A 72,089-nucleotide genomic window follows, 5' to 3' on the forward strand; every position below is an offset into this window, starting at 1 on the left:
TCTTATCTATGCTATGAAATGGAGTTTACCGATGGAAATTTTCATAGATTATGGTTCTATTGAGGAAACCATTCCGTCCCTTCTCGATAGAGCAGATTCGGTAGAATTTTAGTTGCCTTTATTCATTTGCATAAACTCAGATTTGAAGACAAACGATTACTCCCATAAGACTCCTACAATCATTTAGATCACACTACTCAATATTACTCAACATTGCCACTCTTGGCTCACAACTAACACCACACATGACATGACAAACTAACCACTCACTGATAACTTCAAACAACAAAGAACTCATCCACTCAATACTAATTTCACTTTACATTCAACAGTTGAAGACTATAATTTGATTATATAATTACCCATACATGGCAGATTAATGCATGAACATATCAATAATTCTCTCTAAGTGCTTTTCTCCTGATTTACTCAAATAAAATATTTTCTGTTTCTTGGACCAAAAAAAGAACTATTCTCATATGATTGATTTCCTCCAATGCTTCATTATAGTCATCATTCAATTTTTTTTCTTCTGATTATACTTAATTATTTTCTTTCTAAAGTTGCACATTGAAAAGATCCAAAATGAAAATTTATATATATGTAAGGCAAAAAGTTGTAACAATGCATAGTAATTTTGTGAATCTAGTGTTCATAACAAATGTATGGTCTTTTCCAAACAGATTAATTTCATGATTTGAAGGCAATGGAGTTTCTAAATTTTACTACTTTATTTCAATTGAACCATAAGGGGTTGACTTTGTTGTTAAACAACCATGTCTCATAGTATAAAGTCAAGAGTTTGAATTTCCACGGAGCTAGGGTAAAGCCTCACTGTATATTTAAATTATATATAAAAGTTTTCCTGAGAATATAGTTGAGATAAGTGTAAGCTGATCCAAATGAACCTCAATCCAAAAAAAAATTTTATTTAAATAATACTCTTTATCTGTTCCTGGAATCTTGCCAATTGCCCATTTCCTAGTTTCCTTATAGTAGTCTTATAAACAACTTAGTCATTGAGACATCACTAGCCTAAAATTCACTTGTCATGCCAGGGTAAAGCCTCACTGTATATTTAAATTATATATAAAAGTTTTACTGAGAATATAGTTGAGATAAGTGTAAGTTGATCCGAATAAACCTCAGATCCAAAAAAAATATTTTATTTAAATAATACTCTTTATCTGTTCATGGAATCTTGCCAATTGCCCATTTCCTAGTTTCCTTATAGTAGTCTTATAAACAATTTAGTCATTGAAACATCACTAGCCTAAAATTCACTTGTCATGCTATATTGCATATTTTATAGTTTGGCTCTTGTAAATGTAACCTAGGGGGGGGAGTTGAATACATTCCACTAATGGGTTGGTCCAATTTTTAGGTTTATTACATACTTGAAATTAAATTGGCAAATTAAATAAATTAAGAAAATTACAATCGCACAACAGAAAGATTTTATTGGGGTTTGAATCATCTGCTTGGAGAAATCTTTCAATGAGTGCCCAACGAGTGATAGAATTCAATCATATGGAATAATTTAATCCAAAAGTTAGGGTAAATCTAATGAGTGCCCTTGGATTAGAATATTTATACACGGCTGAATTATATCATGCATTGGGCACTCATTACTAGATTTCTCTAGGGATAGAAGCCAAATTGATTTTATAGTGGTTCAACCTGAAAAGTTGAAGTCCACTCCTCTCTTAGTCTCAAGAGAGATTTCCATTAGTGATTTTCTTTTTCTTTTTTAATACAGTGAGTAAAGACTTAAAACCCTTATAATCTATATTCACTAGGACAAGCAGGGGCGGACCTACTAAGGGGCGGGGGGCCATGCCCCCCCCCCCCATTTTTTTATTTTTTTCATAATTGCCTGTATTTTCTCATTTTTTATGTTAATTTCCTTTATTTTTCCTGTTTTTTCTCTTCTTACATGTGAAATTTCACTATTTGCCCCCCCCCCCAATATTGAGAATAAATTTGAAAGGTAAAATAATGGGTATAAATGTCATCTCTATCTAAAAACTAATTCCTCAATCCCTATTTATTCTCCCCTCTTTCTATAAACGTGGGTTAAAGGAAATTTTTGAAAAAAAAACCTTATTAGATATTTAAAATGTCATTTTTAATTAGAAACTCATCAATCTCTATTTATTCTCTCATATCTCATCTCTCTTCTCTCCTCTCTTTTTTTCCTATTTATTATCTTTAGTTTATTTTTGCATATTTATTCTTCTCTTTCTATAAACGTGTGTTAAGGAAATTTTGGAAAAAAATCTTCTCCACAATTGGGTATTTTTTCTCTTTTTCAATTTATTTATTGTTTATATTTTTCTCATTTTTTAAATATTTTTTGATTTTATATTCTCTATTTCTTTATTTTTTATGCAATTTTGTTATTTGATTTTATATCATGAATAAGATGTCTATAATTAGTAAATTAACTAACTACCATTAGTTTGCATCTCTTACCTTAAAAAAAAAATGGTTTGCATCTAACTTTTAATTTTTTTTGTGCTGATGTTTTAATTTACCTATTTTTGTCAAATATGTGTGGGCCCCACAAAATATATGTGGACCTATTCTTTAATATAGTAATATAATTCATAGGTGATACCCCTAATGAGTCTTATAAGGGCCCACACAACATGTGTGGCGAAAAAACATTGGTGCTTCCCTAATCCGAACTTCTATTCTTCGCCCCCCCCCCCAATATTAAATCCTGGTTCCGCCACTGAGGACAAGAGCATCATTTTTCAATATTAGTTTTATCTATAGCAAAAATACCCTTTTACAATATTTGTTTATTAACAAAATTAGCAACACCACAATTCTAATCAAGCCTAAACAAATTAAGAGGTAGGGCATTACCTATCAAGAGGTGTGATATTGTACCCCTTAAGTAAGTGTGGTGCAAATGAGAATAATTGCCCCAAATGAGATGTGAATGCCCAACAAGCCTTCTATCACCTCAACATTGACTCTAAATGATTGCTTTACATCCTTCAAATGAACTTCAAGGTATGGTATTGATGAGATGCTAAAACACAAAGTTTGTGTGAGATTTGAGGGCTTTAGAACGCTAGAGTGAGTGTGAAATGTTTGCACTTTGTGGAGTATTTTAAATGGGAGGGTTTGGCTATTCATAGGTTCAAAAAATCATTTAGTCTAAAGTTCTAATGAATAGAAAACAATAATTTTTTGACTCAAACGGCAAGCCTTTGGGCAAATCGGTGAGCCATTAGGGGACATAGCCGTTAGAATTGTACCATTGGGACCAAAGACCTTGCCTTTGCTTGTGCGGTGTTGGTTGTTGTACACAACCTTCAAGTAAGTGGTTTGATGAAGATAACTAAGCTGACATGCTGGAGTTGGCTGCTGGCACAACAGGAGAGCTTGCCATTCTAGACAAAAAAAAAATCATTGTTATAAGATGGCGTGCCATTACCAAATGGCCCCAGTCTGTTTGGCCTTTGTGACATATGTTATGCATCAATTGTTCAAAGGTGAGCCGTTTGGGGTAAATGGCTTGTCGTTACCAAACGGATTGCCGTTCTAGAGAAACAATGAACCGCTCTTGATAGCTATTTTCATGGGTTTTTGGTCAAACTGAATTTTATGTCCAAATGACTCTTCCTAACATGCCATAGGTCAACCTAATGAAGAAAAAAAAATCATCATATGTAAACAGTCTTAAATTACGTGATCATTCACAATACAATGACTTCTAATCCCATTAAAAGTCATTCTATTACTTTTATATTCTTATATTTCAAATTATATATCAAATGTTTTTTACTATTAAAATAATATTGCAAGGGATTAAATGGTGTTTACCATTTATTTTATTTTCAAAATTTCAAATTGCCTTTCTCTGCCCTCAAACCTCAAACCAGTTTTGATTTTCGAAGAAAAAAAAGTCAAAAAAGGGATGGGACCGTGAAGAGCAACCATGATTGATTTTTAAGTAGCTTTTCTAAGAACAGTCAGTAGCTCAATAAGGTTTGGGCCAGCTTGTCATAGCAGAAATTTTATCAAGGTCTACTATCACCCCTTCAGCAAAGATGATGTGTCCTAGCTAGTGAACGCTATGCTCTCCGAACTGGCACTTCGTTCTTTTGACAAACAATTGATGTGTTCTTAGAGAAATGTTGTCTACAAGTGTTTTTGTGTAATCCTGCCTATCCAATCAGCCGAGTGTACCTGCAAGAATGTGCTTGACTAGGGTGGTCGAGTAGCACTTCCAACGATCAAGTTAAACGAGTTCTCTTGAATGAGAATTTGCAAGAATGCAACTAACAATAAACAGTAAGAGTAATTGTTCTTCTGAGCATACCTCCTTCCATTGTCTATTTGTCCTTTTATATAACTTTTTAGATCCGTAGGTCTTTGAGTTTATTTGGAACTCAAATCTTACTTAGATTCCCTCTTGGACTCTGTCAGTTGAGTCTATCTTGAACTGGGCTAGCAATACCAACTCTCCTTGATCAGGAATCTAACTTATTAGATAACCATCACAATCGGGTTATCTCGAATCTTTTTGGGAAAATTACATGATTAGCTGCTTTTAGGTTTCCTCAAACAAAAATAGCCACTCAGTGTTTCACTTTACAAAACAAGCTAAAATTAAGTTTGGATTTACAAAACTAGTCAAAATAGTACTTTTTCACCTCTTTGGACATTTTTACATGACCATACCGGCATAGGGGTGAAAATGTCCAATAGGTATGAAAAAATAATGAATTTTCCCTTTTGAACAAAATAGTGATTTTCTCGCTCGATGTGATCACTTTTAGGGGTTAAAAATGTCTAAAAATGTGAAAAATCTATAGTTTGGCTAGTTTTGTAAATGCAAACTCAGTTTTGATTAATTTTGTAATTGAAACATTGAGTGGCTATTTTTGTAAGGGAGAAACCTAAAAGCAGCTAATCACGTAATTTTCCCAATCTTTTTTGTGGACCGACCATGATGGTCCGGTCTAGATTATAATTTCCTTATCACCAAGTGCTTAAAGTGCTCCTCCCAAGATGAACCATATCTCAAACTGTCATAAAAGAACACTAAGATAAACTTTCTTAAATGCTCTATGAATACCTGATTCATCAATACTTGAAATGTGGAAGGAGCATTTGTGAGGCCAAAGAGCATCACGAGAAATTTATAATGACCATGATGGGTTCTAAAAGCAGTTAGTTAGTTCTGACACCACTCTGATTTGGTGATAGCAAAATCAGAGGTCAAGTTTGGAGAGAAAAAATCGCATTTTATGGTGTTCATCTTTCAAAGGATTTATTTGTTTATTTATTATTATTTTTTTAATGTCTTCTGGCACCACTCTGATTTGGTGATAGCCTAATCGGAGGTCAAGCTTGAGAAAAATCGCATTTTATGGAGTTCATTGAGGAGTTCATCTACCAAAGATACGACAACTCCAACATGAGAAAATCAACAAATTGAAGCTCCTTGAATAATTAAGCATACGTCGCTATGCATTCTTGGCTTGATATTCTTTCACCTCAAGCACCCATGACATTAAACGGCTGCTTGTTTGTAGGAGAAAGCCCTACTTTCTTTGCCAATTTCATACTCAAAAAATGATGGGTGTTGCCCAAATCTATCAAAACAATGACTGCAATTTTTTTCCCAATCTTCTAGCAACACGCATCATCTCAGGTGCTTTAACTGACAGATTGCACGTAAAAAAATTTCAGGTACGTTTCCTATACCTTCAGTCACATCTATTTCATCTTCCGGAGGGAGTTCTTCATCCTCTTTGGCATCACAGCCCCCAATTAGGAACAATTTCTTACATCTGTGACCAGGTGTGAAGCATTCGTTGCAATTGTACCAGAAGCCTTTGGACCCTCTTTCCTGAATCTCAGGGTTTGTCATGCATTTAATAGGCAAAGATGAAAACCCACTTGAAGAATTCTTGTTGGTGACTGTATGCTTACCCTACTCAATGGATGGGGGATAGAACGCCTTTGTGACATATTTTTGGCCTCATACAATCTTGCTAAGCCAATGACATTTGCAAGAGTGGCTGGTTGTGCAGCCAATACATCCACCTTGACAGCATCTCCAAGGCCACTTCCAAAACAACTAATTTCTCGATGTCGAGGAAGGTACCCCACCTTTGATAGTTTTCGCTCAAACTTTGCTTTATACTCACGCATCGAAGTGGTTTGCTGCAATTTTGTCAATTCACCAAAAAATTCTTGGAATAGTGTAGGACCAAATTGGGCGTGGAGTCCATCGCAAAAAGACTTCCAAATACCATCTACTCCACTTTGCTTATACAGTTGGTACCACATTTGTGCCACTCCCTATAGGTGAAATGATGACGGGGCAACTCTTCCTCTTCTGGCGTTTGGTGGAATTCAATAAATTGTTCAACTCCATAAATCCAAGCAGGGGCGGACCTATGAAGGGGCCGGAGGGGGCCATGGCCCCCCCGGATTTTTTTAAATTTTATCCACATTCCCCTAATTCCTTTAATTTTTTCGGTTTTTTCTCTTCCTACATGTGAAATGTCACTATTTGGCCCCCACCCAATATTGTGAACAATTTTTAAATGTAAAATGATGGGTAGAAATGTCATTCCTAATAAAAAAAACTAATCCATCAATCCCTATTTATTCTCCCCTCTCTTCTCTCTCGTCTTTTATTCCTATTTATTCTCTTATGTTTCTATAAACGTGGGTTAAAGGAAATTTTTGAAAAAAAAAATCTTATTAGGTATTCAAAAATCAAAATATTATTTCTAATTAAAAACTAACTCTTCATCCCTATTTATTCTCTTATCTCCTCTCCTCTATCCTCTTTTTTTCCTATTTATTCTCTTCCCCTTCTATAAGCGTGGCTTAAGAAAATTTGGGGAAAAAATCTACTCCACAATTAAGTCTCTTTCTCTTTCTCAATTTATTCATTGTTTCTTTTTTTCTCTTTTCTTTTGTTATTCTTTTTAATTTGATTTTATATTCTATGTTTCTTTATTTCTTCTGCAATTTTTGTTATTTGATTTTGCATTGTGAATAAAATGTCTATAGTTAGTAGGTAACTAACTATCATTGATTTGCATCTCTTACCTAAAAAAAAAATTTTGGTTTACATCTCCTACCAATGAAAATTTTGGTTTGCATTTAACTTTTTAGAGTTGAAGTCATGTGTATATTTTTTTTATATTGTTGCTTTAATTTTACCTATATTTTGTTGAAAAAAAAATATCATTATCAATAATTTATCATTTTTTCAAATATGTGTGGGCCCCACAAAATATATATGGGTCTATTCTTTAATTTAATAAAATAATTTAACGGTAGGACCCCAAATAGGAAGGTTACTGGCTTTCATTCTTCGGCCCCCCCCACTATCGCATCCTGGGTCCGCCACTGAATCCAAGTGGATGTGTTTTGCTCTCCATTGTAACGTGGAAAATCCAGCTTGACCATTTTTGGTAGGTAGGACTACTGAGAATTAGTTACACGTGAGGCTGAATTATGTAGGAAATTTTTGGAGGATCCAAGATTATGAGCTTTGGAACTCTCCCCCATTTCACCTTGGGTTGGGGTTTGTTAATGGGGATTCAACTAGTCAAATATTTCACTGATCTTTGCTAGCACCAGTTGTTGTTAGCTCTCCATGTTTGGTAACGGACCAAGAAACAACTTTTGGCATTCTTCCGTTCTCAGAACGGGAAGGAACGCCAAAAAGTGTTTGGTAAATTGGATCGTTCTTTCATTTTAGGAAACAAACCAATCCAATTTTCTTGTCTGAGAAGGTTTCACAAAACAACTTTGACTAGTTTCATCGTTCTCAAAAACAAAAAGCATATCAAAATTACTTCAAAGAGGGACATTCAACCCAAACTTCATTCACATGCAACTTCTAACTCCTTGACTTCATAAGAAAAAAAAAATAATAATAAATAATATATATATATATATATATATATATATAAAATCTCCATTGCCTCAAGTGTTCTCAGCATAAATTTTACTATACCATTAAAATTCTGCTAAGACCACTGTTATTTGATAAAAACGCTAAAAAGAGATTTTTGCAAAGAACGTCACTCTCAAAAAAAGACCGTTACCAAATGTGCCCTAAATGAATTTACTTCACTCTCCAGTCGCTCAACTCGTTTATTCATTCCCAGGAGTTGATACCAAGCTGATATATACATGGCGGAGCCTTTCTTACCTATGCTATGAAAATGGAGTTTACAAATGGAAATTATCGTAGATTCTGGTTCTATGAGGAAACCATTGCGTCCCAACTCGATAGAATAGATTAGGTAGAATTCTACTTGCCTTTATTTACTTGCATAAACTCAGATTTAAAGACTGACTGTTACTCCCCATTAGACTCCGACAATCCATACCCACGACACTACTCAATATATTATTCAACATTGCTATTCTTTACTCACAACACCACACATGACATGATTAACTAACCTCTCACTGATAACTTCCAACAACAAAGTTATCAACAACAAAGAACTTAACTCAATAGTTGAAGAATTATATAACAATATAACTACCCCATACGTGGTAGATTAACCCATGCACATATCAATTCGTTAAGAGTTTTTCTCTCTCGAGTTACTCAAATAAAACATTTTCTGTTTCTTAGACCAAAAAAAGAACTATTCTCTTATGATTGATTTCCTCCAATGCTTCATTATAGTCATCATTCAATTTTTTCTAATCATACTTAACTATTTTCTTTCCAAAGTTGCACATTCGAAAGACACAAAATAAAAAATTATATACATGTAAGGCAAAAAGTTGTACATGATAATTTTGTGAATCTAGTGAGCATTTGAAATGTGTGGTCTTTTTTAAACAGATTAATTTCATGATTTGAAGGCAATGGAATTTCAAAGTTGTACTAGTTTAATTCAATTGAACCTCAAGGGGTTGACTAAGTTGTTAAGAGACCATGTCTCATAGTACGAGATCAAGAGTTTGAATCTTCACGGGGCCAGAGCAAAATCTTATTGTATATTTAAATTATATATATGAAAGTTTTCTTGAGAATATAGTTAAGGTAAGTGTAAACTGGTCTTATAAACAATTTAGTCATTGGGCATCACTAGTCTAAAACTCACTTGCTATGCTATATTGCATATTTATGGTTTGACTCTTGTCAATGTAACCTAGAGGGGGTTTGAATACATTACCACTAGTGGGTTGATCCAATTTTTTGGTTTATTACATATTTGAAATTAAATTGGCAAATTAAATAAATTAAGCAAATTACAATCGCACAACAAAATGATTTTATTAGAGTTTGGATCCTCTCTTTGAAGAAATCTTCCAATGAGTGCCATTGGATTAGAATATTAACACATGGCTGAATAATATCAAGCACTGGGCAGTCATTACGGATTTTTATTTTCAGCAATGGCTGCCTGCTGCTACCAATGGCTCAGATTTGGCCACAAAGTTAAAATTAAATCAAACAGTTGTCAAAGAAAGAGACTTCTGTGCTCCTCCATTCCACCTCGTCATCATTCCACCACGATCGCCACGTGCAGACCATCGCCGGTACCAATGGTACCAACCAACTCTATAATAAAATTATTATTATACCCTCTGTCCTACATCCAAGGTGCACTTGACCCACTTGAGCTTAATTCTTCATTCATCATGATTCTTCAATCTTCACATTGCCTTCCAGCATCAAGTCTTCATACGCAATCTTGGTTAAGTCTTTACTTGTTCTTGGTCATCCACTTTGGGTTGAACCTTCACTTGTGTCTTGATCATCCTTGTTTTGGTTTTATATTCTCGATTTAATTCAATTAGCTTGATCTAATTTGACACAACTCAATTTAGATCTCGGTACCTTGTGTTTGTTATCATCAAAATTATTAAAAGCTGATGTGGCATTCCCTAAGAGCTCTTTCTAATCTTAATCTAACAATCAACATGATGATCTAAAGGCAAAATTTATTGAGAGAGTAGAACTTGAGGCAAAATACCAGAAACGATATGAACCAATGTATACAAAGGTACGGTGTTTCATTTTCTTAAAATTTGGCTTGGATGACCAGAAAGCAAGGAATTTTGTTGATACTGACTGAATCCATACAATTCGTTTTGCAACTTTACTAGTATTTGTTGTTTGGCTTGTGGCTTACTTCTGAGATGTTTCGACTACTCTCTATTTTTCTGACCTTGCTAAGGTACATTGAATATAGAAATGTGTGGATGGCTCAATTTTGTTTCTACCGAAAAAAAGCAATTGGGCCGATAAGTGGGTGGGCCGCAAGAATTGGGCCGTTTGAATGGGCCAACAATTGCCAAATATAAACTTTTTTTTTTTAACAAAATTACAAATATATATGAACGAAAAAATCCCCAACCCTAGAGAGGTTATGTGAAACCATACATGGCAGATTAATACATGCACATATCAATAATTCTCTCTGTTTTTCCTCCTGAGTTACTTAAATAAAACATTTTCTGTTTCTTGGACCAAAGAAATAACTATTCTCCTATGATTGATTTCCTCCAATGCTTCAGTATAATCATCAATTTTTTCTGATTATACTTAATTATTTTCTTTCTAAAGTTGCACATTCAAATGATACAAAATGAAAATCTATATATATGTAAGGCAAAAAGTTGTAACAATGCATGGTAATTTTGTGAAGCTAGTGTTCATAACAAATGTATGGTCTTTTTCAAACAGATTAATTTCATGATTTGAAGGGAATGGGGTTTCTAAATTTTACTACTTTATTTCAATTGAACCTCAAGGGGTTGACTTTGTTGTTAAAAGACCATGTTTCATAGTATAAGGTCAATAGTTTAACTTTTCATGGAGCCAGGGTAAAGCCTCATTGTATATTTAAATTAAACATAAAAGTTTTCCTGAAAATATAGTTGAGATAAGCGTAAAGTAATCCGAATGAACCTCAGATCCAAAAAAATATTTTATTTTAATAATACTCTTGATCTGTTCTTGGAATCTTGCCAATTGCCCATTTCCTAGTTTCCTTATAGTAGCTTTATAAACAATTTATTCATTGAGACATCACTAGTCTAAAATTCACTTGCCATGCTATATTGCATATTTTATGGTTTGGTTATGATTGCCATGATATATTGCATACTTTATGGTTTATTACATATTTGAAACTAAATTGGAAAATTAAATAAATTAAGCAAATTACAATCGCACAACATAAATATTTTATTGGGGTTTAGATCATTTGCTTGAAAAATCTTCTAATGAGTGCCCAACGAATGATAGAATTTAATCATATGGAATAATTTAATCCAAAGGTTAGGGTAAATCCAATAAGTGCCCTTGGATTAAAATATTTATACATGGCTGAATTATATCATGCATTGGGTACTCATTACTAGATTTCTCCAAGGACAAAAGCCAAATTGATTTTACAGTGGTTCAACCTGAAAAGTTGACGTCCACTCATCTCTTGGTCTCAAAAGAGATTTTTATTAGAGATTTTTTTTTTTTTATTTAATACGGTGGATAAAGACTTAAACCCTTATAATCTATATTCACTAGGACAAGAGCATCATTTTTCAATTTTAGTTTTATCTATAGCAAAAATATATTTGTTTATTGACAAAAGCAACACCACAATTCTAATCAAGCATAAATTAGAATTGCAACAACAAATTAAAGAGTATAAGAGGTAGGATTACCTATCAAGAGGTGTGATATTGTACCCGTTAAGTAAGTGTGGTGCAAATGAGAATAAATGCCTCAAATGAGATGTGAATGCCCAACAAGCCTTCTGTCACCTCAGCATTGACTCTAAATGATTGCTTTACTTTCTTCAAGTGAACTTCAAGAAAGTGGGTAATGGAGAGGCTATGACACAAGGTTTGTGTGAGATTTGAGGGCTTTAGAACGCTAGAGTGAGTGTGAAATGTTTGCACTTCGTGGAGTATTTTAAATGGGAGGGTTTGGCTATTCATAGGTTCAAAAAATCCTTTAGTATAAAGTTTCAATGAATAGAAAATAATCATTTTTTGACTGAAACGGCAAGCCTTTGGGCAAAACGGGAGCCATTAGAGGACATAGCCGTTAGAATTGTACCATTGGGACCAAAGACCTTGCCTTTGCTTGTGCGGTGTTGGTTGTTGTACACGACCTTCAAGTAAGTGGCTTGATAAAGATAAGTAAGTTGACATGCTGGAGTTGGCTGCTAGCACAATAGGTGAGCTTGCCATTTTGGACAAAACGAATCATTGTTACAAGATGGCGTGCCATTACCAAACAGCCCCAGTCTGTTTGGCCTTTTGTGACATATGTTATGCATCAATTGTTCAAAGGTGAGCTGTTTGGGCTAAATGGCTTGTTGTTTTAGAGATACAATGAACTGTTCTTAATAGCTATTTTCATGGGTTTTTGGTCAAACTGAACTCAATGTCCAAATGACTCTTCCTAACATGCCATAGGTCAACCTAATGATGTGGTGAGTACGATAAATGAATGAATGAATGCAAATATACAACTATATATGGTGTCCTATCTCCAAAGTGCACTTGATCCTCTTAAGGTTAATTATTCCTTCTTCGTGATTCTTCAATCTTCACATAGCCTTCAAGGGTCAAGTCTTCATACGCAATCTTGGTTAAGTCTTCACTTGTGTCTTGGTCATCCACTTCGGGTTGAACCTTCACTTGTGTCTTGATCATCCTTGTTTTGGTTCTATATTCTCGATTTAATTCAATTAGCTTGATCTAACTTGACACAACTCAATTTAGATCTTACTACCTTGCATTTCTTATCATCAAAGTTATTAAAAGTTGATGCTGCATTCCCTAACAGCTCTTTTTTATCTTAATCTAATAGTCAACATGATGATCTAAAGGCAACAAATTTTGAGAGAGTAGAACTTGGTTCTTAAAATTTTGTTTGGAGGACCATAAAGCAAAGAATTTTGTTGATACTGATTGAACCCATACAATCCGTTTTGCAACTTTACTAGTAATTGTTGTTTGGCTTGTGATTGCTGATACTTTCTAAGATGTTTCGACTACTCTATTTTTTTCTGATCTTACTCAGTGCCTTAGTAGTTATAATTTTGTTTTTTTTTTTGGTAACAAAGGCGCTCTATATATAGGGAAATTGGGTGGGGATAATACATATGCCGCCGGTAATGATTGAACCCACAATCTCTCCACCAAGAGGTGATGTTCTTAACCACCAAATGTACTTTTTTTTTTTTTTTTTTTTTTTGATAGGAAAAAGAAAATTTGCATTTATGTTACGGTTGATAATAGTTATAGATACTGTGAATTGTTCTATTACAGTTATCCTGTAAGGTGGTTGCCATGCTGGCATACCCCTTAAAAAACATCTGGAGCACTAGGTTTGGGAAAAATTTATATTCCAACAGTTATGTCGATGTTGCCAACTCTATTAGAATTGGTAGTCCCTGAAGAGTCCATGTTTGTCTTGAAGGCCATGGTAGTAGGTCTACTATGTCCGGATTGTTTGTCCATATTTCCTCTATTTTAAAACCTTCTCTTGCTGCATCTTTAATCCCTTGTTGCAAACCCATTATCATATTCTCCAGATCCCGGTTCTGTTTCCTCTTCCAAAAATGATAGACCTTAGATGTCCATCTTTGCATGTTCCCGTGCTCCATCCAACCATTCCTAGATGTCGGTTAAAAATCCCTGCACATACAAGAATATTTTTGTTAGTCTGTGAAATTGTCGTGCACCAATTTTCTCGTGTATTGATATGGTCCGCATAAGAAGAAACAGTTAGGTTAAAATTTTCTCCCTGTTGTTGTAGCTTTAAATCTTTTATCCATTTCTAGATATTCCCTAGCACCATGAAAGGGTTAATTCATATTAAACACTTTACTATTCCTCTCTTTCCAGATAAAATAGCAAGAGATTATGAAAGTTGACATAAACCATCTAAAATTATCCTTGGATAATTGTAGACACATATTATGGCACCAGTTCATGAAGGATGTGTCTCTCCAGTGTTCTATCCGCAATCCCAATGGTCCTGCTACGTGGATTCGTTTTCCCCATTCGCATGAGATGAAAAGATGCCACGTTGTTTCTTCTTTGCTCCCCCATATTGCGCATTCAGATTGAGTTTGCGTCCATTTTGCTAAATTTGCCCGTACTAGTAACTTTGCATTTAAAAGACGCCAGAGAAAAAAAAACTTTAAATTTAGGATGAATCGGCAATTTCCACATTTGGTTCCACCACTTTGCTAAATGATAATCATGGTTCATAAACCGTTGTTTCATCATTTCACGGTAAGCCTGTTTTACCGAGAATTCCCCATTTGTTGAGATCGTGGTGGACCAAGCATCTTCTTGGTTAGAGAATTGTATTGGAAAATTGGTTCTTGAGGTTGCCGTCTGCTCCATGTCTTCTTGCTGGTTTAAAAGATCGGTTGCCACCTCTGCCACTGTTGTGCCTTCGGTGGCCACCTTGTAAAATTTTGTTCCCTTGAAGAATTGTGGTTTAGGTTTTGTTCCCATGGGTCAAACCAAAACGAAGTTCTTCTACCGTTTCCGACTACCCTTCTCACCATGGTTTTTAGCAAAGGGATGATGGTTGTGATGCTATTCCAAACCCATGATCATTTTTTCCTTGTTACCTTTGGATCAAAGAAGCTGCAGTCCTTAAAGTATTTCGCCTTGAGAACTTGAACCCATATCGCATCTGGATTAGAGAGAATTCGCCATCCTTGTTTGAGTAGTAACGCTGTGTTGTAGTCCTCCATTTTTTTGAAACCCATTCCTCCCATGTTTTTTGGTTGATAGAATCTTCCCCAGGCTATCAGACTCAGCTGCTTGCTCTTATTGGGATGTCCATTCCAGAATTTTTGACAGACTGCATCTATTTTTTTGCATGTTGTTTTAGGAAATCTCAGAAATTGCATCTGATAGAGGGCCATTGATTGGATAGAGGCTTGCATTAGCACACCCCTCCCTACATATGATAGATTAGTCGCCTTCCACATTGACATTTTCTATGTCATTCGGTCAACCACAATTTGCAGTGTCCTTGTTTTTGCCTTTCCCTACATCACATTTGATCCTAGGTATATTGTTCCTCCCTTGATTTCGGGTACTTTCAAAATTGAAAGTATCGGGCCCCTTTCTTCCTTCGGTACATTCCTACTGAAAAAAACCCCACTTTTCTCGAAGTTTATTTCTTGCCCTGTGAGATCCATGAATAATTCTAACACACCTTTGAGAGCTAGGACCTCCTCAACGTCTACTTTGCAAAATAAGAAAGTATCATCTGCAAAAAACAAGTGTGATATTTCCGGTGCCCCCCTTCCAACCGTAATTCCACTTAGAAGTTTCAGTGATTTATACTCATCAAGGAGTCGAGACAGAATTTCCATGATGAATAGAAAAAGGTATGGGCTAAGTGGGCATCCCTGTCTCAGACCCCTTGCTCTCGGAAAGGAAGAGTAAGGTGATCCTTTGATCTTGACCGAAAAAGTGGGGGGGGAAATTAGTTCATTGATTAACCGGCACCATTTTCCATCAAAGCCCAAGAATTGGAAGATCTTAATTAAGATTCCTCTGTCAACTCTGTCATAGGCTTTCGACATGTCCAATTTTAAAGCAATGAAGCCTTTTTTATTGCGTGTTTTTCGGATGTAATGGAAGATTTCATGAGCCACCATTATGTTGTCCATGATCTGTCTTTGGGCCACAAATGCCCCTTGACAAGGTGAGATGAGACCAGGTAAAAATGTCTTTAATCTCCTAGCCAAGATTTTAGCAATGATCTTGTAGGACACATTACAAAGACTGATGGGTCTAAAATCCGATACAACAGAGGGATTTTCTTTTTTTGGGATAAAACATAGAAGGGTATGATTAACCCCCGATGGGAGGACTTCGTTTGTAAAGAAATCAGCAACAAAACGATAAACATCCTCGCTTACTAGATCCCAGGCTTTTTGGTAAAAGAACCCATTAAACCCATCAATCCCTAGTGCTTTGTGGGGTCCTATTGAGAACACAACCTCTTTGGTCTCTATCAAAGTTGGCATTCCGGAAAGGGACCTGTCAAGTGTGTTGGCTTGTGGGAAGAGGCATTCAATAAAATGAGGGTCGAGAGTTTCGAGTGTTGATAAAGTTTTTGCATAAATTTTGCAAACACTCCCGCGACCTCTTTTGGCTTAGAGAAATATTGACCCTCATCGTAGATTACTGCCACTCCCCTCTTATGGAGATTTATTTTGCTATTTAAGTGGTAAAACCTAGTGTTCCTATCCCCATCCTTAATGTACATACCTCTAGACTTTTGAAACCAAAACATTTCTTCCGCTTCCATCGCCCATGCCATCCTTTTTTTCATGTCCTGTATCAACTCCCAGTCCGGGTTTGTTTGTTATTCTAGCACTTCAATTTCTAGGGCAAAGGTATGAAAAAGGTTGTCCACCAATCCGAACACAGACCAATTCCACTTTTGTAAGAATCTAGACAAAGATGCCAATTTGGTGGTTTTATTTTTTTTTAATGAATTCACTACAATCAAATTCAACTATCAGCCGTTGGAAACCTACCTTGGTTGAATGAATAAGTAGTGCAAGTGTAAAAACTGAACCTTCAGGTTCAAAAAGTCGTCCCTTGACTTCCTCCTTAGCCGGCCTTGGCCAAAAAAAACAAAAGAAGCCCTTCTTGTAGGATCAGCAACCTTTGTCCTCCCAACACCTAAACAAGTAAGCTTTGGGCTAATTTTTTTAATCCAAACAAGAGTTGGCAAGAATGGTTTCCCACTTCTATATCCTCTGCTATCCACCGTTTGCCTTGTATATTTTCCTCTCACCACAATCTATCTCCATAGATGATCTCTTAGTCCTCATGGGCTAGGCTTCCGCCTGGGGAATGCCGGCTATGGAAACTCCACTTGGAAAAGGTAATGCACACACACACTTACACAAGTTTGTTGCAGGGTTGAGAAGAATGGACTGAGAAAGATCTGAGCCTCTGACGGACATGATGAAACCTTTCATCTACAGTGACCAATACCAACTCTTATTACTCCTCTAGGTTTTGAAAAACTATTAAAAATTATTTCTATAGCAGAGCATGTAACAAAGTATTTATTTCTTTTGGTTTCAGCCGAAAGCTTCACTCACAGTCTGCAGGGTTGAAAAATGAACTTCATCCCGCAGTCTGCAGGCTTGAAATCTAGATTTCTTACCAAGAATGAACATGCCTTGTTTGTCGTTTCCTTTTATAGTAATTTTGCAGATTGCCAAACCTACCTCCGCAAGATTGTGTTTGATAGTTGCGGATATCCTCTGCGTTCTGTTTCCTTTCCCTTTCTCGAATTTCCTGTGTGACCGGTGTTCTAATGGCGCTTCCGAGAAGAAACATGACTGTTAAAGGCTTCCGCTCTCAACAAAACCCGTTGGTGGGGAGTAACTACAATGGGAAAGATCGAAACTTTGAAGGGCAGAGGGGTCAGTGATTCGTTCAAGGGGGTGAAGGAGTCGGGTCTCTCTGTGACCACGGAACATGGCATGGTGTCAAGGATGATGTACGGGAAGGTTGTCGGTGACAAAAATTTTCAGATCTCTGAGATATGCAGATTCCTAATGGATATTTGGGTTCCGATAGGGATGATTGACATCTCACTCATGGGAAGAGACGGATTCAGGGCTATATTTAAGCTGGAGAGTAACAGGAACGAGGTCATGTCGAGAGCACCATGGTGGGTTGGTAACGGGTTGCTGCAATTAGCTTTGAGACCAATATCGGAGATGCAAGGAGAGGACGGGCCTCCGTTACCAATTTGGGTGCAGTTGCATGGCCTTAGCTTCGGATGTTTTGAGTATGGAATGATTCTGAAGGCAACAAGTGCGATTGGGAAGGTTGTAGACATACAACTGGAGGTTGAAGGCGTGAACTTACCCACTGATTCGGCTAGAGTGAAGGTGATGCTCAACGTCAACTCTCCGGTGAAACGGTTCGCTAAGATCCAGAGCACAAATGGGCAAATGGGTTCACGTTAAAGTTAAATATGAACTCTTGACGCTTTGTGAAATCTACGGAAGATAACACATTCAATGGGAAGATGTAAATCAATCCGTACAAAAGAGGAAATGAAGGCGGCTACGGAGGATAAGCTTTACAAAAATCTTATAACTTCCCCAATAACCTTCGGAAAAGATCGGATCTTATCAACAAAGGTGTTGGAAGATTTCATGACTCTATCAATGACGGCGAGAAGATCGGGATCAGGAAGTAGATGGCAAGTGAAGGACGGTTCGACTGGGAACCGAAGGGAAGAGGACTTTGTGAAGCCTCTATCCAATCAACATCCTTTACCGGTGGAGAAAATTCATTTTTCAAAAATAAATCAGGAGAAAAACAAGGAGATTTTCAAGGGAAATTTGAAAATAGCAAGAGTTTCAGAGGAAGAAGTTGGTCGTGAAGTCTCCACGTTTCCTAAAAACTCTGAAGGAATTTCCAATCACATGCAACAACCGATGTTTCAAAAGGGTTTGAACAAAGATGCTGGGAATCCGATGATCTGCGAGGCAGGGAGCAAAAACGCAGATCAGGAAGAGGCTACTCAAAGCAATAAAAATAAAAACAAACTCCAATACACCATCGATGAGCAGCAGGGTAAGATACTAACTTCAGTGGAGGCTGGCGGTGATAGAGAACCTTTCAAGACCAAACAAGGAAATGAAAGGGATGAGGAAGAGGGATCGATAGAAGAGGAATTTCTTTTCAATTTTGAGCAACGGAACCTCAACAACAATTTCAAATTGAAAGGGAAAAAAGTCATGGGGGAAGAACCAATCACAGAGGGAACCGAGGGAAGAGAGAAAGAAAAAACAGAAGGAAATAAAGAAAAGGGAAAAGCTGAGGAAGAAGAACTGCTAAAGGAGGCAAGCTACCACAAATCCAAACAACAAAACCTCCAAAACAAAATCATTTTGAGGGGAAAAAAGATGCCGAGGGCCGAACCAAAGACTTCTGGATCCAAGAAAAAAGAAAAAGAAAATAGAAATGGGAAGGAAGGGATCCAGATTGATGGTGTAGGGGTAATGGAAGGGGAAGAGGAAGGTGATAAGATAAGAGATACCAAAATCTTAAAAAAGGTACTGGCAGCAGTGGAAAGATTCAAAAAGTTCGAGCGCGTCACCATCAACTCCCTCAAAACTCGATCGGTTACTCTAGTGACCAATTGCGATTGCCCGAAGACGGAGAAAAAATTAGAAAAGTCCGAAAGTGCAGTTACACCTACAACTCGTGATGCAAGCACACAGACTGATGATCATGTTGAGATTACCCCACATGTGGTGGAACCAACGGATCACAATGAGGTCATTGCCTTTCAAAGTAGGAAGCGCCAAAGGAACACTCCGGAATTCACAGATACCCCTGATTTCTCGCACCTACAACCCTTTGAAAGCCTAAGCCCCCTCATTGATGCTCTACTTAGGGACCCTCAAGATTCTAATGTAATGTTGGGCGATTCATGGGGTTCCATGGAGGCTCGCTATCTTTTTAGTCCAGATTCAGGGATACCTTTGCAACAAATGGCACAAGATCAGTCAATGGCGCACGGTGTGTTTCCTAACCCAGTGGAGGAACCGGATGCTGGCATTCCCCAGAGCTTCTCTCAGGTCTTTCCATATCATAAGTACTCTAAATTTTTTGATTTTTGCATTGTGTTTCTTATCTCAATTCTTGCTGTCTTTAACATTTGGAGGAAAAAATTGGATAAAAAAAATCTAGGAATAGGTTCTTTGCATAATTTTTACTCGTTATTTTGTTGCTCTTGTATATTAGTCCTATATGAGAGTGTTTAATTGGAACCTACTATGCTGCTCCTTTATTGCCTTTCCTTTTTGGTATTTCCTTTTATGTGCAATTGCATGTAAAATTTTCTGTGATCAATGTGCTTCCTGGGGATATAGAAAGTGGAAATCAGCCTGTTTATCCTATAACTCAACCCTTAGATTCATCTTACTTGTTGGAGTCACAATGAAGTTCTTGATTTAGAATGTGAGGGGTATTAATGGATCATTTACCCAACAATGTTTAAAAAATTCATTGAAAAAACATAAACCTAAATTAGTTTTCCTGTGGAAACCAAATGTCAGGATCATGTGAAGTTTGTAGAGCATAAAAAAGGTCTGTTCAGATTTTATATGGTGACTGGGTTTGAAGAGAGTAAAGGGCTGAGAGGGTTGAAGGGGGGGGCTGCTAGTCCTTAACTCAATAAATTGTAAGGCGGAGGTATTACTAAGGGACAATTCAATGCTCCTTGTAAGATGTTGGAGTAAAGGGAGGAGCTATGTAACTTGTTTCATTTACACTCCACCCCAATATTTGGAAAGGAAAGGGTTCTGAGAGACCCTAAGGGATAACCTGCAAAAACTGGCTGAATCTTATGTCATTTTGGACAACTTTAATGAACTCATGGAAGCATGTGAAAAAATTGGAGGAGTGTTTCGACCATCAGGAGCTTTGCCCGGACTGAAAAAATTAATTAATGATGAAAATTTGACTGAAATTTCAGCTCGGGGTGTTCTTTCACTTGGACGAATAAACAAAAACCACCAAACCTGATCAAGGAAAAACCTGTGGGGACAAATGCGCTTTTTATATATAGGGAATCTGGGGGGGGGCCCTACCCAGGGATTTCTCAACCACTGCACTATCCTTCCATTGGTAGGGTGGTTGAGTTTGTTTCCAAACCAACAAGTGGATAAATTACCGGCGGCTGGATCTGACCACAACCCTTTACATTGAATACAGAAATGTGTGGACGGCTCGATTTTGTTTCTACCGGAAAAGAAAAAAAAAAGCAATTGGGCCGATAAGTGGGTAGGCCTGGTGGGCCAAGAACAGGGCCGTTTGAATGGAACAAGAATTGCGAAATATAAACTATTTTTTTAAAACAAAATTATATATATATATATAAACGGAAAAAACCCAAACCCTAGACGTTATGCGAAACCACATTGCTATAAACCCAAACTCGTAACCCTAGTTGTTCTTCTCTTCTGAAAAGTTGCAGCGGTTGGGGATTCGAATCAGCCATGGGTAAGGTCCTCTTCGATGATGGTGTTGTCTTCTCTTAGAACAGAGATCTAGTTTGAGCTTTCTGTGATAATAATCTGATCGATTTGTATCATTGGTTGCAGGTAAGGTTCACGGTTCTCTGGCTCGTGCCGGTAAGGTGAGAGGGCAAACGCCGAAAGTGGTGAAACAGGACAAGAAGAAGAAACCTAGAGGAAGGGCTCACAAGCGGATGCAATACAACCGTCGTTTTGTCACCACTGGTATGAATAAACCTTTATTCTGTTATCTGTGACAAAAATCGGTAAAATAAAATTTTATGTTTCTGATGGGTTCATGCGAGATTTTCTTACATGGTAAACAAATTGATGCTTTGGATTACTTTGTATATGATCTTGTGCGATACGAACCCTATTTTATCAGAAAGCTGAAAGGTTTGGAGGTTAGAAAATCATTAAGTCCATATATTTCTCTGCTAGTGTGCCCCTGGGTAGAGCTAGGAAAGCTATGGTTTCCTATTTGAGAGCTTAAATTTACTTCTTATTTGGGTTTAATTGATGTTTTGTTCTGAGAGTGAGGTTTGTAGGGATTTCTTGGCCAGTATAGTGTCAAATTCAATGTGAAATAGATTTTGCTATTATTTATTGCTTTGTGAATTTTGTACATCTTAACATTTGATGAATATTGTTTTTTGGGATGGTACAGAAAAGAATTTATGGGGGAAGCGATGTAATTTTCTTTCTTAAGACCGTTCATCATCAAATTCTGACTTGTTCAATGGTTTCTCTGTTTGCAGTTGTTGGATTTGGGAAGAAGAGAGGGCCTAACTCATCAGAGAAGTGATCTCACCATGCTTAGAGTTCTACAAGTAGGAGAGAATTCTTCAATTTTGTGTGAATGAGGCCTTCATCTGTTTATTTTGTTGTTGAATACTGGATGTTTAATTGGCTTTTGGTATTCTGTTTTTAAAACTTTGTCGGCTATTTTATTTAATGGAGGACTCAAGAGGAGCATTGCTTTAGCTTACTGATTATTCTTTTGGTGAATTCAATATGGGGATAAGTTTATCTTGTCTTCTCATTCTAATACTGAACAGTGACTATTACATAGATGCTAACTTAAAAGGTAGCCTTTGGTTATGTAATTCTATGAAATCAGCTTCCATAGGATCATGATTCTAGAATAAAAAAATCGTTTGGTTTGAAAGTAATTCGGAATCCACATTATTCAATCTGAGTCAGGTAATTCTATATTTCAAGGTAAATAGGTGATTCTGTGGAAACTATCTAATCACGCACCAAATATCGGCTTGATATAAATAGGCGTGATTCCAAGGAGTCATATTCGATCGAACTATCACTGTCCATTGACGTGAAGAAAGAACCCTCCCTGCTGATCCTTTGCAACTCCAGCGTCTCCAAATCGCTTGGTGTTTTTGGCTTCTGCAAAGATGAAGATCATGTAGTTTGATTGCTTGGTATTTTTGGCTTCTGCATCTTTGTGTTGTTTGGCTTCAGCCGAGATGAAAGGTGTAGCCATCAAATTGGAGTTTTGTAGGTTAGTTTCATTGGGAAGTCGATCAAAATAGGCGGTGGGTTGCCGTTTCTGCAAAGATGAAGGTGTAACCTCCTTTTATACTAAACGGGGTCAATGACCCAAGAAGAGCACTAAAAACGATAAAAAATACGATCAGTCATGAGAATCTCTTCTAAAGCTGAGGGAGTATTTTGAATGAACATTGAAGAACACTTAGGACTAAGTGCCATTTTAGACATCCAATCGGTAGTCTTATTTGCGTTACGTCCCACGTGAGACGTGACAATACCTAATGTAATCCACACCATCAAGCACTAAGCCAATCTCACAAAAGCTTTCTGGTTAAATACTTTATTGGTCTGGAGTTAATAGTCAGCATTATACTCTTCCGTTTGTTCCTTAGATAGAAATGATCTAAGCTTCTGTATCCAGATATTCAAGTTAGCCCTTACTTAATTTGGCAAATATTCATTGGGCATTATTGCATTCCAAGTCTGACTAATACCCAAAACCATCGGTGTCCTTATATTTGTTCATAGCCATAAGCCATGGTATGAAACTGAGGCTATTCTGTTGCCACTCATGCAATATAAATTGTATCTTACCCATGACAAATTTTCATTATCAAGTGGAAACCTTGATGCGCATACAACCTTCTTTGCATTTCCAGCAAGAACTGATGACAATGCTTCAAATTATTCTCCTTCGGGCTTGTCCTTCCTCAATTAATGCCTTTTTTTCTATTCTTTTTTTATTATATCGTTTGGGTCGAAGACAACCTGATATGAATTTTGGACTAGCTTTTGGTAATTTTTCCATATTGAGTTGGGTTACTAGGTTGGGATTTTCTATTTGATGATTGGGATGATTATCCAATTCGCGTTCTGTGTGCTCTGATCTCTCAGTTCCTGATTTCTTGAATCATGGACACATAAAATGTTAAAAGTAAATATATGATTTTGATTAGATGATGTAGGAATTGAGTAGGCTAGCGATTGTATTTCCTTGGAAGTTGGAACTGAGTTTTCTATTTCCAAGGTATGATTTTTTATATTGTAGTACACCTTTGGTTCCTCGTGTCGACGATATATCGTTAAATTCGCCATATATAACAGCCTTTCGTTTGTTTTTCGCCGATTTTTCTTTCGCTTTTTGCCAAGGTGACATAGGGCTTCTAAAAGCTCCGGGGGTGTTGCCCCCACACCCCTGCCGGGGCGGCCTCCCCGGACCCCGCACGCTCACCGGGACCCATGTCCGTCGGCAACAATATGTGAAGCATGAACCATACTCAACATAATTGTATAATGAATTGTAAACTTTAGTACAACTCTTTACTACTTGTGTATTTGTGTTCTCTTTGCATATTTACATTAGTTTATATGAATTTTCCAAACTTCCAGTTTTGCCCGCATATAACTGGACATGTGCCAATTATAAACTTTAGGTTAGGTGATGTTTTAGGTCAGAATAATACTCCCAATGTGTTTATTGGCCTCAAATTAGGTTACACGTCAAATTTCAGGTCAAAATGACCTGAAATACCCTTCAAACAGGGGGTTCGATTTTTCATCGAACCCTTGTCAAAAGTCGGGCGACTTTTGGCGACATGTCGCCTGTGTCGCCAGGGTCCGACACAGCGACACAAGTCGACATGTCGAACCTTGAGCACACCATACATTGATAATACACCTTCTATTGGAAATTGTGATTAAGTTTTGTTTTGAGATCAGACTCAGTCTGATATTCTCCTTAAAAAAAGAAGGCTTCCATAAAATCCTAGTGAAATTATTGGCTGCTGTTACTATGAATTTCTGAGTTTATTGGAAGGTTTGTTCAACTTCAAAATGCTTAGATCTGGGATTATTTTAATATGATGACCTCTAGAAAATTATATCCTAGTGATTTAGAATGGGGCTCTACTTATTGCTACTTCTCAAGGCATCTTCCAATGATCTCTTTGGATTTCCCTCCTGTATATTTCGCTGTTTTGCAAACTTTGGCACAATCACTGTCATTTATACATTCACCCTTGAAGTGTTCACTTCATCCTAGTCTGACCATGTATGGAATTGTTTGGAGGTCAAGGATCTGTGCAGATAGACAACCCCTCGTATGGTGATTTTCCTGGGATGCTTCATTGACTTCTCTCTTAATTTTTTTTTTACGTACTTTTTTACTCTTATATCTCTCAGTGTCATAACCTTCATTGGATGTAGTAGCTGGTTACATTTAGTTGGATAAATTATGGTTGTTGCTGCTATAATAATGTTGGTACTTGAGAACCTAAAACCTCAATTATTATTGCAGCTCCAAAGTTTTTTGTTTTCTTTTCAGTGCCTCCCTGATTTTATGTTTCTGTAAAAGATAAGGAAACAACAAGGTTAATGTAGAGGTAAACTTAAGAGCATTTAGTCCCATTAGTTTCAGTAGATATGGCAGAACAAGTGCGCATGTTGGTGAATTTTTCATCCTTATGTGGATTGCTTGTGCTTCCATGAAGTGATTTATCAATTGGCTCCTGTGTAATAGTTTGGGCTACACAAACTCAAATTTTCACATATGAGATTTGAAAAGACTTTGATGCTGGGTGGAACATCATTATGCTTGCAAGCTGATGGATTAGGGAGACCAGCGAAGCTTGGCAGCAACTATGATGACACTACATCCAAATGGGAGAAGATATCAGATTCTGGAGCACTTGTCAACTAATGTCAGTCTATGCCTGGATATAGATTCAAGCAGGCCGATTGTCACTAATACATGCAAATGCTTGACAGAAGATACATATGACCCTTCAGATCAATGGTTCAAATTTGTCCGTAGCTCAAGAAGCCCCAATTATCTCTTGCCTTGTGATCAACTTCAATTTCATACTACATTGTAAAAATAGTCGATAATAGTTAATAAAATCTTTTCAATGTTATATGTGCAAAGCTCATGCTCTTGACTTCTTGTGTAGTTGGCTTGGGTACACACCAAATCAATCTCATTGTGTTTATATTTTTGTTGTTAGTAGGGTAGAACTGCTAGGCTAAGGAGCCAACAGATTGATGTTGCAATGAGGAAGCATTTTGGAATTTGATGCTCTTAGATGAATTGCTTGGTGATGGTTTTTCATTCTTGCGATGTAAACAGATGCAAGAATCTGCAGATAAAGAATTTACCAGAGCATTAACAACAATGGATTTTTCTAACTCGAGGAAAATACATGTGTGTCTCTCTATGACACAAAGCCCTTGCAGCTGCTCTTCTTTACCTCCTCCAAACAAAAATAAAATAAAATAAAAAAATGAAGACATAATGCAGACTCACATGAGTTAAACAAAACACTACAAAATGATCAAGTGTTTGTTCATTTAACCTGGACTCTATTCTCATCACAAATTGGATAGTTGGCAATCACTAAATATACACGGTTCTTCAAATTGTTTTTCCTTACTTGTAGACATAACACATCATGCACTAGGCCAATGGCTCTCTTATGATATTTTTTTTTAAATGGTTTAATGGAGGAATTGAATTTTATTTCATGTGAATTAGAACATTGACAAAACATAAGATCACACCCATTTTGTTGCAAGATCACCCTTACTATCGGTACATACTAAGCATTTTTTTCATGCTTGTATTAATAAATATAAATTGTGGATTTCATCATATACAACATTGCTATAAAAAGATTCATTAGGTGGATGGGTCATGGTTTGCCTCGAGGTTGCAGGCATGGAAGGAAATATCGCCGAATTTTGGTGATTTCTCCCCCTGGCGAACCGAAACCAAGGGGCGAAACGATCTCGGCGATATCTCGCTTGTTTAGCGCCGAACTGGGGATTTCTAGGGCTATTTTCGACAATAATACCACTATCGCAACACCACCATCCATGGGCTTTAGAAGAGAAAACGTCCTCATTGATGCTCTATCTTTGGAAGAGAAAACTTGACTTTGCAGAGTTTCAGGCAAAGATGGAGGAAGAAGGTGAACAGTAAATGCATTTGAACCACATACATGGTTCAAGTAAGACCATAAAATTATATATAAAAAAAAAAACAATAATAAAGACTAAACATATACATCTCTACATGAGTTGACCGGGGGACATGACTTAGACTCATTTACTATTAGGTATTAGTTTTTTATTTTTTTAAACTTGACAGTGGACACATTTTGCAATGATTATATATTTATATTATATCTTATTTTAATAATACTCTTGATCTGTTCATGGAATCTTACCAATTGCCCATTTCCTAGTTTCCTTATAGTAGCCTTATAAACAATTTAGTCATTGAGAAATCACTAGTCTAAAATTTACTTGCCATGCTATATTGCGTATTTTATGGTTTGGCTCTTGTAAGTGTAACCTAGAGGGAGGGCGGTTGGGGGGGGGGGGGGGGGCTATTTTTAGGTTTATTACATATTTGGAATTAAATTGGAAAATTAAATAAATTAAGCAAATTACAATCACACAACAGAAAGATTTTATTAGGGTTTAGATCATTTGCTTGGAAAAATCTTCTAATGAGTGTCCAACGAGTGATAGGATTTAATCATATGGAATAATTTAATCCAAAGGTTAGGGTAAATCTAATAAGTGCCCTTGGATTAGAATATTTATACATGTCTGAAATATATCATGCATTGGGCACTCATTACTAGATTTCTCCAAGGACAGAAGCCAAATTGATTTTATAGTGGTTCAACTTGAAAAATTGACGTCCACTCCTCTCTTGGTCTCAAGAGAGATTTCAATTAGAGATTTTTTTTTATTTATTTAATACGGTGGATAAAGACTTAAACCCTTATAATCTATATTCACTATGACAAGAGCATCATTTTTCAATCTTAATTTTATCTATAGCAAAAAATTGTTTATTGACAAAAGCTACACCACAATTCTAATCAAGCCTAAATTAGAATTGCAACAAAATTAAAGAGTATAAGAGGTAGGACATTACCTATCAAGAAGTGTGATATTGTACCCATTAAGTAAGTGTGGTGCAAATGAGAATAAATGCCTCAAATGAGATGTGAATGCCCAACAAGCCTTCTGTCACCTCAGCATTGACTCTAAATGATTGCTTTACTTCCTTCAAATGAACTTCAAGAGAGTGGGTAATGGAGAGGCTATGACACAAGGTTTGTGTGAGATTTGAGGGTTTTAGAACGCTAGAGTGAGTGTGAAATGTTTACACTTCGTGGAGTATTTTAAATGGGAGGGTTTGGCTATTCATAGGTTCAAAAAATCCTTTAGTCTAAAGTTTCAATGAATAGAAAACAATCATTTTTTGACTGAAACGGCAAGCCTTTGGGCAAAACGGTGAGTCATTAGAATTGTACCATTGGGACCAAAGACCTTGTCTTTGCTTGTGCGGTGTTGGTTGTTGTACACGACCTTCAAGTAAGTGGCTTGATGAAGATAAGTAAGTTGACATGCCGGTGTTGGCTACTAGCACAATAGGAGAGCTTGCCATTCTAGACAAAACGAATCATTGTTACAAGATGGCGTGCCATTACCAAACGGCCACAATCTGTTTGGCCTTTGTGACATATATTATGCATCAGTTGTTCAAAGGTGAGCTGTTTAGGCTAAATGGCTTGTCGTTACCAAACAAATTGTCGTTTTAGAGAAACAATGAACCATTCTTAATAGCTATTTTCATGGGTTTTTGGTCAAATTGAACTCTATGTCCAAATGACTCTTCCTAACATTCCATAGGTCAACCTAATGATGTGGTGGGTACGATAAATGAACGAATGCATACATACAACTATATCTGGTGTTCTAACTCCAAAGTGCACCTTATCCTCTTAAGCTTAATTCTTCCTTCTTTGTCATTCTTCAATCTTCACATAGCCTTCAAGGGTCAAGTCTTCACACGCAATCTTGGTTAAGTCTTCATTTATGTGTTGATCATTCTTGCTTTGGTTTCGTATTCTCGATTTAATTAAAATAGCTTAATCTAATTTGACACTACTCAATTTAGATATTAGTACCTTGTGTTTCATATCATCAAAATTATTAAAAGTTGATGCTGCATTCCCTAACAGCTCTTTATCTTCATCTAAGAGTCAACATGATGATCTAAAGGCAAAAAATTTTGAGAGAGTAGGACTTGGTTCTTAAAATTTTGTTTGGAGGACCAGAAAGCAAGGAATTTTGTTGATACTGATTGAACCTATACAATTCGTTTTGCAACTTTACTAGTATTTGTTGTTTGGCTTGTGGCTGCTGAAAGAAAAAAAAGAAATCAGGCCGTTTACGTGGGTTGGACCCGGTGGGCCAAGAATTGGGCCTTTTGAATGAGCCAAGAATTGCGAAGTATATATAGATTTTTTTAACTAAATTACAAATATATATAAACGAAAAAACCCAAACCCTAGAAGTTATGCGAAACCACATTGCTATAAACCCAAACTCGTAACCCTAGTTGTTTTTCTCCTCTGAAAAGTTGCAGCAGTTTGGGATTCGAATCAGCCATGGGTAAGGTCCTCTTCGATGGTGGTGTTATTTTCTCTTTGAACAGAGATCTAGTTTGAGCTTTCTGTGATAATAGTCTGATTGATTTGTATCATTGATTGCAGGTAAGGTTCACGGATCTCTGGCTCGTGCCGGTAAGGTGAGAGGGCAAACGCCGAAAGTGGGGAAACAGGACAAGAAGAAGAAACCTAGAGGAAGGGCTCACAAGCGGATGCAATACAACCGTCGTTTTGTCACCACTGGTATGAATAAACCTTTATTCTGTTATCTGTGACGAAAATCGGTAAAATAAATTTTTTTGTTTCTGATGGGTTCATGCGAGATTTTCTTAGATGGTAAACAAATTGGTGCTTTGGATTACTTTGTATATGATCTTGTGCGATACAAACCCTATTTTATCAGAAAACTGAAAGGTTTGGAGGGTAGAAAATCATTAAGTTCATATATTTCTCTGTAGTGTGCCCCTGGGTAGAGTAAGGAAAATATGGTTTCTTATTTGAGAGCTTAAATTTATTTCTATTTGGGTTTAATTGATGTTTTGTTCTGAGAATGAGGTTTGTAGGGATTTCTTGGCCAGTATGGTGTCAAATTCAATGTGAAATAGATTTTGCTATTCTTTATTGCTTTCTGAATTTTGTACATCCTAACATTTGATGAAATATTGTTTTTGGGGATGGTACAGGAATTTTATTTTTTTTTGGGGGGGGGGGGGTTGAGGGATGTAATTTTCTTTCTTAAGACCGTTTATCATAAAATTCTGAGTTGTTCATTGGTTTCTCTGTTTGCAGTTGTTGGATTTGGGAAGAAGAGAGGACCTAACTCATCAGAGAAGTGATCTCACCATGTGTAGAGTTCTTACAAGTAGGAGAGATTTCTTCAATTTTGAGTGAAATGAGGGCTTCATCTGTTTATTTTGTTGTTGAAAACTCTGGATGTTTAATTGGCTTTTGGTATTCTGTTTTTAAAACTTTGTCGGCTATTTAATGGAGGACTCAAGAGGTGCATTGCTTTAGCTTACTGATTATTCTTTTTGTGAATTCAATATGGGGATAAGTTTTATCTTGTCTTCTCATTCTATTCTCATTCTAATACTGAATAGTGACTAATACATAGATGGTAACTTAAGTTTGCGTTTGGTTTCGTAATTCTGTGGAATCAGCTTCCATATGATCATGATTCTAAAATAAAAAATCTAGTTATGTAATTCTATTTTTCAAGGTAAATGGGTGATTCTATGGAAACTACCTAATCACCAAATATCGGCTTGATATAAATAGGCGTGATTCCAATGAGTCATATTTGATCGAACTATCATTGTCCATCGACGCGAAGAAAGAACCCTCCTTACTGATTCTCTGCAACTCCAGCGTCTCCCAATCGCTTGGTGTTTTTGGCTTCTGCAAAGATGTAGGTGTAGTTTGATTGCTTAGTATTTTTGGCTTTTGCATTTTCGTGTTGTTTGGCTTCTGCCAAGATGAAGGGTGTAGCCATCAAATCGGAGTTTTGTAGTTTAGTTTCATTGGAAAGTCGATCGAAAGAGGCGGTGGGTTGCCGTTTCTGCAAAGATGAAGATGTAACCTCCTTATACACTAAACGGGGTCAATGACCCAAGAAGAGCACTAAGAATGATAAGAAATACAATCCGCCATGAGAATCTCCTCCAAAGCTGAGGGAGCATTCTGAATTAACATCAAAGAACACTAAGGACTAAGTGTCATTTTAGACATTCAATTGGCAGCCTTATTTGTGTCATGTCCCACGTGACAACGCCCAATGCGATCCACACCATAAGCCAATCTCACAAAAGCTTTCTGGTTAAATAATTTATTGGTCTTTGGAGTTAATAGTCAGCATTATACTCTTCCGTTTGTTCCTTAAATAGAAATGATCTAAGCTTCTGTATCCATATATTCGAGTTGGCCCTTACTTTGGCAAATATTCATTGGGCATTATTGCATTCCAAGGCTGATTAATACCCAAAACCATCGGTGTCCTTATATTTGTTCATAGCCATAAGCCATGGTATGAAACTGAGGCTATTTTGTTGTCACTCATGCAATATACCTTGTATCTTACCCATGACAAATTTTCATTATCAAGTGGAAACCTTGATGCGCATACATACAACTTTCTTTGCATTTCCAGCAAAAACTGATGACAATGCTTCAAATTATTCTCCCTCGGGCTTATCCTTCTAGGTAGTTGACATATGATAGAAGTTTACCTAGATCGGGCTTCTTGAACACGATGGTCGGACCGGCCACTATCACTATAGTCAAGATAACTGTATTAAAACCACTGGTTGGACCGATTAGGGTAGAATGACTATTTTAGTCATTAACAAAAGCCCCCTAGTCCATTGGAGTCGAGGATAATGTGTTTGACCCAAGGGATTATATTACTCCCGTGTAGGGTGTTATTGATCGGTCTAAACAGGTACCTCCTTTATTTCTTCTTATGTGCTTTTTCATTTCTATGTTTCTTGAGAAAATAGAAGTTGCTATTGCCGCTACGGAAGCTCTTTCTCGCTTCTTATCTTGCGGTTCCCGCTTCACTTTGGCTATTGAATTATCATTGATCGTCCTCTTCTTTGATTGAAGATATTGCCAATTGCCATGGTTACCTGCCCGGTATATGTAGATATATGTTCGACTACTTCCTCCGAGCATGGTAACTTGTCGTATTTACACACTACGGTGTTCGTGATTTATTTGGACACTACGGTGCTCGTGACGTATTTGCACACTATGGTGCTCGTGACGTATTTGCACACTATGATGCTCGTGACGTATTTGCACACTACGGTGCTCTTGACGTATTTGCTTACTACATTGCTCGTCATAGATGTACCGGAAGCCTAAAGTATCTTAGGTCTTACACCTTTTTTGGAAGCCCAAAGTATCTTAGGTCTTGCACCTTTTTTGGAAGCCCTTAGGTCTTACACCTTTCCTGGAAGCCCTTAGGTCTTACACCTTGTGTTCAGTTATTCCCCGAACACGACATTAGTTGAAGTAAATAGATCTTTGTGTTCGATTCTTCCCCGAACACGATGTGAATTGAATTAAATATCTTTGTTCGGTCATATGTTGTGCCTATTTATCATCCAAGTAACTTTGATCGGGATAGAGATTTCAAATAATGGAGTATATGATCGGCACTGCATAATTCGTGTATGCTGGTCGGCTTTGTAAAGAGTCCGACCTTTGTCTTTGTTGATACCGAACATGTGAAGTAATTTTCAGTGTTCGTCATTGCTGAGTATATTGTTCATCATTTAAGCCATGCTATTCGGTAACAAGGAATAGCTTTGTTCGGTAGTACCATATTTTCGATTTTCCAATAACCTTTCTGTATCCTCGACCAGTAATTTTGCTTGTTATTAGATACATGAGTATCCTTGATTGGGATCATATTTAATACTTCTTGGTCGTCCTTATCTGAGTTCCTTGTTCATCATCCAAGCCATGCTGCTCGGTAGGGTATGTTCGGTCACAAAAGCCAAGTAATTGTTCGTCAACAATTGCTCGGTCATAACCTACTTCCCCCCGGGCATGAGAACTTAGAGTATGATGAAAGATCTTTGAAGTTTTCATGCCTAAGGAATTTTAGGTCTTTTTTGCCTAAGATTCGTAGGGCATTCCTAAGAATCTCAGGTCTTTTTCGCCTAATTATATTAGGTCCTTTCTGCCTAAGAATAAATCTTGGGACTTTTTGTCGAAGAATAAATCTTGGGACTTGCTGCCTAAATGCATTTAGGTCTTTGTGCCTAAGTATCTTAGGTCTTTTCCACCTAATTATATTAGGTCCTTTCTTCCTAAGAATAAATCTTGGGACTTTCTACCGAAGAGTAAATCTTGGATTTTCTGCCTAAATACATTAGGTCTTTGTGCCTAGGTCTTTCAAGCTAAGAGTCTTAGGTCTGATCTGCCTAAGAATTAGGTCTTATCCGCCTAAGAAATTTAGGTCTTTCTGCCTAAGAATCTTAGGTCTTATCTGCCTAAGAATCTTAGGTCTTATCCGCCTAAGAAACTTAGGTCTTTTTGCCTAAGAATCTTAGGTCTTATCCGCCTAAGAAACTTAGGTCTTTCTGCCTAAGAATCTTAGGTCTTATCCACCTAAGAAACTTAGGTCTTATCCACCTAAGAAACTTAGGTCTTTCTGCCTAAGAATCTTAGGTCTTATCTGCCTAAGAAACTTAGGTCTTTATGCCTAAGAGTTGTAGGTTTTATCCCCCTAAGAAACTTAGGTCTTTCCTGCCTAAGAGTAAATCTTAGGTCTTTCACATTTTTTGGAAGCCCTTAGGTCTTATACCTTTTCTAGAAGCTGTTAGGTCTTACACCTTTTTTATTTTTGGAAGCCTAAAGTATCTTAGGTTTTACTCCTTTTTTCTTTTTGGAAGCCTTTCTTAGGTCTTACTCCTTTTGATGCCTAAGGAATTTAGGTCTTTTTCTTCCCAATGCTGGTCGAGTAGAGTTATTGATCTAGTCGAGCAGTGTCCTTCCAATGTTGGTCAAGTAGAGTTATTGTGGTCGACTCGTAGGTTTCTAGTATAGTAGTCTTTTAGACTTGTATATCTTGACCTCTTTCATCAAGCATGGCTACTTCTATGCTTTGCGTACAAGGACGTCGAGATGTGAGATGTTTATCTCTCTTTACTCCCCCGAGCATGATAGGTCGAGTCTTTTCTGAGCTGTTATGCTTCATCCAGCTGAGAACTTTTGCTTGTATGTAGAACTCATTTCTCTTGATCATGTATGGTCGATTATTTCTTGAGCTTCCATACTTGTAATTTTGATGATATTTTGCTATCCATGAGCTCAAAGGTTTTGAAAATATTGTATATAAGACTTTTGTTGTTGAAGCTAAATATATTGTTGTTGCTGAATTTCAGTGATGGCTGACTTAAAGAGTAATATTGTTTGATATTCCACATCCAATTGTATATAAGACTCTTGTTGTTGAAAATATATTGTTGCTGCTGAATTCCAATGCTAGTTGACTTAAAGAGTAATATTGCTTGATATTCCACATCCAACTCTAGGTTGTATATGGCGAATAATCCCGATCATGCACTATTAGAAGAATAGTAACGATCATATAGATAAATATGAATTTGAGAGAAAAAGTAGAGCAGTGTGAGAAAATCAATTCAAAGATGAGCGACAATCATACCTACCTTGAAACCACAATCTATCGTGATTCAAGGAGTCTGGGCGGAAAATCTAGAGTTAGAGTTCAAATTGATCCGTGATGTAATCGCCCGGTATCAATTCATCTTGATTCCAACCGAATCTTATATTCTGCAATTTTTTATATAGGCGCACCCATAAACACAACACATAAGTAAATTAAGTATTGAGAGGTAATTTTTTCTCTTCTGGAAAATTTGTCATGCATTGGCTTCTAATCATCAAAATTGGATTTTTGGCCATTTTAGATAAGTTATCCTTTCAGTCCTAGTTCCCAAGAATCGCTGGTGTCAAAGACAAACCAATAGTCAAAGACACAAGATCATGAACTAGAAGCCAATAGAGCTTCTCATTATCGCAAACCACAAGTCTTATGTGTTTTTATTTCATCACCAAATCCTTGTTCATGCGTTTTGTTACTGTATACAGAAGCCCATTAGAAAGTGTTAGGCCTCATCCACCAGGTGACGGTGGGCTTCAAATATTGATCCGAGCTTGCCCCTTTGTCTCGAATGGACTAAAGGGAGAATCTTCAAGGAAATCCATAGAGAAAAATAGATGCCATGTTTTATTTGGGAATGGGGAGGCCCCACAATTGTTGTTGTCACTTTAATATACCATCACCATGTTCTAGGTGTGAGTTTGTGAGTCGAGGAAGCCCAAAAAGATATAAGCTGATGATTTGAGCAATAGAAGAATCTTTGTGAGCGATATCGATACGCAACAAAAGGGAATGAAGCCTCTTCAAATTTTGAATCATTTCTTCTTGAAGCAAAGCCCTATAGCTAAAGCGTTTGAATGGATCTGCTCTCTGCTAAGCTTTGAAGAGCGATGAATCAGGTGGGCTACGATGAGATTAATAATAGCCCCATACCAATTTGGTGAAGTTTGATAGGACTACCATTTTTGTTCTTCAACATAGCTGTAGATTTTGTAGGCAATATATAAGAGGAGCCGATCTTGGCATTAGATAATCTTCAGATGTTGTTATTCAATATCATTAATTGTGCGAAGGGGTATACCGTTGTAATTCCAATGAATCCATTCTTGCAAAGGTTGTCCAAGGATTGTTGCTGCCTCTTCTTCTTCTTCTTCTTATTGTGTTGACACGCACTTGAGTTCATAGATTTTGAGTATTCGGGACGTCTTCTCCGGTGAGTTTCGTTTGTGATTCTTGGCCACAAACGTTGGAAATCGAAACACATTCATAGCTCCTTCTTTAGTTATATCAGAGAAACAAGACTCCCTGATGGAAGTGGAAGTGGCGAACACGTGATCGCAGACTATCCTTTTGTCGGAGAAGAGTGACTTCATTATAATCCTGACGGCGTTGAAACAGGTTTTGATCTTGAGGTCAAGAATTTCCCAGTCCATCTTTGAATCTTTGAAGAAGAGAGCCGCTCGATTCCTAGCTTGTATAGAGCTTCGTAGACGATAGGTTTCCTCATTACCTTGAAGATCTTGATGCACTCTGTGCCATAGCTCGAGGAGATCATGAGATCCGACATGGCAAGTGCGGAGAATTGCTCGACCTCGGAAATTGATGCGCTGGCGTCCTGAATTTCTTCCTCAGCGTCGACGTCGTCTTTGTAGTCAGAGATGTTCGATCTAGCAGAGGCGCGGTGGTGTTGGATCGAGTGGATACAAATTCAAGATCGAGATGGTCGCGATTGGTGGAGAGATATTGATATAGTTCCTTCTGTGAATGCTTCATAGCGATCTCTACCAGGTTATGAGCTCGAACGAGCTTGGTGGAGGAGGAAGATAACCGAGAGGCGGAGTAGTGCATAGCACATGGGAAGGTAATTTCCTGCATGGTAAATCCAACCAAATAACAGTGGACGAAAGATTCTTCCACCCGGTTTCAGAGGAGCTCGAATGGATTTCAATAAACTTATAGAGGGTGGTTTTCCATAATCCCCAAGATTGTTGTGGAGTTTAATTTCCATAAATTCCTTAAGATTGTTATGGAGTTTGATCAGCGGTCCGCAACGCCATGATCTACTCGAGCTGCTACTCAACAGCTTTTGTGGGGACGTTATGAGTTCCTTTAATGTTGGAAAACCCCTTAACCGCCGACGATTGAGAATGGGGGTGACATTGCCAGAGAAGACAAACGAGTGTTGGAACCTCCACTTCGTTGTCTAGGAATGTACCGCGCTTTGGGAGAGAAAATTCCAAATCCATATAATTCTCTCTTACGCGCATTACCACGTTACCATGAACCAATGGGAATCAAAATATGTTTTCAACCCGTGATTTCTTACAAAGAAATTCAGGATGTAGAAGACAAGACCTTATCCACGGAACCGGATGATTAAACAAATCACCCAAATGAACAAAATAAACCAAGATCTTGTGCAATATAAATTGAAAGACAATCACAAAGCAAATAAACAACAAACCACCACAAGAATGAAAAAGAAATGCAAACAACACACAAGAATTTTACGTGGTTCACTAATCCGAAATATTCGAGATTAGCTACATCCACGGGGAGGGATTTCACTATTTTAATCTTCAAAATAGTACAAGATTTGAGTGTGATACAATGTTACCTCAACCGGTCACATAACCTCTCAAAGCTCCTTAGAATACCCTTCCACCTTAAGCTCTTGAAGAAAACCCTTCAATCCAAGCTCAAGCTTCAATGGAGTTGCAATGGAGAAGAACACAAGAGAGAAGAAACCCTTTTCTTGCAAAACCACAAGAAGAAGAAGACTCACAAAAGCTAATCCCGTTTTTGGACAAAACCCACTTTAGAAGTCACTAGAAACTCACTTTTTCTCTCTCCATTTACCTCTCCCAAGGCCCTCTTAATGATACCAAACACCTACCCATGTTTAATACTAAGTGGGACCCACCAAATTCAAATTTGAATTCAAACAAAAGATAAAGTGATTTTCATCACTAAACCCAACAATCTCCACCTTGATGGAAATCACTTACTTGTCGAATCATGTTTCTTGAAACCAAGAGAAGATAGACACCAATTCAACTTCTCTCCTTGGACAACCTTGGTAAGCATATCCGCCACATTCTCATTGGTTCCAACTTTTAACAATTGGATCCTTCCGTCTTCAATGACTTCTCGAATGTAATGATATTGTACCAATATATGCTTTGTCCTCTTGTGATGTACTGGGTTCTTGGCCAAGTAAATTGCACTCATATTATCACAAAACAAATGCATACCTTTTGATTCAATGCCAATCTCACCCATCAAACCTTGAAGCCACACCGCTTCTTTACAAGCTTCGGTTGCCGCCATGTATTCCGCTTCGGTAGTTGATAATGCCACCGTCGCTTGAAGCTTTGACATCCAACTTATTGGACCATTTCCATACTTGAAAACATACCCCATTGTAGATCGTCCCTTATCACGATCATCACAATAACTAGCATCCACATAGCCTTGAATTTGCTCTCCACCTTTGCTAAATGTGATAGAGTAGTCACTTGTGCCTCTCAAATATCTAAGCACCCATTTTGCCGCCTCCCAATGCTTCTTTCCGGGATTTGCTATAAACCTACTCAACACACCAACCGCATGAGCAATATCCGGCCTAGTGCACACCATTAGAAACATCAAGCTCCCAACTAAACTTGCATAAGGGTATCTTGACACCTTGGTCTTTTCATCTTCCGTACTTGGGCTATCATTGGAAGATAATTTGAAATGTGATCCCAATGGAGTTGAAACCGCTTTTTCTTTACACTTGCCAAACTTCTCAAGAATTTTCTTCACAAAAGACTTTTGTGAAAGTGATAAAGTCCCATTCATTCTATCTCTTTGAATTTCAACTCCAAGAATTTGTTTGGCTTGACCAAGATCCTTCATTTCAAACCTCTTGCTCAAGCACCCTTTGAGCTCTTCAATTTTAGCTTTATCCTTGGACACCAAGAGCATGTCATCCACATATAAAACTAAAATCACATATGAACCATCATCAAATAACTTAATGTATAAACAATGGTCATATTCACTTCTTTTTGTAACCAAGACTTAAAATGAAAGAGTCAAAAGTTTTGTACCATTGTCTTGAAGCTTGTTTAAGTCCATATAAGGACTTTCTCAACTTGCACACGAGCTTCCCTTTGCCTTTCTCAACAAATCCTTCCGGTTGCCTCATGTACACCTCTTCAAGAAGTTCACCATGTAAAAACACTGTTTTTACATCCATTTGTTCAAGCTCCAAGTCATGCATAGCAACAAGTCCAAGTACCAATCTAATAGTCACCAACTTCACAACCGGGAAAAAGACTTCAAAGAAATCAATACCTTCCTTTTGTGCAAAGCCTTGAGCAACAAGCATTGCCCTATACCTTCCCACCTTGCCATCCACCCCTCTCTTGAGTTTGTACACCCATTTACAACCAATGGCTTTTCTTCCTTTTGGCAATTCCACCAAATCCCATGTCTTGTTCTTTTGAAGTGCTTGAAACTTTTCATTCATTGCATCCTTCCAATGCTTTGCATCATCCGCATTGATGGCATCAAGAAATGTACTTGGTTCTTCATTTAAAGCCACCAAAGCTCTAAGACTATTTGGATCAACACAATCTTTGTACCTTTCCGGCAAACGAGTTTGTCTTGTTGGCCTTCCTCCCAAAGGTACCACAATTTCTTCTTCAACACCAACCGGTGTTTCTTCTTGAATTTCTCCTTGTACATCTTGATTATCAAGATTTATAACATCTTCATCATGAGCATCCTCATTTGAAGAACTTGTAGGTTGCATGTGAAATTCATGAGTATCCTCAACAATTGATTTTTCTTCATCACATTTCTTTTTCACCCCCTTAATCAACATAGAGGATTCATCAAAATGTACATCACGACTTATAATGATCTTATGGGTATTTGGATCCCATAACCGATACCCCTTCACATTCTTAGCATATCCTACAAAAATGCACTTCTTGGATTTTGGATCAAGTTTGCTCCTTTGACAACTTGGAATCAAAGCATATGCATCACATCCAAAAATGTTCAAATCCGAATAATCACAAGGAGTTCCATGCCATACCTCATTTGGAGTCTTTCCACCCAAAGTCATTGAAGGAGACCTATTCACAAGATAGCATGCCGTCAACACCGCTTCAGCCCACAATTCTTTCTCCAAGTTTGCATTGCTAAGCATAGCCCGAACCCTCTCCATCAATGTTCTATTCATGCGTTCCGCCACTCCATTTTGTTGTGGAGTATGCACAACCGTATGATGCCATACAATTCCTACTTCCTTGCAAAAATTACCAAATTCATTCTTTGCATATTCCATTCCATTATCCATCCAAATGTATTACACCATGGATCATCACACCATCCACAGAAATTTCAGAAATAATTCCAAGCAAAAGAAAAATCGGGCAATTGTACGTGTTGCATTGTGCAGAGGAAGGTGCGCTGACAATAATATCAGCTCCTTTCATAAACCTCACTAAGGTCCACCTCTAACTTCCAAAAATTAGACCTATACAATGAATTATTGTCGATAAGTTCATTGTATAGGTCTCCGAATATGTTTAAGTCGATGTCCCCTATTGCTCCTAAAACTTACATTGCGTATCTACGGAAAATTAACCCATTTACTGATACGAGGTGGACCAGTAGAGCTAGCATTATCTGCCTCATATTTCTTTTGCTTAGCTAAAATACTTTTAAGGTTAAATTTTCATTATCATGTGCTACATAGATAAAAGATCGAAGAGTCAACAATCAATACCAAACACATTAGATATAGCATTTTCAAATTTACATTTTATTTCTAAGATGATGAGATAAGTACATCAATCAGAAATTGCCTGCTACCAGACGATGCATCATCTAGATGAAAAATTGTCTTTCATCATTTAAAACAGGATAAAAAAAAATCCAAAAATGTCTCAGGTTTCAATTTTTCAACATCCAATATTTCTAATGAATACAAAAAAATTCCCCAAAATTTCTTAAAACAACTTATACTATAGATTAATAATCGAATATTGAAATCTTAAAATTAATAACACATTGATCATCATACTATCTACTGAAATTTTAAAAATAACTAAAGGCAAAGGAAAAATTAGGCTCTAATACCAAAGGTAAAAACTACAACAGAGTATACAATCTACTTAATGTTGAACTCTAGAACCAAAATAATCATGTTCTTTGTTCAATCATGCGGAAGAAGAAAAAATAATAATTTCAGACAAAGAAAAAACTAGGCAATTGTACGTGTATGCATTGTGCAGAGAAAGGTGCGCTGAAAATAATATCATCCAATTTGGTAACCTCACTGAAATCCACCTCTAACTTCCTAAAACATAATTACTGCTCAAGTCGATGAGTTCATTGTACAAGTCTCTGAATATTTTCAAGTCGATGTCTCCTGTTGCTGCTAAAACTTACATTGGGTACCTTCGAAATATTAACCCATTTATTGATATGAGGTGGACTAGCAGAGTTGGCGTTCTTTGCCTCATATTTCTTTTTCTTAGCTAAAATACTTTTTGTGTTAATTTTCCATTAACCTGTGCTAGATAGATAAAAGATCGAAGAATCAACAATCAATACATAACCCATTAGATATAATATTTCTAAATTTACATTATATTTCTAAGATGATGAGATAAGTACATCAATCAGAAATTGCCTGCTACCAGATGGCGCGCCGTATAGACGAAAAACTATCTTCCGTCATCTAAAACGGGATAAAAAAAAACGTCCAAAAATGTCTTAGATTTCAATTTTTCAACATCCAATACTTCTAATGGATATAAAAATTTCTCCAAAATTTTTAAAACAACTTCTACTATGAATTAATAATCAAATTTTGAAATATCAAAATTAATAACACATTGATCATCACACTATCCACATAAATTTTAGAAATAATTACAAACAGAGAAAAAACTAGGCTCTGATACAAAAAATAAGAATTACAATAGAATATACAATCTACTTAATATTGAACTATAGAACCAAAATAATCATGTTTTTTGTTCAATCATACGGAAGAAAAAAAAATGTATAACACCATGGATCATCACACCATTTATAGAAATTTCAAAAATAATTTTAGACAAAGGAAAAACCAGGCAATCGTACGTGTTTGCATTGTATAGATGAAAATGCGTTAAAAATAATATCAACCGATTTGGTAACCTTATTGAAATCCACCAATAGCTTCCTAAAATATAATTGTTGTTCAAGTCGATGAATTCATTATACATATCTCAAAATATGTTCAAGTCAATGTCCCCTGTTGCTGCTAAAAATACATTGGGTATTTTCGGAACATTTACCCATTTATTGATACGAGGTGGACCAGCAAAGCTGTTATTTTTCGCCTCATATTTTTCTTGCTTAGTTAAAATACTTTTTTAGTTAATTCTCAATTAGCCTGTGCTAGATAGATAAAAGATCGAAGAGTCAACAATCAATACATAACACATTATATATAACATTTCTAAATTTACATTCTATTTCTAAGATGATGAGATAAGTAAATCAATTCTAAAATTGTCTGCTACAAAACGGTGAGCCGTCTAAATGAAAAATTGACTTCCGTCATATAAAAGGGATCAAAAAAGGTCTAAAAAGGTTTTAGATTTCAATTTTTCAACATCAAATACTTCTAATGGATACAAAAAATTTCCCTAAATTTTTTAAAACAACTTCTACTATGAATTAATAATCAAATATTAAAATCTCAAAATTAATAACACATTGATCATCACACTATCCACAGAAATAATTATGGACAGAGGAAAACTAGGCTCTGATACCAAAGGTAAGAATTACAACAGGTATACAATCTGTTTATTATTGAATTGCAGAACCAAAATAATCATGTTCTTTGTACAATAATGTGAGAAAAAAAGAGTATAACACCATGGATAATCATACCATCCACATAAATTTCAGAAATAATTCCAGGTAATCGTACGTGTTTGTATTGTGGAGAGAAAAGTGCGCTAACAATAATATCAACCTAATTGGTAACTTCACTGAAGTCTTACACTGGGTATCTTCAGAACATTAACCCATTTATTGATACGAGGTAGACCAGCAGAGTTGGCATTCTTTGCCTCATATTCTTTTGCTTAGCTAAAATATTTTTTGGGTTAATTTTTCGTTAGTCTATGTTAAATAGATAAAAAATTGAATAACCAACGATCAATACAGAACACATACACATTAGATATAGCATTTCTAAATTTACATTCTATTTCTAAGATGATGAGCTAAGTACATCTAGTGGCGGAGCCACGTTGGGACCGGAGGGGCCATGGCCCCCCATATTTTTTGAAATTGTAAATATCCTTGTTTTTCTCCTTATTTCTCTATCTTTAAATGTGAAATACCACTATTTGGCCCGGTCCAAAAATTATAAATAAAGATTTAAGATAAAGATGATGGGTACAAATGTCGTTCATAATCTTTATCTAATGGTTATCATTAAATCCCTAATTTTAAGGATTAAAATGTTAAATTTTAATTAAAAACTAACTCACGATCCATGAATTTCTCCTTATATATTCTCCTATTTTCATTTCTATTTATTCTCTCATGAATCTCCTCTTGTATTCCTATTTTTTCTTTTTATTTTTTCTCACATGTCTCACAAAATATTGAAGTAGTTAGCAAACTTTGGAATTTTCCTAAATCTTCTCTACATCAGGTATTCACTCTCTCTTTCTCAAATTATTCCTTTCTCTCTTTCACATTCACAAATTTTTTATTAATTTACTCAATTTTTAATGTAGACTCCATATTAAAATATAATAATATATTCTGAGATGGGACCTATAGTGGGTACCACATTGGCCCACATACATTCGACCCCTCCCAATGTTCAATCCTGGCTCCGCCCCTGAGTACATCAATCATAAATTACCTACTACCAAACGGCGCCGCTGTATAGACGAAAAATTGCCGTTTGTTATCTAAAATGGGATAAAAAAAATAAAAAATAACATCTAAAAATGTCTCAGGTTTCAGTTTTTCAACATCCAACACTTTTAATGGATACAAAAAATTCTTCAAAATTTTTTTAAAACAATTTCTACTAATGATTAATAATCAAATATTGAAATATCAAAATTAATAACATCATTAATCATCACACTATCTATAATATTTCAGAAATAATTATAAACAAAGGAAAAACTAGGCTCTGATACCAAATGTAAGAACTACAACAGAGTATATAATCTACTTAATATTGAACTCCATAACCAAAATAATCAAGTTCATTGTTCAATCATGCGGAAGAAAGAAAGAGGAAAAGAAAAAGAAAAAAAAGGTACAACATCATGGATCATTACACCATCCATAGAAATTTCAGAAATAATTTTAGACAAAAGAAAAAGAAAAATCAGACAATCATACGTGTTTGCATTGTGTAGAGAAAGATGCACTGACAATAATATCAGCCCATTTGGTAACCTCACTGAAATCCACCAATAGCTTCCTAAAACATAATTGCTGTTCATGTCGATGAATTCATTGTACAGGACTCAAAATATGTTCAAGTCGATATTCCTTATTGTTGCTAAAAATACATTGGGTATCTTCGGAACATTTACCCATTTAGTGATATGAGGTGGACCATCAAAGCTAGTATTCTCTGCCTTATATTTCTTTTGCTTAGCTAAATATATTTTTTTTTAATTTTCCATTAGCCTATGTTAGATAGATAAAAGATCGAAACATCAACAATCAATACATAAGACATTAGATATAACATTTCTAAATTTACATTTTATTTCTAAGATGATAAGTAAATAAATTCAAAAATTATCTGCTACCAGACGGCGCGCCCATCAAAACGAAAAACTGGTTTCCGTCATCTAAAACGGGATGAAAAACGTTAAAAAAATTTTTAGATTTCAATTTTTCAACATCAAATATTTTTAATGAATACAAAAAAATCCTCAAAATTTTTTAAAACAACTTCTACTATTGATTAATAATCAAATATTAAAATCTCAAATTAATATCACATTGATCATCACACTATCCACATAAATAATTATAGACAGAGGAAAAACTAGGCTCTGATACCAAATGTAAGAACTACAACAGAATATACAATCTGTTTAATATTGAACTGCATAACCAAAATAATCATGTTTTTTGTACAATAATCCGGAAGGAAAAAAAAAGTATAACACCATGGATAATCACACCATACACAGAAATTTCATAAATAATTTCAGACAATCGTATGTGTTTGTATTGTGGAGAAGAAAGTGCGCTGACAATAATATCAACCCATTTGGTAACATCACTGCAGTTCACCTCTAGTTTCTTAAAACATAATTGATGTTCAAGTCGATGAGTTCATTGTACAGGTCTCCGAATATTTTCAAGTCGATGTCCCATGTTGCTGCTAAAACTTACATTGGGTACCTTCGAAACATTAACCCATTTGATACGAGGTGGACCAACAGAGTTGGCATTCTCTGCCTCATTTTCTTTTGTTTAGCTAAAATACTTTTTGGGTTAATTTTCTGTTAGCCTTGTGTACTAGATAGATAAAAAATCGAAGAACCAACAATCAATACAGAACACATTAGATATAGCATTTCTAAATTTACATTCTATTTTTAAGATGATGAGATAAGTACATCAATCATAAATTACCTGCTACCAGACGGCGCGTTGTAAAGACGAAAAATTGTTTTCCATAATCTAAAACGGGATAATAAAAAAAAAACGTCTAAAAATGTTTCAGGTGTCAATTTTTCAACATCCAACACTTTTAATGGATACAAAAAATTCTCCAAAACTTTTTTAAAACAATTTCTACTATGGATTAATAATCAAATATTGAAATATCAATATTAATAATATTATTGATCATCACACTATTCACAGAAATCTCAAGAATAATTACAGGCAAATGAAAAACTAGGCTCTGATACCAAAGGTAAGAACTACAATAGAGTATATATATCTACTTAATATTGAACTACAGAACCAAACTAATCATGTTTATTCTTCAATCATGCGGAATGAAAAAAAAAAAAAGTATAACACCATGGATCATTACACCATTTATAGAAATTTCAGAAATAATTTTAGGCAAAGTAAAAATCACACAATCGTACGTGTTTGCATTGTGTAGAGGAATGTGCGCTAACAATAATATCAGCCCATTTGGTAACCTCACTGAAATCCACCTCTAGTTTATTAAAACATAATTGCTGTTTAAGTCGATGAGTTCATTGTACAGGTCTCAAAATATGTTCAAGTCCATGTTTCCTGTTGCTGCTAAAAATACATTAGGTATCTTCAGAACATTTACTCATTTATTGATATGAGGAGGACCAGCAAAGCTGGCATTCTCTATCTCATATTTCTTTTGCTTAGTTAAAATACTTTTTTAGTTAATTCTCCATTAGCTTGTGCTAGATAAATAAAAGATAGAAGTGTCAACAATTAATACATAATACATTAAATATAACATTTCTAAATTTATACTCTATTTCTAAGATGATGAGATAAGTAAATCAATTCAGAAATTTTATGTTACCAGACGACGCGCCGTCTTGACAAAAAAACTGGCTTCCATCATTTAAAACGGATATAAAAAATAAAAAAATGTCAAAAATGGTTTTAGATTTCAATTTTTCAACATCTAATACTTCTAATGGATACAAAAAATTCTCCAAAATTTTTTAAAACAACTTCTACTATTGATTAATAATCAAATATTGAAATCTCAAAATTAATAACACATTGATCATCACACTATCCACATAAATAATTACAGGCAAAGGAAAACTAGGCTCTGATACAAAAGGTAAGAATTACAACATAGTATGCAATCTTATTTAATATTGAACTGCAGAACCAAAATAATCATGTTCTTTGTTCAATAATGGAAAAAAAAAAAAAAAGTATAACACCATGGATAATCATAACATCCATAGAAATTTCAAAAATAATTCCAAACAATTGTACATGTTTATATTGTGAAGAGGAAAGTGCGTTAGACAATAATATTAGCCCATTTGGTAACCTCACTGAAGTCCACCTTTAACTTCTTAAAACATAATTGCTGCTTAAGTCGATGAGTTCATTATATAGGTCTCCGAATATGTTCAAGTTGATGTCCCATGTTGCTGCTAAAATTTACATTTGGTATTTTGGGAACATTAACTTACTTATTGATACGAGGTGGACCAGCGGAGCTGGCATTCTCTGCCTCATATTTCTTTTGCTTAGCTAATATACTTTTTGGGTTAATTCTTCGTTAGCCTGTGCTAGATATATAAAAAATCGAATAATCAACAATCAATACATAACACATTAGATATCACATCTCTAAATTTTCATTCTATTTATAAGATGATAAGATAAGTACATCAATCAGAAAATGCCTGCTACTAGAAGGTGCGCCGTAAAGACGAAAAATTGCATTCCGTTATCTAAAACAAGATAAAATAAATGTCTAAAAATGTCTCAGGTTTCAATTTTTCAACATCCAACACTTTTAATGGATACAAAAAATTCTCCAAAATATTTTTTAAAACAATTTCTACTATGGATTAGTAATCAAATATTGAAATATCAAAATTAATAACATCATTAATCATCACACCATCTACAGAAATTTCAAAAATAATTACAGGCAAACGAAAAACTAGGCTCTGATACCAAATGTAAGAACTACAACAGAGTATACAATATACTTAATATTGAACTACATAACCAAAATAATCATATTATTTGTTCAATCATGCGAAAGGAAAAAGAAAAAAAGGTATAACACTATGGATCATCACACCCTCCATAGAAATTTCAGAAATAATTTTAGGCAAAGGAAAACCAAACAATTGTACGTGTTTGCATTGTGTAGAGGAAGGTGCGCGGACAATAATGTCAGCCCATTTGGTAACCTCACTAAAATCCACCTCTAGTTTCTTAAAACATAATTAATGTTCAAGTCGATGAGTTCATTGTACATATCTCAAAATATGTTCCAGTTGATATCCCATGTTGCTACTAAAAATACATTGGGTATCTTGGGAACATTAATTCATTTATTGATACGAGGTGGACCAGCAAAGCTGTTATTTTTCGCCTCATATTTTTCTTGCTTAGTTAAAATACTTTTTTGGTTAATTCTCAATTAGCCTGTGCTAGATAGATAAAAGATCAAAGAGTCAACAATCAATACATAACACATTATATATAACATTTCTAAATTTTCATTCTATTTCTAAGATGATGAGATAAGTAAATCAATTCAAAAATTGCCTGCTACAAAACGGTGAGCCGTCTAAATGAAAAACTGACTTCCGTCATATAAAACGGGATCAAAAAAATGTCTAAAAAGGTTTTAGATTTCAATTTTTCAACATCAAATACTTCTAATGGATACAAAAAATTTTCCAAAATTTTTTAAAACAACTTCTACTATGAATTAATAATCAAATATTAAAATCTCAAAATTAATAACACATTGATCATCACACTATCCACAGAAATAATTATGGACAGAAGAAAATTAGGCTCTGATACCAAAGGTAAAATTACAACAGAGTATACAATCTGTTTATTATTGAATTGCAGGACCAAAATAATCATGTTCTTTGTACAATAATGTGGGAAAAAAAAAAAAAGAAGAGTATAACACCATGGATAATCACACCATCCATATAAATTTCAGAAATAATTTCAAACAATCGTACGTATTTGTTTTGTGGAGAGGAAAGTGCGCTGACAATAATATCAGCCCATTTGGTAATCTAATTGAAGTCCACCTCTAGCTTCCTAAAACATAATTGCTACTCAAGTCGATGAGTTCATTGTACATGTCTCCGAATATGTTCAAGTCGTTGTCCCCTGTTGCTGCTAAAACTTATATTGGGTACTTTCGGAACATTAACTCATTTATTGATACGAGGTGGACCAGCAGAACTAGCATTCTTTGCCTCATATTTCTTTTACTTAGCTAAAATATTTTTTTGGTCAATTCTCCATTAGCCTGTGCTAGATAGATAAAAGAACGAAAGTCAACAATCAATATAGAACACATTAGATTTAGCATTTCTAAATTTACATTCTATTTTTAAGATGATAAGATAAGTACATCAATCAAAAATTTTAAGAAACTTGAACTTCATGGTTCAAGAAATGGAGAGCGCTTACAAATTCCCTCTTACCTAGCAAATATATCAAATACCTCCCCTCTGTTAACTTTCTCGGTTAAATTTAATTTTTACCGTTAAATATTTTTCTAAAACCCCAAACTACCCTTGGCTAAAAATATATTTTTATTTTAAATCCTAAATTATCTTAATCACCTAATAGTTAAAATACTAAATTACCCTCAATTAAAATAATTGTTAAAAACCAAAACACCAGTCAAAACCCAAATTATCTTTAATTATTAAAAACATAACATACCCTTCTTCTTTTTTTAATAATTTTTATCAAATAATTAAGAAAAACCAAAATAATAGTACGTGTTTAATTTTATCATCATACCCTTCTTTTTTTTTTTAATTGCATTTTTTATTTTACTTGATAGTAGTACCTGTTTTTTTAATTGTTTGATAAATTATTTTTTTTTAAAAAATGGGTATGTTGGGCTTTTAATAATTAAAGATAAATTGGATTTTGACTATGGTGTTTTGGTTTTTAATAATTATTTTAAATTGAGGGTAATTTAATATTTTAACTGTTATGATGATTACGGTAATTTAGGGTTTAAAATAAAAAATATTTTTAACCAAGGATAGTTTGGGGTTTTAGAAAATATTAAACAGTAAAAGTTAAATTTAATCGAAAAAGTTAACAGAGTGGAGGTGTTTGATATATTTGCTAGGTAAGAGAGAAGGTAAGTGATATTATCCAACTAAGAGGGGGTGTAAGTGCTATTTGTCCAGCTAAGAGGGGAGGTAAGTGATATTTACCCTTTTTTTTTTTTGTTTGGGGGGGGGGGGGGGCGGGGGGAGATAACCAAAACCTAGCAAAGCCAAGGCTAAGGCCAAGACTCTTTGTTCTAACTCGCAAGATTTTGTAATTTTTTTTCCATTGTAGTAAGATTTGTAAACTAGCTTGATTCCATGGTAACCTTTTCTGCCTTAATTTAATCAGATTTTTTTTTTCCTTCTGGCTGAATCTGGTGTTTAGTTCGTTGCTTAAACAAGTCAGTACTTGTTGCAAAAATCATGCTCGACCACATGATCAAGTGTATCTGCAAAAACTTGCTCAACTAGGTCGGTCGAGTAACATATCCAACGATCAAATTAGTTGAATGTCCGACCTTAGATGAAGAAAGCAGGTTTCAAAAAGCAAATGGCTAGTTGGTGTGATTCTCATAATGTACCTAACAATTGGTGAGGCAATGAGTATTTATAGATGGGAGAAGCTACCTTGGTTGTGTGGTGATTGAGTTCGACCTGAATTTTGTAATGTGAATCTCATTAGTTAAGAGAGAGCATTTGACTCACATTACGATTGTTGAGTCCGACTTAGACTCTAGAAGTGTCTTATCATTCTCAAAGGTCTATCTAATAATCCGAATAGGACTCAAACTATCCTTGACTTACAGGAGTCCTTGATAACAAGATCTATGTATTCCTTATTCAACTATGATTTCTCTGAAGATTTAGATAGTTGACCTTTGTTAGTGTTGGGTTATGAAAACCCCACCGAATAGAACAATCATCAAATAAGAGAAAAGAAGAACACAAGAATTTATGTGGAAAACCCGTAAAAGGAAAAACCACGGGCAAGAGAGAAAACTCCACTATAGATAAAGAAATATACAAGAATGAAGATTTTTGGATGAATTACATGTGGAGGGGGATGCATCATTTTATAGCCTCTCCCCATCCTACCTTCTCCCACATCTACTCGAACTGGGACTAAAACTCTCAACAAACTCCCACTTCTTTTCGATGTGGGATAACAAATCCTACTTCTACTAGATGTGGGACTAAGACTATACAACAATCTCCCACTTGGAGATTAGATTGAGAACCAATTAATCTCCACATCATTTTCTATCTTGCTACCACCATGCTATCTACGTCTCTGTCAAGCCATACAAGGATCTGCACCAAATGAACTTGTCAGTGTTGATTGCCTTTGTCAATGCATCTGCTAGGTTCTCTTTCGTGTGGATTTTCTGCATATCCACATTTCCGTCTTCCACCACTTCACGAACAAAATGATATTGTACTTCTATGTGTTTTGTCCTGGAATAAAAAGTTGGATTCCTTGCAATGTGCAAGGCACTCTGTGACTGTCACAATACACGAGAATCTTCTAGTGTTTGTGCCCAAGTTCTTCCATGAATCTTCTTATCTAGATTGCTTCTTTACAAGCTTGTGTAGCTGCCATATACTCAGCTTCTGTTGTAGACACTGCTACAACTGTCTGTAGTTTAGATACCCAGCTCACAGTTCCTCCTGCAATTGTAAACACATAGCCAATAGTGGATCTCCTTTTATCAAGATCACCTGCAAAATCAGAATCAACATATCCTCTGACAGTAAATTCAGATCCTCCATAACATAGAGCAGCATTCGAGGTTCCTTTAATGTTTCTTAGGATCCTCTTCACTATAATCCAACGCTCTCGTCCTGGATTCGCCATATGCCGACTAATTACTCCCACTGCATGTGCAATGTCTGGTCTTGTACATATCATAGCGAACATTAGACTTCCCACTACTGATGCATACGGTACTTGAGACATCTCCATCCTCTCTGCTTCATTGCTAGGATACATACTTGAGGATAACTTGAAATTAACAGGAAGAGGAGTAGAAATTGGCTTACAGTCTTGCATATTGAAGCGGCGCAAGACTTTCCTTAAGTAACTCTTCTGAGATAGCCAAATCTTCCTGTTATTTTTGTCTCGGTGAATTTGCATCCCTAGAATCTCGTTTGCGGGTCCCAGATCCTTCATTTCAAATTCCCTAACCAATTGAGCCTTTAATTCTATGATCCGATCTTTGTTGGGGCCTGACACCAACATATCATCGACATACAACAGTAAAATGATGAAATCATCATCACCAAACCTCTTGTAATATGCACAAGGGTCTGAAGCAAGTCTGTTGTATCCAAGGTTCAATATGAAGGAATCAAATCTCTTATACCAACATCTTGGCGCCTGTTTTAAGCCGTATAGAGATTTGTTCAACCTGCAAACCAAGTTCCCCTTTTCTGGTTCTTGAAAACCTTCTGGTTGGAGCATATAGATTTCTTCTTCAAGATCTCCATGAAGAAATGCAGTTTTTACATCTAACTGCTCAAGATGTAGATCAAACGTAGCACAAAGTGCCAGAACTATCCAGACAGTAGTAAGTCGAACCACTGGAGAAAAGATTTATGTGAAATCGACACCTTCTTTCTGAGCATATCCTTTGATCACCATTCTTGCACGATACCACTCTACTTGATCATCATTGTTTCGTTTGATCTTGTAAACCCTTTTGTTACCAATGGGCTTCCTTCCGTGCGGTAAAGGTACAAGCTCCCACGTCTTATTCTTATGAAGAGCTTCTAGTTCTTCCTGCATAGCTGCCATCTAAAGTGACGCTTCTGAGCTATCAATCACTTCTCTGAATGTTGATGGCTCCCCATCTTCTGTTAGAAGACAGTATGCAACGTTGCTCTCCATAATATAATCAAACTACCAAGTTGGTGTATGTCTTTCAAGAGGTGACCGTTGAACTTCTACAGTTGTAGACTCAACTGGTACTTGTTCCTCATTTTCTGATTCTGCTCCAGAAGAATTTTCTGGATTGGACTTCTCTTCCTCCTGAACTGTTGTACTCTCCGGAATTTCTATTGAAATGCTATTCACATCTTCCTTCTGCAGCTTATCTTCTGCAAAAATGGCATCTCTGCTGATGACGACCTTATGGGCAGTGGGATCCCACAGTTGATACCCCTTGACTCCATCAGCATTTCCCAATAATCTGCATTTTCTGGATTTTGGATCCAATTTTGAAATTTCTTGGGGATGATACATCACGTACACAGGACTCCCAAATGTGTGCAGGCGTGAATAATCAACTGGCTTGCCAGTCCACATCTCCATCGGTGTCTTCAAATCAATCAATCTTGTTGGTGATTGATTAATCACGTAGCAGGCAGTGTTTACGGCTTCTGCCCAAAAGGACTTAGCCATACTTGCAGTTCTTAACGTGGCTCTTGTTCTTTCGAGTAGATCTAGTTCTATTCAACCGCTCCGCTACTCCATTCTGTTGAGGAGTGTAAGCCATCGTGAGTTGTCTCTTGATGCCTTCTTGATTACAAAACTCAAATAAGTCATCCCCTGTATATTCACCGCCATTGTCCGTCCTGAGGCACTTGATTTTCTTCTCAGTTTCTCGTTCAACTTGCTCTTTGAATGTTTTGAAAACTGAAAATACATCTGACTTCTTCTTGATAGGAAACACCCAACATCTTCTGGAATAATCATCAATGAAAGATACATAGTACCTTGCTCCTCCCAGAGATGTAACCGGTGCTTGCCATACATCAGAGTGAACTAATTCCAGAACACTTTTACTCCTGGAATCAGATGCATTGAACTTCAGTCTATGTTGCTTGCTTGTAACACAGTGCTCACAAAAGGGTAATGAAACCTTTGTGAGACCCGGGAGTAAATTCTGTTCTGCGAGAACCTTCAACCCTTGCTCTGACATGTGGGCCAATTTTCGATGCCACACTTTTGTCATCTCTTTTGCAGTACTGGTTGATGCAACTAATGCTTCTGCCTCTAGACATGTTTCTCCCATTAGTTTGTACAAATTTGCAGCGCTTCTTTCAGCCTTCATTATAACGAGCGCTCCTTTGACGATCCTCATCATTCCATTTTGGATGCATGACATGCACCCAATTTCATCTAATTGTCCCAAAGACAATAGATTCTTCTTTAAGCCCTTCACATGCAACACATTTTGAATAGTGCGTACCATCCCATCGTACATCTTCAACTTGATGGTACCAACTCCGGCAATCTCCAAGGCATGATCATTTTCCATGTACACAGACCCTATAGAGATAGGTTCATAAGTTTGAAACCAATCTCTGCGAGAGGTCATGTGCCATGTTGCTCCTGAATCCAAGATCCAAGCATCAGCATGCTCCAATCTATCCTTGGCTGCCATTGTTGATTCGCTGTAAAGAATATCTCCTTCAGCAATGCACCCTCAGATGTCTCTGCCTTATCTACACCCTTTTTGAATCGACACTCATTTTTGAAGTGTCCTCTTCTGCCACAATTGTAGCACTTGAAATTCTTCTTACCCTTGGATTTTGACCTCCCTTGGTTGTGACTCCCACTGGAATCACGTTCCATTGACCTTCATCGAGTCATAGACAAAGCTTCTGCTTGTTGTGAGCTTGTCTGTCTATCTTCCCTGCATTTTCGTCTACTTTCTTCTTCAAGAATTGTAGCAGCGACATCATCAAATACCAGATAATCAGAGAGGATATTACTAGTTAAATTGATGATGACTGGATCATATGAATCTGGAAGACTTTAGAATAGAATTTCAGTACGTTCCTGTGGTGAAACACTATGTCCCAAAGTTGAAAGTTGTGAACATAATGAAATCAGAGTATGTAAGTGCTCTGTAACTGATGTAGATTCTGCCATCCGTAAGGTATACAACTTTCTCTTCAAGAAGATTTTGTTGTGAAGTGATTTGGCTTCATACAATTTGATGAGGTGATCCCAAACCTCTTTAGCAGTTTTCTTCTCTTCTACGCCTGCTAAAATATCATCAGATAATGCCAGATGCAAATTGGAAAGGGCCATTGCATCTATTTTGTTTCACTTTTCGTTATCTGTGATTTCCGCCAGCCGAACACTAATGGCTTCTAGGCAGTTATCTTTTATCAATAATGCCTTCATCTTCATTTTCCATAATGAGAATTTCGTGCCATCAAACTTGCCAATGTCGATCTTTGCTGCCATTGCTTCTATCATGAACTTGTTTTTTACTACAAAATAACTCCCATTATTTCACGTGAAAAGTATCTCCTCAGGTTACTTCCAACTAGTATATTGTTAAACCAAAGTACACCAGGAAAATTTCCAAGAAAGACTGGAGGGACACAACTGGTCCGCTTAAATACCAGACTCCTTAGACAAAATTTTTCTAGACATGCACTTAATCACCCAATATACCTTTCCAGGATACCCGAAAAGAAAACAAACACGTGAATAATGACTTCAAAAAATTTCTGCAGCACCTCCGTAGGATGAAAACAAAAACTTGCTCTGATACCACTGTTGGGTTATGAAAATCCCACCGAATAGAATAATCAACAAATAAGAGAAAAGAAGAACACAAGAATTTATGTGGAAAACCCTTAAAGGGAAAAACCACGGGCAAGAGAGAAAACTCCACTATAGATAAAGAAATATACAAGAGGGAAGATTTTTGGATGAATTACATGTGGAGGGGGATGTATCATTTATAGCCTCTCCCCATCCTACCTTCTCCCACATCTACTCGAACTGGGACTAAAACTCTCAACAAACTCCCACTTCTTTTCGATGTGGGATAACAACTCCTACTTCTACTAGATGTGTGACTAAGACTATACAACAGTTAGAACTCTTCTCTTGATGACAATATATACTCCATGTCCTATAGATATGGTTAACACATCTATGATTAATCAATCTTAGCCTCATCTCTTAATCTCCTCAATAATCCTGGCACTCCTACCTACTCCCTCATCAGGTGTAGTTAGAATATGTGTTGCTCTCATAGAGTCCAATTCAAGCATTAATGAGATCAAATCCTTATCCATGGCGATCCTCAAGCCAATACAAATCACCATCATCTCCACATCTAACACCAATGTTGCATCAATCTTCCCCCCATGAAATCTCCTAGCAGCCCATCAATGGGGGACGTCTGAGTTGCCTAACCACCATAACTTTTTTGCGTGCTAGAGAAGTAACCCGGCCCATAGGATTACTAGACCAAGCTTCCACTACATTGGCGACAAATGGGTCAATCCATCACCTGGCTGATTATATTCTGGCTCATAGGGGTAGACAGTTTGTTCAACTTCCATTTATAAGTTATAACGATTTGAATGCATAACTAAAGAGGGGATTCAACTTGCATTCTTCGAAAGCTCACCCCTAGAGGTCCGGAAGAACAGAGTTTTGTCACCCCATTCATGTTAAAAGAAACGATGCATAATTGACTCAATCTTTTTTTTTTTTTATTTTTTTTTTTTTATTTTTTTTTTTTAGTAGTAGTAGTAGTAGTAGTAGTCGACGAGCTTACATTAGGGGAAATATTACTAATATAGGTGTCGCTAGATGCGTGTGAAGCAAGGCCTTCTCATAGGAGTTTGGATTTTTAACTGCTCAACTAACCCACCATTGGCATAATTGACTCAATGTCCTAATTGCACAACACCAATTTAAAGATGGCCATTTAAAAATCAATGTTTAGGGGATTTTTATTTGCGGCAGCAGTAACTGGCTGCTGCCGACGATCCAGATCTCGCCACGTCATCAAAGTTTAATCATGTGGTTGAGATGCAAATGCTAAATTTTCATTTTTACATTTTAAAGGATTAAATTTTTTAAATTTACAAACAAAGTCCCTCATGTATCCAATATCCAAAACCTCTCTCATACTCGTCTCCTGCTTGTCAATGCTATTGGCTTTTTTTTTTCATGCCGCCGAAAGCTTCAATCTGGGATCGGAAGGATCTTTTAAAGGAGAAGAAGAATGAGAGGGTGGATACCCTAGGCTCGGTTGGTAGATGGAGGGACGGTTATCACGGATCTCGCGACCTTATACGATGGGGACCGGAGGATTTCCGCCGCCCTCAAGGTGCGCTCCTTCACTAATGGCAGCTTATTTTGACGGAGGAACGGCCATTGCCTCTATCAACCTGTTATATTCATCTCCTGCTTTTCTCCTCTGAGATCAACTTGTCTTCCAATTCAGTTAGGGTTCCGTCGAATTTTTTCATTTTTTCAATCGATTCTCCTCCATCCTCCATTTTCAGTCGGAATCACTTCTGCTTGAAATTTTTTCGTTTTCAGTCGTTTCTCCCGCAGGAATCTCCTTCTTAAAGATTATGTTCATAATTCTCTTTCTTCTCCGTCTGCGTTTGAATTCTTCTGAGATTTAGGTTTGGGTATCGCTGAGTTACAAAGAGGAGATCTAGGGTTCCATTCCGGTTTCTCGGTTCCTTTCTGCTTCTTCTGAGGGGTTGCCGGTGCTCGGCCTCGGCGTTTTTTAACACCCCTACCGACCAGAAGATTTTCAACCATTATTTCTTTGTAAACCTTACACAAATCGGGGAAGATGCCGACCTTTACGTGCTGCTTAGATGCCGCGAGTCTATGCTCGAGCGGAGGCTGGATGGCTCTTCCCGCACCGGAAATATTTTCCGGTATACTTCTGGAGAAAAAGACCACCTCTACTCATGGTCGGTGTGAAAAGAAAAAAGGAGAGAAGATTTTGGGTATCGGATACGAGTGACTTGAGTTTGTAAATTAAAAAAATTTAATCCTTTAAGATCATACTTTGATGACGTGGCGAGATCTGGACTGCTGCTGCCGCAAATAAAAATCTATGTTTAGAAGCCTCCAAAAGAACATTTTTATCTTAGTCTCTCCTTACTTTTTCTTTTTTCCTTCTATAATAACATATCATTTATCAATTTACAAAAATGTTCACATTTACCCATTGAAAAATCTCAGCATCTTCTACATTTTTTCCCAAAAGAAGTTTGAACTTCAAAAGGAGCATCGTTTTCAAGAATCGAACAATATAACCACGAAGGAGGAAAGCCAAAAAAGTCATGCAAAATCTTTAATTTATTTGATCTGATCCTAAACAAATAGAGATTAGAGACCAGGGATAGGATTAAAGACAAAGACTATAAAGTTTTTTTTTTTTTTTTTTTTAAATAAAAATCCCTAATAGGCAAAAATGATGAAAGATATTTTTTGGTCCCAAAAAAAAAAAAGAGGAAAGAGATAAAGATGGTGGAACAGAAGAGAAGGGAGGAGAGAAGGTAAGGGAGAAAGTAAAGATAAAAATCGAAAATGAATAAATTTGAAGTCGGTTAACGGAAATAGAGAAAAGAACAAATTTTCACAAATTTAATGAGAAAAATAAAAATAAAATATCAAAAAATTTATAGATGTGAATTTCTACGAGAGAAAAAGAAAATCAAAATGACGCTAAATGAGCTCCAATTAAAAAGATGCAAACAAAGGGTAATTTGGTCATTTTAACATATCACGTTTGAAAGAGATAGAAATTTTTCGAAAGAATATAAAATATATATTTCATTAGAAAATCAAAACTCTATGTAATTGAAACTGAAAATTCTCTGAATTGAATGCTTGTGGTAAAGAAATCCGTCCACTGTCTCATCTAATCTAATGGGAGAATCGCTGTGATTTTTCTGGAGAAAATATCCTCTCACTCTGTTGTGCACAGCAGTGTGCATAGATGATAATATGCTAAAAAATAATAAAATTACAAGCCTATTTTAAATTTTTTAAATTTAAAATAATTTGTTAAATTTTAGCCTATTGTTTGACATTTGCACAACATTAGATTTTTTTTCATTTCTCTGCCCTGTCTCTCCCTTGTAGTTCCTTTCAGTTTGAGGGTTTGATTTTCTTGTAGATGTTTTGGACATTTAAGCCAAACCGGCCAACATTAGACCTCTTTATACGGCATTGATTTTTCAAAAACTAATTTTGTTTTAAAGAAAATAAAAATCACTTGGTTGACTTTATTTAAAGATGGGTCCATATGACCATGTGAGGGTTTCAGAATAGGGAAAATTTCCCGGGTCAGATTTTAAAAAAATTTTAATATTTAATTTTTTTTATTCATTGACTTTATTTTTGAAAATAATTATCAAATCTTAAATTTCGTGATAATTTTTTCTATTGAATAAATATTCTACCATGAATCACCCAAATTACGTTCAAGTATTTATATAATAATTTGTGAGAAGTGCTTACCAATTCTTTAAGTCTCTTGGGAATTCTAGGGTCAACAATATCTTGTCTTTTGGTGCTCTTAATTCTCTTTTGATTTGTCAATTTTATCATTTGCATTGAAAGATTTGAGAGTAATTTGGATTGTTCATATTAGAATATTAGTTGGGCAGAAAAAATGATTACAAAATTTAAAATTTTATAATTATTTTCAATAATAGAATCCATTTGAGTAAAAATTTTTTTAAATATCATATTAAGTAAATATTTTTTAAAATTTGAACATTTGAAAAAAATTTAGTTCAGATATGAAACATATGATTTTTTATCCTTTCAAATTAATGAAGTCTTTTGCATGCTTTTGTTTGGGTATTTTCCATGCAACTTTTAGATCTTGATATGTGATGCTCTTGAGATTCAATAGTATAAGAAGGTCATAGTCAAAAATATTATGGTTGGCAATTCAAGAGTCCCAATACATGAAAGATATCTATACCTAGACTTGTAAATGGATAGTTAAAACCCGACTTCAAATTCTTCGTTTAATGGTGTCCCAATTAAGATTTTTTCTTATAAAAAATATCAATATTTGTCTGACAAGCAACCGGATTCAGGTTTGGATAATTATATATTGGATTAGACATCTTTTTCTCTAAAACGGATTCGAAAACCTGTAATTGGTAATGAAAACCGTGCTGATAACTAGAAAATTAGAAATTAGAAGTAAAAAATAAACAACATAACAAGCAACAATTAGTAATCGAATAGTTTATCGGATTGGAGTATTATCTAATATCCAATAAAGTTCTAGATTTGAATTCGTATACATTTTGTAAATTTTGTCAAATATCAGATCGGACTAACATAGCAGTTTTGTTTATCGGATCCAGATTCGGATGGTGGTGTACCTAAATTATATCCGATCGGTTTATTGGTTTAGCTGTACTACCACTAAGGGTGTCAATTGTGTATCGAAACCGTTTAACCGTACCAAACCGCATTGTACCGTACCATTCAAAATTCGGTACAGTTCCGATTTTAGGTACTCATACCGTCGGTATGTACCGAAATCGAATTTCTTCGGTACAGTTACGGTTTTAGGTACTCATACCGTTGGTGCATACCAAAATCGTACCGAATTGGTACCATATCAAATTAAGGGATATAAATTGTAATTTTACAATTAAAACACTTTACCTTTACCCTATCACTAATTCCCTATTTCAGCTTTTCATTTCATCATTCACTCTTCTTCTTAGATTTACTTGTTTTGTCTCTATTAATCAGATTTACTTGTTTTATCTATGTTAATTTCAAATTATATGGATTGGTTGATCACAATTTCATTAGGATCTTAATGAACTAAAAACAAAAGTGGCATAAAGTTCATTCGTACAAAAATTGTACCGCACTAGATACCGTGTTTAAATTGTTTTTTCGGACCGATTTAATACTGAAGCCATATCGAACCATTTTTGTAAATATTGAACCCCTACCGTACCGTTTAAATTTGGTAAAGTACGTTTCTGGTTTTTGGTATTCAAAGTTGGTACCGTACCGAAACCGTACGGATTGACACCCTTAACTACCGCAAACAAAAGTTCCAAAATAATCAAAAGCATTCATTATAATTGTATACTAATTTCAATTAAAAGAATCTTAAAAATAAAAACCAAGTTATAAGCCATATGAACTACTAAGAAGCCTTTTATGGACTAGGGAGTAATTGAGTAAAGCAAGATTAAGGAAATCTTTGGCATGATTTTTATTTTTGACTTTTGTTATCTAGTAAATAAAAATAGTAGAGTTTGGTACAATTTATATAGCCTGTTTCTACTTAAAAGAGTTAAAAACGGGTCTCAACCTATTTTTAATTTTTCTTTGAAAATCATTTTCATCTATTTTTTGTGGTGGTTAAAACAGAAAATTCACAATCTTTTTTATAGGTCTTTCAAACTCCTACAAACTCGATTTAAGCGTATTTCTTCATCGTCTAGCTTTGTTTCTCACAGAAAAGAGAACCTGAAATCCTTCCAAAATGTAAAGATCACTTTTCTCTCATTCTGGATCTCCAAGAATCATATTTTTTTGTTTTATTTTGTTTCCTATCTGCTGAAGTGGTTGTTCAACTCTACCCATCATTCCAGGGAGTTTACGCATCGCTGATGATGACAGATTTAGTTACAGGTATATAAGAGGTTGCTAATCCACCTGCTGTAATGGTTGTTGTGGTTTCCAATCCTTTGAATCTTGTAGAGGCGACAGAAGGTGAAACATTGGCAATCTGAGTGGTACTGTAATTCTGCTTAATTCATGCATTGAAATTCTCATGGTGACGGAGTTAAGAATGCAAGGTCTCAATAGAATGCTGCTTCTGTGGATTCCCAATAATGATGCTCAACGTGGAAAGGATGCTAGCGTGATCTATGCTGTTTGGCTTCTTTCATGTTGTGGCAGATTTGGATTTCACGCTGCAACTTGTATTTGAATAGAATCAAATGGTGGTTTCAGACGCTCCTAGTTCAGCAGATGGACATGCCAGAGCTCATGGTTCTATTTTAATCTGGTGTGATGTGAGCTGTGGGTAGAAGAAGGTAAAGGAGGGTTGGGTTATGTGTTTTTGGATCATACAGGTTGTGTGATAGAAGATGGATAGTGCATTATGGGAGAATCTTTGGTGTTGAGGAGACAAGCTTTAAAAGAAGCCCATGAGTGTAGATTTGATTCCCTGCATATTGAGGTAGATAATGAGCAAGTGGCATGGTTTACTATCTTAGGGGCGTGGGGATGTATTGCCTTTAGCGGATTTTAATTTGCTGATCGCGCCACGTAAGCAAAATATGATCGAATGGTTGAGAATCAAATGGCAGGATTTACTTGTAAATATTAATTTTTATTTTTACAATTTAAGAGTATAAAATTTACCAATTTACACAATGCGGTCCCTCATATACCCGATTCCCAAATCCCTCTCTATGCTCTTCTGAAAGGGATTGCATGGAATCCATTACACGGACTACTTTTCCAGCTTCCTTCGGCTCAATAGAAGAATCAAAATTCAGCCTTCTCGGTACAAGGTCACCGGACTCCTCCAGGATCTCTTACGAGGTGGCGGTGCCAACATCAACTCACCTGGGCATGGCACAAATGGATCAAAAACAGCCTCTTTCGGCGTCTTCGGGCTAAGGTTGGAACCTGCAACCTCATTTGTTCTTGGCGAAGATGGGACCCAAGTCATAGGAGACTTGAAATCAACTTGGACTTGTCCTTCTCTCTACCCGAATCAAGCGTAATAGGCCCAACAGTAGCTTTGCCATCGGCGATACTCTCAAAGTTCATAGATTCGAAAACCCTAATCATCGCCAGTGGAGATTTTTCCCATGATGAATCTTTCTTGTTCCTTCTTGTCCAAACAAGCTTAAGCTCCATGTATGGAAGAAAACAAGAACTTGAAAGGAATAAATAATTGAAACCCAATCTCTTAGCTAATAAGTTCGTTCAAATCTAAAATCTGATAGATAAGCAAAAACTGAAATGTGAGTGATTTCTATATCCTAGCCTAAACCAACAGAACTCAATTGTGAAAAAATGGGTAGAGAGTACTGTATCCCGATAGAAAACCCTAACCTAAGTACAAATCGAGATGAATTCTCTTATTTGAAACTTGCTCGAAAACCCTAAAACACGGGAAATACAAAATATCACACATGAAAGTTGGAGCCCTAATTAAGAATAGGAATCTCCTTTCAAACAATAATGCGTAAATAGAGAGATAGAACTGTAAATTTCGAGATAGATGGTGGAAGATAAATAAAGGAATTAAAACGGAACAAGAGCTTAGGTTAAACACGTTTCAAATCTTAGATGATCTTGGCTTCTTCTACTACCTAAAAACACGAATGAATATATCAATCAGAGAAAAGGAAGAGAGGTAGAAGAAACGGATGGAAAAGCTCTAAATCGAGTGCATCTCAGTCGGGGAACACCAGAGAGTTGTTTTGTGAATTTCAAAAATTAATTGAGATTTTGTAAAATAAAAAATTTATATTTACATTTACATCCCCACACTTTTATTCACAACCATTGGATTCTTATTTGCACATGTGGCTCGATCACAGCTTGTTTCTGCCACAAATAAAAATCCGCCTCTAGCTGTGTATGATATTTTGGATGATGTTCTTCTTCTCGGTTCTTTGTTTCATTTTGCAATTTCGGTTGTATTGAAGGAGGCGACAACTGGATTACTGATTTCTTGGCAAGGAGGCTCTATCGATTCCATGCACGATAGTTTGGCTAGGTATCCGATCCCTATTATGAATGACTTACAATTGATAGTTTGTATATATATATATATATATATATATATATATATATATATATATATATATATATATATATATATATATATATACACACAGAAATATGTATATATTTGGCTTTGGTAAATTTACTTTTTGGTAAGGTTTTGATGGCTTCAATCATGAAACCGAAACTGCACTGAATGACAACATGAAACCGAAACTGCACTAATTTTATCCGATGTCTCTGACGAATGAAGATTCAACGTGATTTCGGTTTCTAATCGACAGCTGGGCTGGAATGCTTGACTGGCTTCAAAACTATAAGACTGTTACTACCTTCCCTTCCATTAGACTCCAAAGGTCTTGAATCCATAAACTACGGCATGCCGTTTCCGTGATATCTATCTCCATTTCCTCAAAAACATCCAACACAGAATCTGAGAGTTTAAAGCTTGTGAGTCTTCCTAGATTGATTATCTCTATCTACTCGTCTTATGTTTCTTTGTCACTTCAGTCTAGCGGCTTTAACCCAGAATCTAGATTATAAACTCCAGAAAAGGGTAAACAAGATATCATTCTCATATCAATCTTTTTGCTTCATAATCTGTTGGAAACATCTCTTTTCTTCATAAACTTCCATTCCAGTGACCCACTATCTCCATGATCCTGTCTTTTTTTCTTTTTGTGCTATCAATCTTATATCCACAAACCCAGTTACTTTGTTGATTGATAAAGGAAGCAATTAAAATACCCATATGTTGAAACTCCTCTGGAGGGTATAAATCTTCCAGAAGTGGGCACTGGTTGGACGGACAGCAGAGCCCAGCGAGCTTCGGATGGGAGGTCTGTGATTGTTGGATTTGTTGCGTTCGTTATACCAAGAAGGTGAGAAGTTCTGGAAGCTATCAATCCTTCCATGGCGACGCAAATCATGCAATCAAGGGCTTTAACAATAGAGGATGGGAAGGAACCTTCTGCCTTACCCAAGACAACCCAATCGAGGGTTTCCCCACTCAGGATCTTACAATTCTTTGGGTTGTTTCTTGTTCTGGGTCTTGGATTTTCTGTAATTAGCATGTTTATGATCCGTTACTGGGGAGTTCCAAATGCTGTTAACGCAGCAATGTCTGAGTACACGCCCTGTTTGGATGAATCTGGTATTCTAGAGCGTTGGATCAGGCCTCCGTCTAATCTGATGCACAGTATGACTGATAAGGAGCTGTTCTGGAGAGCATCACTTGTTCCTCAAGTCAGCGAGTATCCATTTACTAGAGTTCCCAAGATTGCTTTCATGTTCCTGACAAGGGGGCCCTTGCCGCTTTCACCTATTTGGGAGAAGTTCCTCAGCGGCCACGAAGGGCTCTATTCAATTTATGTTCATTCACTGCCATCTTACGAGGCCAAGTACCCATCCTCTTCAATTTTCTATCGGAGGCAAATCCCAAGCCAGGTATCACTTCCATGTTTCTCTGTTCATTTATAGCAGTAAAGTATTTTTTTAAGTGAGAATGTAGTCTTTATGATGTTTATCAACCAATAATTGTATTGCTCTGCTTGTTTCCAGGACAAGGGATCTACAGATCTCGAAGCCCATTCTAATCTGTGCCCATTTATTGTTCTTAACATGCTGAATTATGCTGAATACTTTTGAAATAGCAGCTTCCCTTGAATATCTAGATTTTATCATGGAACGTGCCCTGTTGGCTGATTAATAGCTCTAGTTCTTTCTATGGCCTAGGATTTCGAAGCATAACCTAAGAGAGTTAACTTTTTTGTGATTAATACTTGTTGTAGTTCTTCCATTTCTCCCTCTTTGATGACAGTTTCTCTGTAAAACATTTGTTTTCATACTGCTAATCAGCCAATCATAGGTTTGAAAACATGACATGAAAACCTAGGCACCAGTGCACTAGTTACGACTTACAACTTGGGCTAGTCCCTCCAAAAGGATTACTACTCCATGGTTCTATGGTACATGGATGCTAAGTACAGTACTTTAGAGAATGTCATCATGATTTTTTCATGTTAGTGCTCAATATCTGTAAGGATTGAAGTGACTTTTTTTCAGGGCATTTTATTATTTCCATCGTGCATGGAAGATGATTCAAATTAAAGAACCTTTTATGTGGTTCAACATCTTTGTGGCTGTTGATTCTTATAAAAAGGTCACCAGAGGATTTGTGGCTGTTGATTATTATAAAAAGATCACCAGAGGAAGATTTGATTTTGGTGAACTTGGTTTTGAAGACTTGTCTGTTAAAGCCTAAAGTAGGCTGTTAGTTGCCTAGGCACTTCAAAGCAAATAGTAATCTGAATGATAAGGCCTCTAAGCTTGGGAGAAAGGGCAGATAGTTCTTTCTGAGAAACCAATTGATTTTGGGGTTTAATTTTGCATAACTATGTTTTAAACTATGTGATTGCCTGGAAACCAGGAAAAGAATCATGTTCCTTGTGTTATATCCTTGCCAAATGTTACATTTCCATAGCCATATCTCACTTCACCTGGTTTATTCTCTTCCTTTTAATAGAGCTGCCAATAAAGGGCCCAACATTTGGCAATGCTTAGGCTCCAAGGAGAGGAGTTTTAAAATGCCTGGACTCCTTCCCCCCCCCCCCCCCCTTCTCTATCTTTCCAGTTACGAAGTACTTTGGAGCCTAGTTCTTGGGGAACCTCACTTGTGATCGTTGTTTTATATATATATATATATATATATATATATATATATATATATATATATATATATATATATACATATATTTGTTCTCAGACCATATAGTTCAATATTTTTATTTTCTAGTAAGCTCAAGAAATGGAAACAACTTAGGAGAAAGATGCTCGGTAAGTCAATGAAGCATAGCTAACACTGATTTCTTTCTGTTGTACTAAGCTAACTACACGATTTCCTGCTACTGGATAGTTAGGCCAAAGCCTTTGGATTTTTCTATTCATCATGGTTGGCCGTGGGCTGAACTGGTGAGTTAGCCTAACCTATAAAGTATCAGGTTAGTATGTGAATAACAGCAGAATAAAAGATCTTTTTATCTGAAAGCATGGGCCAACCAACAGTCCAAGATCAGGTAATTGAGTAGAGGGGTCCCAGGGGGATATTCATCTTAGATTATGGAATGTGGTAACTGGATTAAGAAATAATAGATGGCACTCCAGGTATCTCACCCTTTACCTCCCATCTTCTCGAATGAAACATTCATTTAGCCGGACACTAACAAACAATTGCCTGGGGATTTTTCTGCTGAATCATATTTTCTTTATTTTTCTTCCAAGGCCTGGGATCTTTTTGGCAGCAGCTGATGAACTTGTAAGGATTAAAGAACCCCTATCTTTTCATGGATTTGATTATAGTCTATGGAAAAGGTAGTGCAAATTCCTTAAATCTTGAGACCTCCCAAAGGAGAACCATCTTTGTAGCTCCCTTGATGAGTCCGTGCACTGGAGTTAGGTGGTCCTCAGGTCCCATCTTGGGATCGACTGAGAGCCGCTGCATTTTGAAACCAACATAACATACTAGAGGATTTAGAACTCAATTTACCCATTTCTTGTACAAGCTGCTCGATGGAGAGAAAAAGTCCTATGATATTAAAAATTCCAAAGATGTAAACGTAGCCTCCTCAGGAAAGGCCAGTGGATGATGTGGTTATAACAATTTCCTTAAGCACATTTAGGAAGGAGGATCACTACCTGACCCCTCAGTGAACTGTTTAAATGCGATCAAATTTGTTAAACAAAATAAAAATTGCTCATTCATGGGGATATCTCTACCCTAGACCTGTTTTGGGATCCATTTACCTGATACTAATAGCTGACTATGTGAATCGCTGAGCTTGGTCTTAGAATGATACTGGTTTGGATTGACCTGCTTGATGTGGATGTTGTATCAGATAGAATCTTGGTTTTGCTTGTCACTGGGCATTTTAATCATTGGTATATTTGGAGTCATAGTGGTAAACTAGGTATAACTTATTGAGATATCTTGACAACGGTATGCTGAAACTACAAACAGTGGCATTGCTATGGTCTCTTGTTTTGCAGAAGAAAATGATTGACCTTTTCTTGGCCCATCAAAATATTGTGGCTGTTACTTGTTTTTCATAAAATTGTAATAACTCTAGATGACTATCTTACAGATTTTCCATGAACATGGTGTTGCAAATATGCAGTTAATTCACCTAAATGTACTTATTTTTACTGTGACAAGCTTTGGGTTTTTGAGTATATAATTATATATATGTGGTGGACTATACTCTGATATGGGTATAGGTTAGTGTAGAGTGTTAATTAGAGTATTGTCTTCGTTTTCTTTATTCTAGTTGTTATGAAGTGTTTTAGTTAGGATGAATTAGATTCTAGTAGTTCAGCCCTGTTTTGAGTCAGTTTTCTTTACTATTTTGGTTCCTTAGCTAATCTTATTAGTTAAAGATTGGGCATGCCCTTTCCTTTTAGCATCAGAGTCTGTTATTGAGTTATGTATTTAATTTGTGAGAGAGGCCAGCAGTGTCACAAACTTTGATTAATGAAAACCTTCTATTGCCCCTGATATTGTCCTAGATTGGTAGGAGATCAACTAGGAGCCAATTTTCTCCAAGGATCTGTTCTGAATACATAGTTCAAGTTGGGTTTGGTCAAGTTTAAGATTATGGTTTGATGTGTTCGTTATACTAGGTGTTAGAGATAATGAGATATAATATGATGTAAAAGGATGGGGGGAGTCCTCCTATTGTAGTTTCCTTATTGGTTTAAGTTTTGGTTGTTAGTGGCCTAATCTAAATGAGTTTCCTACTAAGCTTTAAGCTTAATTTGGTAAGAGTTAGGAGTTATATTTGAGTGTATTTCCTTTTGTAATTCTATTTTATTTTGTTATAAATATGTGTTTGTTAGTACAGTAAAACACACAGCTTCTATCACCCAGCCTTGTTTTCCAATTATTCTCCTCTTCTCTCTCAATTTCTCTTTCTTATTCTGTCTACCTAGTACTTGATATAGATCTTGGGATTGTTTACACGGTATCAGAGCAGAAGTAACCAGTACTTATTTGTCCTTGAGTGAGAGTCGTTTAGGTTTCTGGTTTGAAGAACTAGACCCTAGTTCAGTGAAGGGTTACCATAAAGTTTTAACTCGGGAAATCATATATGTTTTTCTTGGTCTCCTTCTATAATAGGGGTAACCGCTATCTAAAAGTGTTTCTCGTGTTTTGAGTTTGGGTCAATAGCTATTTTTCTCATAATTGCAGAGTGCTTTTGTTTTGCTGTTGTTTGGAAGTTTTCGCTGTTGAGTCATCATTTGGGGTTTCATCTTAGAGAACCTGTAGTGAGAGAAGGTTTGAGAGGCTGTGATTTGAATTGTTATTTTCAGTTTCCAAATTCTCTGTTGAAATAGTTTCTCCTTTGTTTCTGTTGCTGCCTATGATTTTTATCGAAGATGAAGGTGGTAAACAGGTTTGGAATTGAGACGAACGGTAGAAAATAGAACGGTGAGAGAAAAGGAAGGTGAGAGAGAGTCAGTGGGGAATACTTTCCAATTATGAGCCTTTTCTTAAGGACAACTTATTTAATGATAATCGAAAATTCAGTACAATGTTTTATGACTTCAGAAAATTCGGATATAATTACGATGTTGCCATTATATTCTTTGACTTCTTTTATTTCTTTTCCTTTTTTTTAAGGACAACTTATTTAATGATTATTTCCTACCTTAATTTGTGGCCATTGAGAGTATTCTCCTTCCAAGTTTACCCTTTGGCTTTTGTTTGTGTTTCCTTTTGGATATTTTGTTAATTATATTTATGCCATTCCTATTTGTGTTTTGTGATATTTACTAATTTGCCATTCTTTTCCTTTATCTACCAATAATCCCTTAAAAAATTCTGATATATTATGATGTTGCCATTATCTTAATTTGGCAGACATCACACGCGTTTGGGATTTTATTTGTCATTGTGTGAGGTTGATTTAAGAAATTGAGATTTTATTCAGGGGACCTTTTGTTATGAAAATTCTTGAGATATTTGTCATTTGAGGTGATTATTAGTTGCTTTTGGTCAGTGTAAGATACACAGGAGAGGGAGATTGAAGATGTCAATTACAAGAAACTTTTTCTGAATTTTAATGGACTCAAGGGTGAGTCTGATGAAGTGAAGTTTTTGTGTAGCCATTGTGTCAGGTACTTAACTAGTGTGCCATAAGCTCCGAAGCTAATGGAACAACTTGAGTCAAATCCTCTAACTTATCCAATACTAGGCTGGCCCAATCTAGCGCCCATACATCAAACTGGGCCCCATTAGGGACATAAAATACCACCACGCTTCTGCACTCGTTGTCCTCGACGACTCTCACTCTAAGCAGCTCGCACTTTGGTGGTAAGTAGCTCTCTCCAAGTGGCTGCACTTTGCTCTCTCGATTTTTTTTAAAGGCGATAGGTAGCCCTTCTCCTAGGGAGCACTTTCTGGGATTCGAACCCTTGATGTGGTGCAAACTCTGATACCAAATGTTAGGTAGTTGACTAGTGCGCTAAAAGCTCCAAAAGTGATGGAACGAGTTGAGTCAAGCCCTTTAACATATCTCATGCTAGGCTGGCCCAATCTAGCGCCCAAACATCAAATTAGGCCCCATTATACACATAACACATTGGGAGATGCACTTTGATGATTTTTTTTTTTGTGCATGCATTGGCATTGCAATTTTATGGACTTTTATGTAGCCGTTAGAGTGCTACATTTGGTGGAATTTTCGTAGCTGTTAGGTGTTACATTTGATGGATTTTTCTATTGCCGCTACATGTCGCGTTTTGAGGCCTTCATTAGTAAAGGTGTTTGATGTGCTCATTGGTTGATGTGAAGACATGGATTTACACTTGTTGATTGAGTTGCTGATTTGAGCTTGTTGGTGTCTAGTTGCTACATGGTTCAAGACTAGTGCTGTCTTTCAAGTTTATTCTTATTTGTCCAAGTTGGGGCATTCTTTGTGTATACTCTAGCTTGAGGAGGGAGTGTTAAAGATAATGAGAGATAATATGATGTAAAACGATAGGGGGAGTTCCCCTATTGTGGTTTTCTTATCGGTTTAGGTTTTGGTTATTGGTGTCCTAATCTAAGTGAGTTTTCTTCTAAGCTTTAAGCTTAATTAGGTGAGAATTCAAAGTTATACTTGAGTTATATTTCCTTTTGTAATTATATTTCGGTTTATTATAAATATGTGCTTGTCGGTGTAGTAGAACACAGATTCTATTTTCCAAACCTGTTCTCCAGTTATTCTCTTCTGCTCCCTCAATTTATCTTTCTTCTTCTCTCCACCTAGTACTTGTTACTGGCCTTGGGATTACTATAGGCAAGTGTTGGGGGGTCTATAAGTGAAGGCTTCTTGATGTTTGGATGATTGGTTGATGCTACATGAGATTTAGGTCTTGGGAAGGTTTCTTGGGGACAATGCAAGGGTTGAGATGGTTGGGAGGATTTTGAAGTTTTTGGCAACTTGGTATTGCCATGAGATGTTTGGGATGAATCTGGTTGATTTCTTTGGGATTGGGGAGAAGATTGTTTTGGGTTTTGATGTATAGGACTTGCTTATTGATTTGGGTTCTTGGGTGGAGAAAATTGGGGGTGTATAAGATTCATTTCTTGATTTGGGTTCTCTTGATGCAGCAGTCTGTTTTGATAGATATCTTGAATACAGATTGAATCTTAAACTAGAAATTGAATATAAAGAAAACTTAAAAACTTGAAAGAGTGCATCAACATGACTGGCCTTGAACCATCTAGGAGTGGATTGCATCAAAGACCAATCTGACCAATGAACCCGCTGGCTTTCACACTGCAAGGTGTTGTTGGATCAAACACCAGTCCCACCAGCCTTGGTCAGACACAAGACTAAATCCTCACTGGAGAAGAAGAGGTTAGCAGAAAAAAGCTTTCATTAATATCAAGATTCCTGTTTAATACTTGCCTTCCTTACAACATTACATATAAGACTGAAGAATAAACTCCTACACTGAAAAGGAAAAGCCTAACACAACCTAAACTTATTAGTGATGTAAACCCCAGTTCCAGGGTTAGTCTTCAGGGTCAATCCAAATGAACCAGCAATAAAGTTAGGGTTTTACAACCCTGTGGTTGAGGAATAGGGGCTGATTTGGGAGATCTAGGGTTTTGGGAAAGGGTTGGCAAAGGTTTGGGTAGGGCGACAGATCTAGGGCTTGTGGAACTTCAGTTTTGAGCCTTGCTGTAATTTATAATTCAGAACTGAAATTCAGGTTTATGGTTTAAGAATTTCAGGGTTTGGTGGAAATTCGTGTTACGGTTTTTAGGGGGGTGGCTAGGGTTAGGGTTAATGTCAAAGGCAAAGGAGGAGGGGTACGGGATGATTCTAAAACGAAATAGGTTATTGGATGATTGAAAGATATGAGTGACAGCAGTTTAGGGTTTCTAGGGTGTGGTGAAGAATATGAAGTCTGTAGTTAGGTTATTTGATGCATTTGATACACTTGCTCTTCATTTATATGCCTTAAAGGTTCTATATTACATGTTGTATAACCTTGCATTCCCTAATCCTACAACATTTCGGTTTCACACTATGGGTAGACTTAGAAATCACACATAGGGTTGTTTTCTGTCAAATCCAAGGCCACCAATGTATTCAAAAGGCCTTAAATATTATATATACCAACTTTCAACCCAATAAGGATCCTAAAACTCACCGAGATGGGTCACCGAGTTGACGCCAAAAAATTGTATATCTCGACCGAGATCTCGCTCGAGAGCGCAATCTTCTACCATGGTTAGGCTACCACCCTAGGCCTTGTTTCAGCCTTTAGTGTGATCCTGAATTTGGTCCACATCAATTAGGTAACTTAAACTAACACTGATACTGAAATATACTCAAAACAAAAGCTTAAAGAAAACATTTTAAAAAAGAATATTCCCTAAACCAAAGCAAAGTTGAACTACTGATTCAAGCCAGAAAAATTGGTTATTTAAAATACGAAAATGAACTTAGCATGGGAAATAAAATTACTATATAAATCCCATTAGAACCTAAAATCACCCATATTTTAGGCTAATAGGATCTCAATTTTCAGATGATGAAATTACTACTATGTTGTGGAAATTAAGTATCGATGCTGAAATTGAAAGATGAAATTACTACTGTGTTGTGGAAATTAAGTATCGATGCTGAAATTGAAAGATGAAAATTTTAGAACACACAATTGCAGGGTACTGAAATGCAAGTCCTCCCAACTCCGACAGAAACCCATGGCCCAACTCCTCACTTAATACTCCAAAAACTACCACCCCCTCTCACCTCTTACCCCTTAATCAGAATTATTCTTCCTTGCCCAACCGTTTCCCCTCTCAGCCAACCAGCTGGCCACATGTCCTCACCAGTCACCTAACTCATCTATTCTATTAGGTCCATTCTATTATTGTCCATTAGTGGACTATCAGTACTCCCCCCTGGAGTAGCACCTTGTCCTCAAGGTGAAATTCTCTGTAAAGCTTCTCAATCTCAAAGAAAATCTCCCAAACGTTCTCAGATGATGGCAGGGATCCCACTGAAT

General features: G+C 36.3%; 4 protein-coding genes across 4 annotated transcripts in view; all 4 read left to right on the top strand.

Moving 5' to 3' along the window:
- The first annotated feature begins 17,429 nt into the window (after positions 1-17,429).
- On the top strand, positions 17,430-18,014 carry LOC149011474 (uncharacterized). Its single transcript, XM_089162668.1, has one exon. It carries the CDS (start codon positions 17,430-17,432, stop codon positions 18,012-18,014), a length of 585 nt encoding a protein of 194 aa, XP_089018794.1.
- A 2,945-nt stretch (positions 18,015-20,959) lies between these two features.
- On the top strand, positions 20,960-22,068 carry LOC149011475 (small ribosomal subunit protein eS30z/eS30y/eS30x). Its single transcript, XM_089162759.1, has 3 exons — positions 20,960-21,066; positions 21,168-21,305; positions 21,839-22,068. Exons 1-3 carry the CDS (start codon positions 21,063-21,065, stop codon positions 21,883-21,885), a joined length of 189 nt encoding a protein of 62 aa, XP_089018885.1. The 5' UTR covers positions 20,960-21,062; the 3' UTR covers positions 21,886-22,068.
- A 6,880-nt stretch (positions 22,069-28,948) lies between these two features.
- LOC149011476 (small ribosomal subunit protein eS30z/eS30y/eS30x-like) lies at positions 28,949-30,118 on the top strand. Its single transcript, XM_089162877.1, has 3 exons — positions 28,949-29,060; positions 29,162-29,299; positions 29,846-30,118. The coding sequence occupies exons 1-3, from the start codon at positions 29,057-29,059 to the stop codon at positions 29,890-29,892; spliced, it is 189 nt and encodes a 62-aa protein (XP_089019003.1). The 5' UTR covers positions 28,949-29,056; the 3' UTR covers positions 29,893-30,118.
- Positions 30,119-62,771: 32,653 nt separating this feature from the next.
- Positions 62,772-72,089, top strand: part of LOC149011477 (glycosyltransferase BC10-like) — a 12,716-nt gene continuing 3,398 nt past the window's right edge. Inside the window, exon 1 of the mRNA XM_089161518.1 lies at positions 62,772-63,974. Coding sequence (XP_089017644.1) covers positions 63,441-63,974 — 534 coding nt within the window. The 5' untranslated portion in view covers positions 62,772-63,440. The remainder of the gene's footprint in view (positions 63,975-72,089) is intronic.

Source organism: Hakea prostrata, chromosome 7 (genome assembly GCF_041222555.1).
Source record: "Hakea prostrata isolate BN-2017 chromosome 7, UWA_Hpros_2, whole genome shotgun sequence".
In the NCBI taxonomy this organism is placed as follows: domain Eukaryota; kingdom Viridiplantae; phylum Streptophyta; class Magnoliopsida; order Proteales; family Proteaceae; genus Hakea; species Hakea prostrata.

Bases quoted from the DNA above. Each gene is read 5' to 3' on its own strand.
- LOC149011474 (XM_089162668.1), top strand. From the start codon at position 17,430: ATGGGAAAGATCGAAACTTTGAAGGGCAGAGGGGTCAGTGATTCGTTC.
- LOC149011475 (XM_089162759.1), top strand. The intron at 21,306-21,838 runs GTATGAATAAAC...CTCTGTTTGCAG, and splicing joins CCGTCGTTTTGTCACCACTG to TTGTTGGATTTGGGAAGAAG.
- LOC149011476 (XM_089162877.1), top strand. The intron at 29,300-29,845 runs GTATGAATAAAC...CTCTGTTTGCAG, and splicing joins CCGTCGTTTTGTCACCACTG to TTGTTGGATTTGGGAAGAAG.